The 69,255-nt window shown below is 48.5% G+C and overlaps 3 protein-coding genes across 9 annotated transcripts; 2 read left to right on the forward strand and 1 right to left on the reverse strand.

Annotated features, from left to right (window-relative positions):
- The first annotated feature begins 9,447 nt into the window (after positions 1–9,447).
- Positions 9,448–20,509, forward strand: Itgb7 (integrin subunit beta 7). Of its 2 annotated transcripts, XM_059253115.1 has the most exons (14): positions 9,448–9,648; positions 11,657–11,858; positions 11,948–12,118; positions 12,714–12,955; positions 13,300–13,458; positions 13,779–13,874; positions 14,210–14,299; positions 17,468–17,614; positions 17,994–18,187; positions 18,748–18,971; positions 19,118–19,337; positions 19,475–19,680; positions 19,862–20,022; positions 20,257–20,509. In XM_059253115.1, the coding sequence occupies exons 1-14, from the start codon at positions 9,448–9,450 to the stop codon at positions 20,341–20,343; spliced, it is 2,400 nt and encodes a 799-aa protein (XP_059109098.1). In that variant the 3' UTR covers positions 20,344–20,509. The 2 variants fall into 2 exon arrangements, with proteins under 2 accessions (XP_059109098.1, XP_059109096.1); XM_059253113.1 differs by lacking the exon at positions 9,448–9,648 and having other exon boundaries at positions 11,595–11,858.
- A 381-nt stretch (positions 20,510–20,890) lies between these two features.
- On the reverse strand, positions 20,891–31,625 carry Znf740 (zinc finger protein 740). Of its 6 annotated transcripts, none has more exons than XM_059253119.1 (7): positions 31,427–31,625; positions 30,121–30,631; positions 27,404–27,553; positions 26,973–27,062; positions 26,422–26,545; positions 26,031–26,149; positions 20,891–23,931 (listed from the first exon to the last, which is right to left on the reverse strand). In XM_059253119.1, the coding sequence occupies exons 2-7, from the start codon at positions 30,127–30,129 to the stop codon at positions 23,842–23,844; spliced, it is 582 nt and encodes a 193-aa protein (XP_059109102.1). In that variant the 5' UTR covers positions 30,130–30,631; positions 31,427–31,625; the 3' UTR covers positions 20,891–23,841. The 6 variants fall into 6 exon arrangements, with proteins under 6 accessions (XP_059109102.1, XP_059109104.1, XP_059109103.1 ...); XM_059253121.1 differs by lacking the exon at positions 31,427–31,625 and adding an exon at positions 29,903–29,979 and having other exon boundaries at positions 30,320–31,068; XM_059253120.1 differs by lacking the exon at positions 31,427–31,625 and adding an exon at positions 29,903–29,979 and having other exon boundaries at positions 30,121–31,068.
- Csad (cysteine sulfinic acid decarboxylase) lies at positions 30,804–57,546 on the forward strand. Its single transcript, XM_059253123.1, has 15 exons — positions 30,804–31,080; positions 44,316–44,452; positions 44,747–44,873; positions 44,959–45,049; positions 45,381–45,487; positions 45,879–45,994; positions 46,451–46,530; positions 46,827–46,881; positions 54,188–54,304; positions 54,382–54,446; positions 54,704–54,785; positions 55,167–55,366; positions 55,495–55,546; positions 55,673–55,762; positions 56,735–57,546. The coding sequence occupies exons 2-15, from the start codon at positions 44,327–44,329 to the stop codon at positions 56,906–56,908; spliced, it is 1,482 nt and encodes a 493-aa protein (XP_059109106.1). The 5' UTR covers positions 30,804–31,080; positions 44,316–44,326; the 3' UTR covers positions 56,909–57,546.
- The last annotated feature ends 11,709 nt before the right edge of the window (positions 57,547–69,255 follow it).

Consider the following 69,255-nt stretch of genomic DNA (forward strand, 5'->3'; position numbering starts at 1 on the left):
CTCGAGGCTTCTCTCCCCCCTGCAACCCCCCTCCTTCCACGGCCCTCCGGTCACTTTGTCTCCTAATGTTCTCTACCTTCTGCAGACCTTAACTCTACCCCATGCCTTTGGAAGACCGACGCCCTCTGCCCCTTGCCCTCTGCCCCTTGCCCTCTGTGGTTCCCCCGACAGCCCCCAGCTCTGCCTTGGGAGAGTGCTGTCTTACCTTGCTCTTGGATCTCTTCACCAGTAACCCAAGCACATGGGAAGGAGGTGGGTGTGGGGCAGGGGAGGCCAGAGAGGAGGGGGAAAAGCAGAAGAAGAAAGTGAAAGAAGATTCAGAGGAAACCACAGGGCCAGGGGGAAAGAGGGCATTGTCATGGTAACCACTGGTCGAGGGGGAGGGCAGAAGGTCTGGCTGTCCCACAGCCTGGAGCCTGCTAAGGCGCACCCAGAGGGGCACCTCCGGCCCAGCTGTCTCCCCCAGCGGCTTCACTTTCAGGAGCATCTATTGGGATAGGAACACTTTTGCCCTGTGACTGCAGCCAGGAAGCGGACAAGGGCCGAGTCCTTGCTCACTAGGAATGCTGCTTCCTGTAGGAAACCTCCAGGTTCCTTTCAGCGCTCTCCGTGGTCAACCATGATTTGTACTCACACAACCCGTTCCTTCTCCCTGTAGGCTTTTTCCCGCCTCAGCCCTAGCTGTGGCTCCTGCACTCTCCCTCCCCGTTCGTTCCCTCCGCTCTTTCCCAGGCCCTGGACCCCCAGCTGCACATCCAAGCCTCTCTCACATGCCAACTGTCTACTAGACCTTGTGTTTAATAATGCTTCCATTTCTTACCCCTAAGACTCCTCATTCCTGATGATAGTGTCTCTCTCCCTCTTTTCTCAGTGATGGAGGCTGAACCTGCATCCCCACCCTACCCCCATCCTCTTATTGTGCCATCTCATTCTTACCAGTGAAAGGCAGCCATAGGAAGGATTAAAGCAGTGGTTCTCAACCTTCCCAAGGCTGCGACCCTTTAGTACAGCTCCTCATGTGGTGGCCAACCCCAACTGTAAAATTATTTTCGTTGCTACTTCATAACTAACTTTACTACTGTTATGAATCATAATGTAGATACCCATGTTCTTCGATGGTCTTAGGTGACCCCTGTGAATGGGTCCTTCCACCCCCAATGGGGTCATGACCCACTGGGTTAGAAACTATAGCTAAGGAGTTTTAATGCTTCCTGTTTTGTTTTTTTGGTTTTTTTTGTTTTTGTTTTTGTTTTGTTTTTTCTGGAGCTGAGGACCGAACCCAGGGCCTTGTGCTTGCTAAGCAAGCTCTCTACCACTGAGCTAAATCCCCAACCCTTACTGCTTCCTGTTAAGGGAGAGAAAGCCAGGATCTTAAGTCAGGCAGGTTAGCTCCAGAGTCCCAAGTTCAGCTATGACACTGTTAGGAGTTTGAGATTCCTGGGACAAGACCCCCGACTCGATCCAGATTACAATTAGTTAAATTTATTAATACTGGTAGCAGGATAGTAATCTGAGCCAAACTAGAGACTGCCACCGAAGTGGGGTGAGGGAAGGATCTTTAAAGGTGAAAACCACAACATCTTGAGTATCTGCACAAGCAAGCCAAGGGCTGTTCTGCTCCGCCACGATTAGGTGGTCAAGGAGACCTCAAAGTGGTCCCTGAGTGTCTGCAGGTGACAGGAGCCAAAAGGCAGTTAGCCATGTCATAACGCAGCAGGTGGTCAGCAGGTGACGGAAGTCCAGCCATGTCAACACAGCAGATGATGGTCACAGCGGTACATTTCTGGGGTGGGGGTCCCTGAGTCAGGGTTGCTGTGAACTTACCTTCCGGGGACTGGAGTCCAGTAAGTGGGTACCAAGGCCTAAAATTCGTAAGACAGAGGTGGTTTTTTTTTTTAGCCATCACAACACCACAGTGGCCCCTGGGTTCCCAAGGGAGCATATCTCAGTTCTCTCCTTTTCTTCCTGTCTGGCTCCTTCCTCCATGAGGCCTGGAGAGATCATCAGTTTTGGAGGGAGGCTGACATGGATTTAAATTACAGCCCAGCCCCTTGCTACCTGGGTGACATTTTGCAAAGTTGGTCTCTCCTTGGTCTCCCGGCCTCTATCTGCGTCTGTGAGACTGGGGCAGGGGCGGAGGTGCTGCCACTGTCTGATGTGGTTCCTGTGGCCCTTAACTGTAACTCGATAGTTAAGCACATGAAGGATGCTCACCAGCCCACTCCTATCTGCTCCACCTTCTGCTAGACCAGCCACCCTCCGAGAGTCCCCCCACCCAGGGCGTTGTCACTTCCTCCTCTGCAGCCTCTAGGTCCGTACACAAAGGCTGCTCCTGCTGCTGCCGCCGCCAGAGGAAGGGCTGCTTCGAAAGCACCTGTGAGTACCACCAGGGCGCCAGCCCACCACCTCCCTCCTCACCCAGGCCCACTTGTTCCCTACCTCTTGGGAAGAAGGCTGTGACCTGGGCTCTCCAGTACCTTGTCCAGTCTTGAGAAAGGCTCTGAACCCCAGGCTGCATTCCTCTGGTCCCCAGTATCTCCTTCTCCGGTATCACAGCCTCCTGTGGCTGCTCAATCATTGCTTTCTCCAGTGGAGCCAGAGGGAGGGAAGGAGAGAGACCGAGATGCTATGCGTGAGTGATCTCTGTGGGCCAAGGCTTACACCAGCATGGTCTCCTGTCCCTGGATGCTCTCCTTGCAGCTTGATGTTTTTTCCACAGCCCAGGATTCTTCCCACTTGGCTCCTTGGCCACAGACTCCACATTCCAGGGCTACTGAAGCTTGTGTTACCGACAGAGTTAGTACTGTCAAGGCATAGTCACAATCATAACTTAATTATTTGTGGGCTGGGGCCATAGTTCGCTGGCCTAGCTTGCGTGAGGCCCTGGCTTCATAGTTCACTGGGGAAGCTTGAGTGAACTTGATCCTCTTCACCTAAAAACTTTTTTTTTTTTTTACTTAGATTCATAAGGAATCATAACAAGCAAAAGATAGCTCTGATTGAGAGTCATTGTGGGGTATAGTGGAATAACAACTGAGTCCAGAATTGGAATAAGAATTATTTAGTCTGGGCTGAGCATGGTGACTCATCCCAGCACTCTTGGGAAGCAGAGGCAGGCAGATCTCTGTGAGTTCAAAGCCAGCCTGGTCTACAGAGGGAGTTCCAAGACATCAAGGACTACATAGAAAAACTTTGTATCAAAAAAAAAAGTTTTTTTTTTTTTTTTTTTCCCAGCCAGGAGGCTTGAGATACCTTAATCCATTGGACCCCATCCTGTGCCCTGGGTGTCCTTGGCTCATTGCTGGGGGACTGCAGTTTCTCTTTGCAAGGAGGGGGCTGAGGTAGAAAGTTCTTCTCGTCTCTGATTAGGACTAGAGAGAAAAAGAAGTGTGAAGCATAGAAAACACCAGAGTGGTATATAAAAAAAATAATAATAGGAAGGGGAGCGACAGATGCAGGCAGCAAGTGTGGATCGCTGAGGTAGGAAGAAGGGGACAGAACTGAGAAAGGTGGGGGAGGCCATGTATGAGTTCAGAGCCCCCTTTAGGAGAGATGAGTGGACGTGAGGTCTCTATCTTGGGAACGGGGTGGCAGCGGGCCCCGTCTATGAGATGAGTCAAAGCTCAGCTTTTTGCTGCAGTCTCGAGCCTCCCTGACCACAGCACAGCAGAAGGCACGCAGGTCTGAGGTTTCACTGAGGCTGTGCCTGGGGTCAGCCTCTCCTGAGAGCAGAAGTTCTGCGATGTACTACACCCACCTGAGGTCACGTGGGGCTGTGAGCAGGATGGGGTGTTCAACAGCTCAGTGCCCCCGCCCTTCCCCAGACCCCCTGGAGAGCGTCAGTACCCGAGTCTGGACCCAGGCTGAGGAGAATGTGGGTGCTTCCTGGCAGGCTCTTGTACGATGCTGGTGTTCAAGGGACACCATAGCACAATCCCGAGGGAGCTTATGCTGTCAATACTTAACCAATGCTGCAAATAAATGATGGGCACCTGCTGATACCAGATCTTCCAGAGGGTTCCTAGAGAGTCCGGGCGCCTGCTGATACCACAGATCTTCCAGAGGGTTCCTAGAGAGTCGTCCGCACACACGTGACATGATGAGAGCATGTGTTTTCCTGCGTCATTGTTTGTCATACGAGGCAATTAGAAACTATTCAGTTTTTGAGGTTGGAGAGATGGCTCAGTGGTTAAGAGCACTTGTTGCTCCTCCAGAAGACCCAGGTTTGATTCCCAGCATCCACATATTGGTTAACAATCATGTACAATTCTGGTTTCAAGGGAGCTGATGCCCTCTTCTGACCTCAGAGGACATAAGCACACATGTAGTACACAGATACACATGCAGAAAAAAAAACGTAAAATAAAAAGAATAAATCCACAAAAAAAGTTTTTATGTAGAGTTGAGAATTGAAATGAGAGATTTGAATATGCTAGGCAAGGCTGTACTATTGAGCGACATTCATTAGACCCCAAATAATTGAATGTAACACCCATCGTTACAGAACTGGTCAACCACTACTTAGTTTATCCATACAATGGGAATTTATTTGGAAATTCCTTATTTCAAATTAAATTAAGAATTTTGAGACAGGCCGGGTGGTGGTGGCACATGTCTTTAATCCCAGCACTTGGGAGGCAGAGCCAGACTGATTTCTTTGAGGCCAGCCTGGTCTACAGAGTGAGTTCTAGGACAGCCTGGGCCACACAGAGAAACCCTGTCTCAAAAAAAAAAAAAAGGCAAAAACCAAAAACAAACCAGAAAATCTTATTTTGGGGCCAGAGAAAGGTTCAGTGGATGAAAGCACTGGCTGTTCTTTCAGGGGTTTTGGGTTTGATTTTCCAGGACCCACATGGCAGTTCACAACCATGTAACTCTAGTTCCAGGGGACCTGACATTCTTTTCTAGCCTCTGAGAGCACCAGGAGCGCACACAGATCACAGGTGTACATGCAGGCAAAACACCCACATGCGTAAAATAAAAGTTTAAAAATCTGTTTTCCATTTACTTTTGTATGAGATAGAGGTCCTCATTCTTCACATGTGGACATCTCATCATCCTGGCACTGTTGGTTGAAGGCCGTTTTACCCTATTGAGTGGTTGGGCACCTTTTTCAAAAATCAATTTGCCGTAGGTGGATGGGCTTCCTTTTCCCTCCCCTCCTTCCTTCCTTTCTTTTCCCATCTTCCTTCTCTTTTTCCTCCTCTCCGAGTTTTTTTTTTTTTTTTCTTAAAGACAAGGTCTCTCTCTGTAGCTCCGACTGGCCTGGAACTCCTTATATAGACCAGGCTGGCCTTGAACTCATGGAGATCCACCTGCCTCTGCCTCCTGAGTGCTGCCTCCTTCCAGGGTTGCATATCAGATATCCTGTGTATCAGATATTTGCATTATGACTCACTACAGTAGCAAAATTACATTTATGAAGTAGCAATGAAATAATTTTATGGTTGGGGGTCACCACAATGTGAGGAACTGTATTAAAGGGTCACAGCATTAGGAAAGCTGAGGACCACTGCCTTAGAAGAAGTTAATTCAAAATCTTTCTCTTCATATCAACTAAAGTTATATATAAAGTTATAATAACCAACAGTATTAGCCCAGTTAAAACCTGAAGACATTAACTTAATGAAAACCAAATGTACACAGAACTTTTTTTCAGAATTATTTTAAGTGTAACTAATTCTTTTTTTTTTTTTTTTTTTTTTTTTTTTTTGGTTTTTCGAGACAGGGTTTCCCTGTGTAGCTTTGCGCCTTTCCTGGAACTCGCTTTGGAGACCAGGCTGGCCTCGAACTCACAGAGATCCACCTGGCTCTGCCTCCCGGGTGGGTGGCGTGCGCCACCACCGCCCGGCTAAGTGTAACTAATTCTAAACTCATGGGGTTCAGCCATTTGGGCATATCCAAGTCCCTGGCCATGCACTTAGACACACAATGCTATTTCTTCCAGTGCCTTGTACAAGAACATTGGGCTCCACTCTCATATTTCCAAATAGCCTTAGTTTTTCTAGGTTTATGAGATATAGTAGAAAAGAAAGTTGACATCATGGACACCTCACAAGGACCATTGAGTCTTTCTGTCTATAGAGGATAAAGGTCTGTTACTTACACAATGTTTCACCACTATGGCACTAATGTACTATACACACAGGTGTCTGTTTGTTTCTTAAAGAGAAAGAGAAAGAAGGCTTGGAGTTAGATAAGGGAAGGGAAACTATGATCAGAATATCTTGTATGAGGAAAAGTCCTTTTCATTTAAAAATAATCTACAGAAAAAAAGAAGGAAGCAAAGGAAATTTTTAAGGAAAAAAAAAAAAAAAGACAAGATCTCTGTAGCCCCGACTGGCCTGGAACTCCTTATATAGACCAGGCTGGCCTTGAACTCGTGGAGATCCACCTGCCTCTGCCTCCCGAATGCCATCATACCTGCCCGCAGCCTCAATTCTAGTCCATTGATTCATACACCTAGTTTTGATTAATGTGGCTTTATTCATTTATTTTTCAAGACAGGGTTTCTCTGTGTAGCCCTGGCTGTCCTGGAGCTCAATCTGTAGACCAGGCTGCCCTCAAAGGCTTTGTTTATTTTTGGTTAATTAATTGATTTTTTTTTTCTTTTTTGCTTTTCTTTTTCTTTCTTTCTTTCTTTTTTTTTTTTTTTTTTTTCTTTTTCGAGACTGGATTTCTTTGTGTGACAGCCCTGGGTGTCCTGGAACTCACTCTGTACACCAGGCTGGTCTTGAACTCACAGAGATCCACACTGGAACTGGACAGGTGTGAGCATGTGGGTGCTGGGAATCGAACCTGGGTCCTCTGGAAGAACAGCCAGTGCTCTCAACCCTCTGGGCCATCTCTCCAGCACCCTGATTAAACCAATTTTTGAAACAGGGTCTCATGTAGTCTAGGCTGGCCTCCACATTCAATGGGATGACAGGCATGCACTGCTATACCTAATGTTTTTATTTTATTTTATTATTATTAATTTTTTTTTGGCTTTTTGAAACATGATTTCTCTGTGTAGCTTTGGAGCCTGTCCTGGAACTTGCTCTGTAGACTAGCTGGCCTTGAACTCACAGAGGCCCACCTGCCTGTGCCTCCCAAGTGCTGGGATTAAAAGCGTGCGCCGCCGCCGCCGCCGCCGCCGCCACCACCACCTGGCGTCAATTTTTACTTTTTAGGGGCTGAAGAGATGGCTCAGAGGTTAAGAGCACTGACTGCTCTTCCAGAGGTCCTGAGTTCAATTCCCAGCAACCACATGGTGGCTCACAACCATTTGTAATTTTTACTTTTTAAAGCTAAATTAAAATTTTATTTTTTGTTTTTTTGAGGCAGGGTTTCTCTGTGTGGTCCTGGCTGTCCTGGAACTCACTCTGTAGACCAAGCTGGCCTCAGACTCACAGAGATCCGCCTGCCTCGGCCTCCCTAGTACTGAGATTGCCACCCCCCCCCCCAGCAGGCCTGTTCAATTTTTAAAATTAACTAGTTAATTAATTTTGCAGTATAATCTAGGATCTCACACATAGTCACACTTTCTACTACTGAACTACACTCCCAGCCACAAAAAATTTGCCTGGGTATGGCAACTCATACCCATCATCCTGAGAGGGAAAAGCAGGATTGCCTTGAGTTCAAGCCCAGCCTGGGCTGTACAGAGAGGATCAGGCCAGCCAGGTCCCTGTCTCCAAAACACCAAAACAAAAGCAACAATAGAAAAACAACCGGAGAGCTAGTTTAGTGAGCAAAGAAGCCTGCAGCTGAGCCTGATGACCTACCCCACAAGATGTCGACCGGCCTCCACCCACGTGCTATGACATGTGCGTGCTCCCTGCTACCCGTTAAACAAACAGGGATAAAACAGAAAACAAGCCGGGCGGTGGTGGCGCACGCCTTTAATCTCAGCACTCGGGAGGCAGAGCCAGGCGGATCTCTGTGAGTTCGAGGCCAGCCTGGGCTACCAAGTGAGTTCCAGGAAAGGCACAAAGCTACACAGAGAAACCGTCTCGAAAAACCAAAAAAAAAAAAAAAAAAAACAGAAAACAAAACTAAACTAAAACTATCAGGCTGAAGAGATGGCTCATCGGTTAAGAGCACTTGCTCTTCTCAAGAACTTGGGTTTGGTTCCCATGGCCGCTCACCACTGCCTACAACTTCAGTTCAAGGGGATCCGATGCTCTCCTCTGCCCTCCAAGGACACCAGGGACACACAGGGTGCACAGACAGAATAACAAAATAAAATATAAATTCCAACATCCACAAGAACTTCTTAGTAGCCGCCCTTCCTCTGAGATACTGTGTCTATTGTGTGGGACCCCCTTCCCTGACCACACTCCCCCATCTGCACCCCCTTTCCTCTTATTTCCATTCTCCCTTTGCTTATTATTCAGACTTCAAGGCTGTCAGATTATTTACTCAACTGCTGCACTTACAAATGTGGAGACTGAGGCCCAGAGGGGGGGAGGGAGGGTACAGGGAAGTGATTGACATGCTATAGAGCCAGTGAGGGATCTGGGTGGGAAAGAGTCTGGTGAGTCCCTCACTGCAGCTTGGAACGTTGGTGAAGGGATCTGAGTCTAGTCTTTACTGCTCCAGAGCCTCTCCCTCTCCCTCCCTCCCTCCCTCCCTCCCTCCCTTCCTTCCTTCCTTCTTTCCTTTCTTCCTTCTTATTTGTTTTTGAGAGAGGTCTCCCAAGGAGACCTGCCTTGCCTGGAACTTGCTTTGAAGACCAGGCTGGCCTCAAACTCACAGAGATCCCCCTGCCTCTGCCTCCCATATGTGCTACTACCCCTGGCTTTTTTTTTTTTTTTTAATGTATATGTGTGTGTACCTGTACGTGAGTACGTGCACATGTGTGCAGGTGCCCATGGAGGCCCTGGAGATGGTGTTACAGGCAGGTTGTAATCTGCCTGAAGTAGGATGGAAATAGGATTCCAGAAAAACAGTGTGTACTCCTCTTCTGTTTTTAAAAAAGCTGGCATTTATTTTCCTTTTATGACTATGGGTGTTTTTACTCCATGTATGTCTGTGTGCCACTTGTGTGCCTGGTGCTCTTGGGAGCCAGAGAGTGTGTGTTGGATCCCCTGGAACTGGAATTACAGAAAGTTGTGAGCTGGCATGCCATGTGGGTGCTAGGAATGGAGCCCAGGATGGGAGGGCGTCCTCCGGAAGAGCACCTAGTGCCCTTAACCACTGAGCCATCTCTGCATCACCCTGGGTACCTGAAGTGTTTACAGAGGAACACGGGTCTCTGAGACCCCTCCCCTGCTCTGGCACCTGTCACTTCCCACCATTTTTAAAAAGCTGCTGGATCCATAGGAGGACGTGAAACTCTCAGGAGAGATATGGAGTTGGAATAAAGTTCAGCAGGGTAACCACAAGCTAAGTTGAGAGGACGAGAGCTTGGGGCCCTCCCTGAGGACTCACGTACGTGTCTGTCTTCATAACCCATTATAGGCCATGGTGGATAAATCAACTGTTCTCGTTTTCCTGCTGGTTCTGTGTGGAGGTGAGAGTGAGTCAGATACCAAGATCACATCTTCAGAAGAGGCCACAGAATGGGGGGATACTGACTTACCTCGGACGGGATCCTGCCAGCCAGCTCCTTCCTGCCAGAAGTGCATCCTCTCACACCCCAGCTGTGCCTGGTGCAAACAGCTGGTAAAGATGTGTCTGTGGCCCTTGAACCACGCGTATGTGTGTGTACAGCCTGGACATGCGTGTGTGTTGTGTGGGCGTATCTGTGATCTTGCTGGGTATGTGTGACTCGTGCGTGTGCGTTTCTATGCATATATGAAAGAGCCTGTAACCTATGAGCTCAGGGAAGGATGTCCCTGTGGGAATTTGTGCTTATGTATGTATTGGCCAGTTCAGTGTTCTGTGACAAAATGTCATTGACTGAATGTCTTAAATAACAGAAACATACTTCTTATGATTCGAGAGACTGGGGAATACAAGAGCAAAATGCTGGCTCGTTTGGCTCTCCCTGGGGTGATTTTTCCTGGCTTAGAGATGGGCTACTTTCTTGCTATGTTATTACAAGGGAATTGGAGTTTAGGGAGGGGGGTCCTCCGCTGTCGATTCTTTTTAAAAATATTTATTTATTTTGTGTGTATATGTGTGTGCATGAGTGTGTGGGTGTGCACCATGTGTGTGCAGGCACCTATGGAGGTCAGAAGAGAGTGTTGGATCCTTAGGAACCGGAGTTACTGGTTGTGAACCACCATGTGGGTGCTGGGAACTGAACTTGGGTTCTCCGAAAGAACAGTAAGTGCTCTTCACCATGCAGCCACCTCTGCAGCCCCAACTGTCACATCTTAAAAGGGCACACCTCATCATGAGGGCCCCACACTCGTGACTTCACCTAAAAGCAATTACCTCCAAAGGTCGGGGATAGTGGCGCACGCCTTTAATCCCAGCACTCAGGAGGCAGAGGCAGGTGGATCTCTGTGAGTTCGAAACCAGCCTGGTCTACATAGTGAGTTCCAGGACAGCCAGGGCTACACAGTGAATGAGTGAGACCCTGTCTCAGGGAGTAAATAAATAAACCCGGGAATTTGGAGAGATAATCAGTTCATAGCAGAAAGTGCATGACGGGGCTTCTGAGTCTGTCTCGGGCATGTATGTACAGATTATTGTGTCCCAGCCTGCAACGTGGCCTGGAGAACGAAGTAAGTGACGACTTCCAAAAACCCGTGGGCTTAAGATGAGAGTGGTGGGAGGCGGCCTGAGGGAAGGCTTGGGGGTACCTGAGGAGCAAAGGATGCTGGAAAGTGTGTATTCCTTGCTGGTCCAGCAAAGCTGTTCTTTGTTAAAGAGGAGGTGCTCACAGAGGAGCTGTAGAGGCTCAGGAGCAACAGTGTCCCTCACAGGAAGATGGAGAGTTAGAGCAGCGCAGGCTTTGGTAGGAGGTAGGGCACACTCATAGGTAGCCATGTTTCCAGCTGCTGGGAGGGCCCAAGAAGCCAGTGACAGTGAAACTGGAAGACATGGACTCTGTGGGAGGCAGAGGTCCTAGGCAGTGGCTACCTCCTCCAATCCCTAGACCAGGGCTGGCACCCATGCCCACTGAGAAAGCCACCCTAACCATTTCCTTCCACTGTGGCTTTCCAGTCAGTGTAGGGTACCAGACATCGTCATCATCATCATCATCGTCATCATCAATCATCATCATCATCATCGTGTGTGTGTGTGTGTGTGTGTGTGTTCGCGTGCGTGCCTTTTTCTGTCTATCCTCCTTCTTCCCAGAAACTGGGTGTGACTGACCCCCTTCCCATTTTGATCTGCTTATGCAGGGCAAGTTGGACTACCAAGTCCTTTTTCCTGTAGCCTTGAGGTCTCTGAGATCTCAACAGGAAGTCTGTGGTTCTAATGAGAGGGGCTAGGGGGGTGGCTGCGGGAAGAGGAGTTGTGATGGGGAGACAGGGTGTGGGGTGTGGGGAGAACTGCTACAGGATGTGGGGCGCTGGTGAAGAAGAAAGAACTGTGTTCACAGTAGCTGTGGAGGTAAGTGGCCGTGAGAATAAATCAGGGCTCAGGGAAGCTGGCTGAGATCAGAGCGCGGTGGACAGGTGACTGCAAGGGGTGGCGTTTGCAGGGTGGTGTTGGTAGTCGGGCTGAAGGGCTGTTGGGGCCTGGGGTTCCAATGCGCCTCCTCCTGGGGCCACAGAACTTCACCGCCTCCGGGGAGGCAGAGGCCAGGCGCTGTGCGCGGCGAGAGGAGCTGCTGGCCCGCGGGTGCCCCGAGCAGGAACTGGAGGAGCCGCGCGGCCACCAGGAGGTGCTGCAGGACAAGCCGCTCAGCCAGGGAGACCGTGGCGAGGGGGCCACCCAGCTGGCCCCGCAGCGGATCCGGGTCACGCTGCGACCAGGTGGGTCTCGGGTGGTGGCTCGGGGTGGATGTCTGGGCTGGGCCTCGAATGCACTGGGCTGCTGAATCAAGCCCCCCTTTGTCTATCAGGGGAACCACAGAAATTCCGGGTCCGCTTTCTCCGAGCTGCCGGATACCCGGTGGACCTGTATTACCTTATGGACCTGAGCTACTCAATGAAGGATGACCTGGAACGCGTGCGCCAGCTCGGGCACGCCCTGCTGGTCCGGTTGCAGGAGGTCACCCATTCTGTGCGCATAGGTGAGTGTGCATTCACTACCTAGACCCTGCCAGCCCTGGTCGCTGCTTTTAGCTTCTGCCATCGCCTTAGAGTCTCCCAGCGTTTAACAGACCTGATCAGGCCATTGTATCTTGGCATCTCTTCCAAGAGACACTCATTTAGGTGTAAGCTCGAGGAGATTTCGGATTGACCATAGGAGAACCCCTTGCTAGACAGAGGGCTAGCTGAGGCTCAGAATCTAAGAGACGGTTCAGACAGACAGCTGCCCTTATGCCCTTATGCTACCGTCTCAACCCAGTGTCTTTTGCACAGTCCAGTGCTGTGTTCCTGCTCCACGTTCTGTAATGATTTTTCCCCCTCTGCTCAAAAGCTCCCCTCTGTTGCCACCCGCTGCTTCTACACCCTTGACTCTGGCTTCCTTAGCCTCCAGGAAGCCTGGCTTGCCCCTTTTGGCTCCTCCTCTTCATGAGCTGGTGGTGCCACAGTTTTGCCCTTGCCAGGTGCCGGTTCCCTGCCTTCTAGGTGCGCCCTCCTGCCTGAGTATTTAGCAGTGACTCTTCCATCCTGCTGGTGCCTCGTGACCTCTGGCACAGCCTCCTTGCTCCTTGCTCTCAGGTTTTGGCTCCTTCGTGGACAAAACAGTGCTGCCCTTTGTAAGCACGGTGCCCTCCAAGCTTCATCACCCATGTCCCAGCCGCCTGGAGCGCTGTCAGCCTCCCTTCAGCTTCCACCACGTGCTGTCCCTCACTGGAGACGCTCAAGCCTTTGAGAGAGAGGTGGGGCGCCAGAATGTCTCTGGCAACCTGGACTCCCCTGAAGGCGGCTTTGATGCCATTTTGCAGGCTGCCCTCTGCCAGGTGAGGAAATGGGGTCAGGATCTGAGTCCCAGGAGCTGTCTGGGGCTGGGATTGCCTGTGATGCATGTGTGATGCACAAAACCATCTCACTGTGGCCTGCACATTTATCTCGGCAGTTGTCTGGTAGGCTGGATAGTTTACCTTGAGAAAGAGGCACTTTTCCTAATTTACAAGAGACCTTCACTAACAGCAGACTTGTTTGGGGAGGGGGTTCAGAGAGCTTGGAACAGGGAATTAGAGACAGAGAGAGGGACAAACCGGCCTATTTCTCACCTATTTCTTTGATCCAGATAGCTCAAGTGCCATGCCCGGGTATACACGTTGCCCGCCTCCTTTCCCCTCAGGAGCAGATTGGCTGGAGAAATGTGTCCCGACTTCTGGTGTTCACTTCAGACGACACTTTCCACACAGCCGGGGATGGGAAACTGGGTGGCATTTTCATGCCTAGTGATGGGCGCTGCCATTTGGACAGCAATGGCGTCTATGTCCACAGTGCGGAGTTTGTGAGTCGTCCCTCGCCCCAGCCCTCCCCTCCATCTGAGCAGCATCTCTTTCTTGTCTTATACTCACTGGAAAGCATCCTGCACCCTGTAACACTGCCCTCTTCTCTATGTCCCGAGCTGCCATGACAAGAACACTCCCCTCATCCCCACCCCCACCCGGCACCATTCTCTCCTACCTCCTTGGTCTGCCCAGCCTCCAGGGCTCCTCCTGCTGGTAGAACTGAGTCCTGCTTGCTTTTTTTTTTTTTTTTTTCCCCTGAGGGTATCTGGCACACTAAAAGGAGATGAGCTATAGTTATTTGTTCCCTTCCCTACCTCAGGACTACCCCTCTGTGGGTCAAATAGCCCAAGCCCTCACTGCAGCGAACATCCAGCCTATATTTGCTGTCACCAGCCCAACACTGCCTGTTTATCAGGTGAGAGCCCTGAGTAAAGACCTCCCAGCCCAGCCCATTCTTTCTTAATCCCCGCCCACCCCCACCCCCCATTCTTCCCATGTCACTCTTTCCAGACCCCCAGGAACCCATTCTCTTTTTTTTTTTTTTTTGGTTTTTCGAGACAGGGTTTCTCTGTGTAGCTTTGCGCCTTTCCTGGAGCTCACTTGGTAGCCCAGGCTGGCCTCGAACTCACAGAGATCCGCCTGGCTCTGCCTCCCTAGTGCTGGGATGAAAGGCGTGCGCCACCACCGCCCGGCCGGAACCCATTCTCTTAACGCTTTATTCATCACCTCCCTCCCTTCCTCATAACGCAGGAGCTGAGCCAGCTGATTCCCAAGTCTGCTGTTGGGGAGTTGAGCGAAGACTCCAGCAATGTGGTGCAGCTCATCATGGATGCTTACGATGTGAGGGGAGAGTGGTGGGTGGGCAATGGCAGGGCGGGGCGAGGGAGAAGGGTCCTCGGGTGTCAGGGCATAACTAAGCGGGCGTGACCACTTTGAGTTCTGCCATTTCATGGCTCCTATCTGCACATGGCCGCCATTAGCAGTTCATATATTCACATTCATAAATATATTTAAATTGTTTGCCATATTGAGGATTGAGCCTAAGGCCTTGCCTGTGCCTAGGCAAACACCCTGCCACTGAGCTATATCCCTTACTTTACATAACTTTATCTCTTTTCACTGATTTAAAGAATATTTAAGGGGACCCGGAGAGATGGCTCAGTATTTAAGAGCAATGGCTGCTCTTCCAGAGGACCTGGTTTTTGTTCCCAGCGCCCACATGTTGGCTCACAACCAACTATAAATATGGTTTTAGAGCATCTGATGCCCTCCTCTGGCCTTCATGGGGACTGTGTGCACATGGTGCACAGATATACATGCAGGCAAAACACCCATACACATGAAATAAGAACAATTCTAAAATTATTTAATATTCGTACATAAATAATGTGTTTAGATCAGATCTACCTCCTCATTCTCTCCCCTCTAATTCCCTCTTAGACCCCCCAACTTTTCCCCTCAATTTCATGTTATTTTTTTAATGCCCACTGATCCCATTTAAAACTGCATGCATGTATATAGGTTTGAAGAAAAATTTTTAATATATTATTTTGCGCATGTGTCTATGTGCATGTGTGCACATGAGGTAGGCACACACAAATGCCACAGCGCACGTATCAAGGCAAGAGGTAAGTGTGTGGAGCTGTTCTCCCTTTCGACCTTTACATTGAGAGTTCCGGGGATCTAACTCATCCAGCAAGTAAAAAAAGTGCCTTTGCTTGCTGAGCTACGTCACTGGTCCCATCTCATTAAAAATGTTTCTTAATGATTGATTTATTATTAACTTTTTAGTTTATGTTTATGGGTGTTTCGCTAACGTGTATATATGTGCATGCCTGGTGACCATAAAGGTAAGAAGAGGCGTCAGATCCCCTGGAACGAGTTACGATGGTTGTGGGAGACGATGACGATGTGGGTCCTGAGAACCCAACACCAAGACCCTGTCTCAACTAACAGACCAATGAGCCATCTCTCCAGCCCTTTTTTTTTTCCCCCCGAGACAGGGTTTCTCTGTGTTGTTTGGTGCCTGTCCTGGATCTCACTTTGTAGACCAGGCTGGCCTCTAACTCACAGAGATCCGCTTGGCTCTGCCTCCCAAGTGCTGGGATTAAAGGCATGTACCACCACTTCCCGACCCTTTCGATAATTTTTAATTTGATTTTGTTGGTTGTTGGTTTTTAGAGACAGAGTCTTGCTATTTAGCCCTGGCTGGCCTGGAATTCACTATGTAGATCAGGCTGGCCTTGAACTTTCAGGAATCCACCTGCCTCTGGCTTCTGAGCTCTGGGGTAACAGTTGTGTCTTACCATACCCAGTGTGTACAGTGTTGGGGATTAAATCCAGGTTACATCCAGGGTCTCTTGTATGCTGAATATGAATTCTAATACTGAGCTACATCCTCAGCCCTTTACTTTTTTGTTTTGTTTTGTTTCATTTTGTCTTCGAGCCTGGGTTTTTCTGTGTTGCTCTGGCTATCCTGGAACTCCCTCTGTAGATCAGGCTGGCCTCGAACTCAGAGATTTTTCCTGCCTCTGCCTCTGGAGTGCTTGGTTTAAAGGTGTGCACTACCATAGCCTGGCTAACCCTTTACTTTTTATTTGGAGATACTGTGTAGCATTGAAATGTCCATACCCTTGCTTTGTCTTTAGATTACCATCCTGTGCCAGCAGGTCCCGCACCCCACCTGCTTTGTAATTATTATTATTATTATTATTATTATCATTATTATTATTATTATTATTGAGGAAATAGATCCAGGAAGGACTAAACCTGAAGAACAGGGAGCCCCATGCTTGCACTAAATTTGTAATAATTCAGAAACAGAATTTCATGAATTTTGAATGTTTCTTGGGCTTAAGTCTCATTTCTGCTCTAGACTGTAGACCTTTTTCTATTTTTTTTTTTTTTTTTTTTTTTGGTTTTTCGAGACAGGGTTTCTCTGTGTAGCTTTGCGCCTTTCCTGGGACTCACTTGGTAGTCCAGGCTGGCCTCGAACTCACAGAGATCCGCCTGGCTCTGCCTCCCGAGTGCTGGGATTAAAGGCGTGCGCCACCACCGCCCGGCTCTATTTTTTTTTTAATACAGGGTTTCTTTGTGTAGTCCTGGCTGTCCTGGAACTCCTGTGGAAGCCAGGCTGGCCTTGAACTCACAGAGATCCGCCTGCCTTGGCTTCCCCAATGCTGGGATTAAAGGTGTGTAACACCATGCCTGACTGTAGGGCTCTCGATAGCAAGAGGTTATTATTATCTGGATGTGGTGTCACATGCCTATAATTTCACACCGGGAGGCAGAGGCAGAAGGATCAGGAATTCTTGAGGTCAGTTTAGGCCACAGGAGACCCTTTCTCAATACATAACAAGGATGTGTCCTCAATCTTGGTGAGATGATTGGAGCTCTATAACTCAGTGGGTGCTTGCCTAGCCCACTGGATTCTATTCAAATCACTCCCTACCAAAGACAAATCTTCTTATTTATTTATTTTTTTGTTTTATATTCATTGGTGTTTTGACTGCATGTATGTCTGTATGTGGGATCCCTTGGAAATGGAGTTACAGACAGCTGTGAGCTGCCATATGGGTGCTGGGAATTGAACCTGGGTCGTGGAGAAGAGCAGCCAGTGCTCTTAACCACTGAGCCATCTCTCAATCCCCCAAAGACAAATCTCTTAACCATGGTGCAAAATCTTGAGACAGTGTTGGCCTTTCCAGAGTAAACATACTGAAAAAAGTCTGCCTGTTAGATCTTACACACACAGGCTGTGTGTCCTGGTTTGGGTTTGACAAACAGTTATTTCTCAGGCTGCTATGCTACAGCTGAGTTCTCTGGCTCCTGGGTATTCCAGGATGGTCCTTCTTCAGAAATGACTTCCAACTGGGAGGATGGGAGGAGCCCCAGGGTGCCAGAGAGAGATATAAGCAGAACTAGGAGCGAATAAGAGGGTAGAAAGTGGGGTGCCTTGTGGGCGGGGTGCTGCCGTCACATGGCTACCTCCTCCCTCCCTTTCCACAGAGCCTGTCATCCACCGTGACTCTTGAACACTCCTCACTCCCTCCTGGAGTCAACATCTCTTTTGAATCTCACTGTAGGGGTCCTGAGAAGAGGGAGGGTGAGGCTGGGGACCGGGGACAGTGCAGTAACATCCGAGTCAACCAGACGGTAAGAGCCAGCCAGCCAGCAGGGATAGATACATAAAAGTGGGAAACAGAAGCAGGAAAATATATGGGGGCAGCCATGGGGAGGAGGGGTAGGCTTCCACTCATTCTTAATTTACTGCATGGTCAGTGGGCTTAGGGGTGTGTGTGCACACACGAGGATGTGTATAGCTTGTGTGTGTGTGTGTGTGTGTGTGCACACAAGGGTTTATATAGCTTAGGGGTATGTGTGTGTGCACATGAGGGTGTGTATAGCTTGTGTGTGTGCCCACATGAGGGTGTGTATAGCTTAGGTGTGTGTGTGTGTGGTGTGTGTGAGTGTGAGCATGCGTGCACGCACACACAAGGGTGTGTATAGCTTCGTCTGGTCCTCCTATCTTCAGGTAGACTTCTGGGTTACTCTTCAAGCCACTCACTGCCTCCCAGAGCCCCATCTCCTAAGGCTCTGGGCCCTCGGCTTCTCGGAAGAGTTGACTGTGGAGTTACACACTCTGTGTGACTGTAACTGTAGTGACGCCCAGCCCCACGCTCCTCACTGCAGCGATGGCCAGGGGGACCTTCAGTGCGGGATATGCAGGTGAGGGAGGGCTTTACGTGCTCCTCCGGCTCCCATGACCCTCTGTATTCCTCCTCCTTTGCTTCCTGCCCCCTGGAGCGTCCTAGACACCTTAGGACTCCATCTGAATGTCATGCCCCGAAGAAGCTTCCCATACATGCCGAGGCCTTCACCTTGACCCGAATCCCTCCACTTTTTCCTCCACCCTGGGCCCCCTACTGTAGCCTGGTATCATTCCAGCTACTCTGTCTCCGTCTCCCTTAAGAACATTGGCCTAGTGCAGTGGTTCTCAACCTTCCTAATGCTGTGTGAGCTTTTAATAGTTTCCTCAGATTGTGGTAATGCCCCCCCCAACCATAAAATTATTTTTGTTGCTACTTCACAACTGTAATTTTGCGACTGTTATGAATCATAATGTAAATATCTGGGTCTCCCCATGATCTAAAGCAACTCTTGTGAAAGGGTCATGTGACTCTCAAAGGTCGTGACCCATGGGTTAAGAACCACTGGCCTAGAGGCTCTTGGGAGACAGGCCAGAGATGGTCAAACTCTGACCATCTCTCTCTGCTTTCCCCTCCCAGCTGTGCCCCTGGCCGCCTTGGTCAGCTCTGTGAGTGCTCTGAGGCGGAACTGTCCTCCCCAGATCTGGAATCTGGCTGCCGGGCCCCCGATGGGACAGGGCCCCTCTGCAGTGGGAAGGGGCGATGCCAATGCGGACGGTGCAGCTGCAGCGGACAGAGCTCTGGGCGTTTGTGCGAGTGTGATGATGCCAGCTGTGAACGACACGAGGGCATCCTCTGCGGCGGTACTGGGGTCTCTGGGAGACGGGAGGGGTGGGAGGGCCTCCTGGGGCACTTGGGCTCGCCTGGCACAGTGGAGACGAACTGGAGCGGCATGCTGTGCCGACTGTGTGTGAGAATGGCGGTCACCCTGCGCACGGCTCTTCCCCAGGCTTTGGACACTGCCAGTGTGGGGTGTGCCACTGTCACGCCAACCGCACGGGCAGAGCGTGTGAGTGCAGCGAGAGCGTGGACGGCTGCATCAGTCCTGGAGGAGGGCTCTGCAGTGGGCATGGACACTGTAAGTGCAACCGTTGCCAGTGCCAGGATGGTTACTACGGGGCCCTGTGTGACCAGTGTCTGGGCTGCCAGTCACCCTGTGAGCAGTACAGGTGAGGCCCCGGGAACCGGGGCGAGGGGGGCTTGCTCAGAACGCCTGCCTGCCTGCCTGTTCTCCTCTCCTGTGTGTGTGGGAGGGCCAGCAGGTAACAGCTGCCCAGATGGGAACTCACTGGCATTCACCGGACAGGGACTGTGCAGAGTGTGCGGCCTTTGGCACTGGTCCCCTGGCAGCCAACTGCAGCGTGGCCTGTGCCGATGTGAATGTGACCTTGGCCTTGGTCCCTAATTTGGATGATGGCTGGTGCAAAGAGAGGACACTGGACAACCGGCTGTTCTTCTTCCTGGTGGAGAATGTGGCTGGGGAAGTCATCCTGAGAGTGAGGCCCCAAGAGAGTAAGTGGGCGTTGGAACCTCAGAACTGGGGATGTGAATGAACCCAGGGCAAAGGTGGAGGGCTGAGGCCCCAGGGAGGAGGACAACCTTGGGTTCTGCTGGGTCCTGTTCTCAGTGACAGGGCTGGGGAGGCAGGACACTCTGGGAAACTGCATCAGCTCTGATACCTTGGCCCTACCAGAGGGAGCAGATCATACCCGTGCCATCATACTGGGCTGCATAGGTGGCATTGTGGCAGTGGGACTAGGGCTAGTCCTGGCTTATCGGCTCTCTGTGGAAATCTATGATCGCCGTGAGTATAGCCGCTTTGAGAAGGAGAAGCAGCAGCTGAACTGGAAGCAGGTGAGGCCAGCTCCTACGGCCACCAGCTAGGCTTTCCTTACTTCTCTGGTGGGTTTTCTCTTCCCCTTTCTGGTTCCCTAACCCATAACTAGCTCCGAAGCTCCCCCACCCACGTCCTTTCCTCAGCATAACCAGGCCTTCTAAGATCTGACTTAAGTTCTAGGTTGGCCTTGCAGAACTAGGTAATGGGGAGAGCCTGACATTTTCCTTACAGTTTGCAATGTTTTCCCACAGGACAGCAACCCTCTCTACAAAAGTGCCATCACAACCACGATCAACCCCCGCTTCCAAGGGACAAAGGCTCCGGGTCCCTCTCTCTGACCCAGGCAGCTCACTTAGGACTCTTGTCTTGGAGGACAGTGGGGAACAGCAGGGCTGGGTCTGTCAGGTGGCAGTTTTCAGAGTGACCTTCAGAGGGCTGCTTCCTACTGCCTGGACCATTCCCCACCTCACAAAGGGTTCTCCCACAATAAACTCTCGCCTCAGACTACAGCCTCTACTTTGCTTTACCCCAAGACAGAAAAGCAGACTGCCCAGCCCAGGCCTCAGGTCACCGGTGGGAGGGCAGGTATGTTTCTGTTGTGTGACCTGGGAACACCTGGGGCAGCAGGTGATGCTGATGGAGTTATCTACCACCTTCTACGGAACCTTACCTAGACAGGAGTCAGGACACACCTTGTCAGGCTGTCGAGAGCCTTTTTCTCAGTTTTTGCCTCTGCTTGTTGCTCTTGTGTGGAGAAGAGAGGTTTCAGCAGAGCAGTTCACTCTGTTCCAAGTTGTATCGAGGGAAGAAAGGGAGCCTATTAAAACCACTCTGCCCTTTGGCAATAAAGTGCCCCCCACAAATCAAGTCTTCTCAAAGAGGAGCTGGAATGTAGAAAAGCGCCATTCTTTTTATTTAAATATCCTAAATATATCACGAAGGAACATACACTGCACTTTAATGGTAAAAAGATACAAGTTTATAACATCTTATAAAAACTACCATTTAAAAGTGATCTTGTTCATTTGATAGTCCCCTCCCCCATAGCAAAATAAGTATATTTAAAAAAAAAAAATTGGAGCATGGCAGGAGGGGAATTGAAGATAAAAGCCCAGGGCCACGGCAGGGGCAGAAGGAACCTGGGGTGAGGGTTACTGTGGTGCAGCTCCACTCCTCTAACCCTCCGGGTCAAGCCATGGAGCACAATCAGTAGCTAAGTGATGACAGGCAGCTGCTGGGGACGAATGGGAAGGGCAGGCACCAGCAAGGGCAGGATGTGGGCTGGCACAGGAGCCCACCCGGGGACTGGTATCTCTTTCCCCACCCAACCCCACATTCACATTTTGATCTCTGAGCACCTGCCCTCTCTCTCTTCATCTCCCGTCTACACACACCTGAGCATCTGTCCAGTGCTAACAGGCCACCCCGGCAGAGGTACAGCATCAGCACCAGGAGCCTTTGCAGCCGTCTGTGGTTTCCCTGGGGTGGAGATGTGGTTCCTGGGCCCTTGGTGTCCTATTACTCTTCGCCCAGAGCCTGTCTGTCCTCAACCACTGCCAGGCTGAGCTTCTCACACCCAGGCCTTGGCAGTGTGGTTCTGGTAGGGCCATCTGTACATACATCCCAAAGTTCTCTCTACTCAGGCAGGAAGCTGAGGTCTGCAGGGCCTGCTCTAACCCAGTACATACATTCATACATGAAGAAGCATGGGTCACTCTTCTATTTCTCCCCACAAAAAGATCATCTTCAAGTAGCAGGGAGGGATTCCACTTCCAGAAGCATTTTTGGGAGGATGTCTTTCTCAGTGTATCCTTTCCCAGAGTTGAATGACAGAAAAAGCCCAGCCCAGCAGAACCCTCTAATACCAAAGGTCTGCTTTATGTGCACAGAGATGCCAGGGGCCACACGGTGCATCAAGCACTGAGTGCAGGTTCCAGAGCATGTCGAATGTAGGGACAGCATGAAGCTGGAACACAGGGCCGTGAGCATCCTCAGACACCTCACCCAAGGCTCTCAGGTCCTGTCAGAGTCAAGATGAAGGTTGCAACATCTTCCCTTCTTTTTCCCTGAAGTACTTCAACCCAAGAGGTTCGATGTACTGTCCCTCAACACATTGGAAGAGGCCACAGCCAACAGTCTGTTGCTGCCTGGCCCTCATTTGCTAGGCAAGAACTTCTTGGAGGCTGCCATCTCAGATTCCTACCCACAGCTACAGCTGTGCGTGTGCTCAGGTCAGTCTCCATGATTATACCTGAAGTCGGCCCCCCAGGGTGGGGTAGTGCTCAATGAAATCCAAAACCTCCCTTAAGGATCCTTTCTTTAGCAGGAAGGGAGTTATTTCTCTTTAGAAAATACATGTTCATAAGCCCTGGCTTAGAAACACTCTAAGCAGTACACTGTTGAATCAATCTAAAAACAACAACAAAAACAAACAAAAAAACAAAAAAAAACAACCCAAAAATCTTCCTGAAACAAAACCCCTCGGCTCCCTTGTTCTCAGCAGCCTCTGGGAGGCAGGCACGCACCCTTCAGGTCTGGGCAGGGAAGCTGCTCTATGCTTTCTGTCCTCCAAGTTGGTGGCCGAATAAATTTGGCTCAATAATTTTCATCCCTTCCAAGCAAACACACACAAGCACCCACAAATTAGACAGAGACACACACACCTCATCACTTTTCCAGGGGCAGACAAGATGAGGGTTTGGAACAGAGTAAGGTCAACACTAAGACAGACATTAGGGTCCTTCCTCTGCAGCAGCCCTCCTCCTCCACCTTGGTAGGGATGCCTACCAAGGAGGAAGCCAAGATCATGTTCTTTGGGACTGAAGACAGACCTCCACTCCACTACTTGAATACAGTTGCAGGGCCTGGGCAGGAAGGGGCTCTGTCACACAGTCACATCAGGGCCGTCACGTCTGCGCCTCTAACAGCTGTTGGCAAACCTTGCACTATCCTTGTTCTAAGACGGCACAAGGGGACAGCCCACTGTGATACCCATAACTCCTGCTCAACGGCTGCCTGGTTTTTGGAGTCAAGGACAGTGAGGTAGCCACAACCATAACCCAGACCAAGTGCCCTGAAAAAAGGGCTGTGCGGGCTACCCCACCCCAGCCTCCCCCAAAGGCACTTGGGCTGGCCCCGTCAGGCACTGGTGTTGCCCAAACCACGAGAACACCCATGGGCACAACACTGCTCTTCGTGAGCAGATAAAAAGGTATGCCCACTCTTCTTGTCCAACCCACATCTGTGCCTCCCAGTTTCTCCTTTTGTCCTCACAGTGTGTAAGAAGTCCAAGCAAGCTCAGCTGCCAGCCCTGGTCCTATTTTCGTTCAAACAGGAAGTAATGTGTGGAGCTGTGGAACACCAAAGGCCTATGGTAACAAAAAGCGGCTAACCAGTCATAGTCCTTTAGGACTGTGCGTCTCCAGATCACCTGTGTCCCAGTTTACCTGCTGAAATTGCTCTTGATAAACCAAACAAAAGCAGAGCAAACCCTCCTCAGTCCTTTTCACTCAGCTGCCAGTTCAGGTCCAAGGTTGTGGGAACGTTCCAGTCTTGGTCCTGTACCTCTGAGTCCCACCTATGACCTCAGCTAAGGGTCCAGGGACCAGCTCCCCTGCCCAGGAATGCTGTGGAACTTTCCCGAGATCCGCATAGTCTCCGACTATTTACAGAACTGAGGTTCTGGAGCCGCTGTCCTCCGATGCTCTCCTCTGCTCACCTGGGGCCACTCCTCTAGGAAGGGACAGGTTCAGAGGGAGCGGTGGTGGGGCCATCAGAGCAGAGGCTGTGCTCTTAGGTGGGCTCTTCTCATCACTCCCACCACCTGGGCCCCGTGTCTATAGAGAAAACTGCCCATCAGATGTCTTGGACTGGCATCCTTGGCACATCCGTTTGTGTCTGAGTAGTCGGTCTGTCCGAGAAAAACACTGTGGAGAGAAAGGATTAAGTTCCAAGAGAAATTCAGTCGCCTATTAGCAGGTTCCTTCCTCACAGAGAAGGCATATGCTATGTTCTTGTTCCCTTACCATCCCCACAGCAGGAGCACACAGTGGTTAGGAGCACCCATGTTGCTGGGGATGGTGGCACATGCCTTTAATCTCAGAACTCAGGAGGCAGAGAGGCAGGTGCATCTCTATGAGTTCGAGGCTAGCCTGGTCTACATAGTGAGTTATAGGACAGCCAGGGCTATATAGACAGAACCTGTCTCAAACAACAGAAAGGACCAAATGCTGGTTCTAGGGGCTTGGGATGCAGCTCAGCTGGTAGGGTGCTTGCCTAGTACACATGAAGCCCTAGATTTGATCCTTAGTACCCGATACACTGAGCATGGTGGTGCACACCTTTGATCCCAGCACTCGGGAGCCAAAGGCAGGAAGATCAGACATTCAAACATCCTTGGTTACACAGAAAGTTAGAAAATGCCAGGCGATGGTGACACAAGGCTTTAATCCCAGCACTCGGGAGGCAGAGGCAGGTGGATCTCTGTGAATTTGAGGCCAGCCTGGACTACAGAGTGAGTTCCAGGACAGATAGGGCTACACAGAGGAACCCTGTCTCGAAAAAACTAAAAGGAAGTTGGAATCCAGTGTAGACTACCTAAGACCCATCTCAAAAAGGGGGAGGTGGGGCTGGTGAGACGGCTCAGCAGGTAAAGGCCCCTGTCGCCAAGCCTGATGACCTGAGTCTGATCTCTAGAACCAACATAGTAGACGGCGGTCCTCTGACCTCCACACCTGTGCTGTACTATGTACACACAATAAACGTTAACAACAACAAGAAGCCAGTGCTGGAGCAGAGGGCCTGGACTCGGAATGCTGGTTCTGTCATTTAGTCATGTGACAATGGGCAAGCTCCCTGACAGCCCTGACCCTGTCTGTTTACCTGAAGGAACAGGTTAAGAGCACCCAACACAGCGTAGCTGCTTCCCTCCTCAAACACTTGTTTATTTTGCCGGAGCGGAGATCAACCCCAGGGGAGGACACATTTGCCAAGACTCACCACGGAGATGCACACCACCAGCTTCTCATCACATATTTATCTTAGGTTTGAACACTTTTGGACCAAAGGACAGAGTGGAAACCTTGTATTTCTTCGAGACAGGCCTTGCTGCTTAACTGAGGCTGGCTTAGAACTTGTGGTCCTCCTGCTCTACTTCTCCTGAGTGCTGGGATCACAGTGTGTGCTAGGCTCCTCATGGTGTTACCTTCTAGTGTTCTGGCTTGGCGACCAGAGCTCACACCACGCAGGCTGAACTTAAACTTTTTACGGGCAGCAGAGGGTGCCTCTCAGATGCTGGTTTAGAGCCACATGCCATCACCACCAGCAGCAGCTCTCAGCCTAGCATTCTAAGACTCTAAGCAGAGCACCCAGGAATATCAGTTCCTGTCCTTTCTCATCTCCTGTTGTGTCTGGCTTGGTCCTCACACTTACATCCTCATCAGATCAGACACTGGACCCCCAGGGCAGAGGGTACATCGCTTCCTCCACAGTGGAGGTGCTTTGGAGTTGGACTAAATATCAGCTCCACTCTTACCTGCTGTGCGGGGAGAATTAACTTCCCTGAACTTATTTCCCCATTATGTGAAAGGAAGACAACACAGCTACCTATGAGATAATGGGATCAAAACATGCCCAGCACTCCTCAAATCCTGTCAAGTTTGTTCTCACAGTACCTGACACAGAACAGGAACTCAAGAAATGAAATTATCAGGCAGATGTCTGTGAGTTTGAGGCTAGCCTGGTCTACATAGTGAGTTCCAGGACAGCTAGAAGTACACAGTGAGACCCTGACTCAAGGAAAACAAAACAAACAAAAAACCCTGAACCAAACCAAACAAAAATAAATGATATTACGATATTCTAACAAGCAGTCCGCATGATTAGCCCTGTAAGGTCAGCGATGTGCCTCTTTTTGAGGTGCTAACTGTATTATGGAGGCCCCTCTGTCAGCCAGGAAGGGACTGACTCTGCTTCTGGGAGAAGGGAAACTCGATGTGTTTCAGGGCGGATGACAGGCAAACCTTACCTGATGACATCGTTCACACTGGTAAGGCTTTTCACCACTGTGTACACGCTTGTGGCGTTCAAGATGGTACTTCTGGATGAAACGCATATCACATACATCACACTCAAATGGTTTCTCACCTGGCCAGAGGCAAAAAGAAGTGAGTACCAAGAGACGTTTATGGTAGGGACTGCATTCCAGCTGTCTTCCAGACACCTTAGTGATCATAAACATGTCAAACTGCTGGTCTCAGTGACACCAGACACAGAGCCATGCAATCCCTCTGTGTCATTCAACTTATCCTCTGCCTCCACTTCTAATGCTCTCTTGGAAAACAAACCCAGCTGGAATACAAGCTACAGCCTATTCTCCCCCATTTGAACGCAAGCTTGAATACAGGCAAGAGACTTACCAGTGTGAATAAGGATGTGCCTCTTGAGGTGGTAACTGCTCCTAAAAGCTCCAAAGCAGTGTTCACAAATAAAATTTTTGGGAATCTTTACTTGAAAAGAGCCATTTTGTTCCACTACCACCACCTGGGGGCAACAATCAGGCATGTCATAGAGGTATCTCTCTGCCCTCTTCCTAGAGACTGTTCTACTCTGGGTCCAATCCCAGCTGCTGGACAAAGAGCCTCTCTGATACTGTGAAAGGTGCTGTCTCCTGTCATATCCCTGAGGCTAAAAGTCATGAAGAGAAGAAGATAGACTGGGTGAACCAGCTGTCTTGCCACAGCTAACGCTCAGCATGAATGAGGTGGGGTTGGCCTGCCCCTGCCACAAGAGCACACGTCACACTCGCCACCTGTACCAAGAACGGTCAGCAGGGGTGGACAGCAACTGTCAGAGTGGCCTTGGATGAAACCAGAGCACAAGCTCACTACAGAAAAACGTGCGCCATGGTGATAAGAAAGAGATGACCCATTACCAAACTGTGAGTTCGGGGGCTGACCCCATTACCTGCCTTTTTAACAGTCTTTTTTGAATGAGAGGCCTCAGTGAAGCTGTCATCGTCTTTGCGGTTCCGGGATTTATCACTGTCTTTTCGGTGGCCCTTCGAAGACAAACCAAATCTAAACTTACAGTCCATCTCAGAACACAAGATGAGAAACCAAATGCTGTTTCTCGACAAACAGTTTATAAAGGAGAGTAAACCACCTGCTTCCTCTCCACAATCCACTTCCTCTTGGTCTTTCCTGGCCTAGGAGTTTGTAGGTACAAGCACCTTCCTCAACTCTCCAAACACCCACACTCATTCTTTCCCAGCTGGACCCCAGTCCCCACTTCCCTAACAGAAGCAACAAGACAAAGCAGGGAGGAGCCGTAGCTCGGGGCCTCCTGGCAGAGCTCGGGCCACCCGACCCCCAGGCGCCACAAAGGACTCAAGTGCTGTACCTGACTCGAGCACCTCAGCACATCAGGGCTACCTGCCCGCTCGCCATTTTCGGCCTGCTTGCTGGCAATCTGGCTCAGCATCATCTTCTTGCTGGCTGCAGTGGGAACCAAACTCACACCCGCTAGGCCTTCACAAGCCAGAAGACTTGCCTAAGTTGAAAGGAGATGAGGTGTCAGGTCACCTGGCAGGACAGGACAAAAACAAGCTGCTATCCTCCACACAGCTACCGTCTACACCCAGCAACAAACTGCTTCTCTCCAGGAACAACTCCCTCACCATCAAGCCTTGCTTCCTTCAAGTCCTTTCTAACTGTCTCACCAAGAACTGCTGCCCTCTTTGCATCCCACAGCAATGAAACACAGATCAAGTTAATAATCAAACAGCATCAACACTTGTGGTTACTGTACCAAATAGTGTGTGTGGCCACATATTACCTAAGGCATTTCTGAGCTTTAACTGCAGGTATGAGGTCTGTCTGACCCACTGAAACTGGAGATTCCTAGCAATGTCTTTCTTCCGAATTCTTTTATTTTTATTACCTTTACCTATTTATTTTGTGTGTGTGCTCATGCCAGTGTCACAGTGGAGATCAGAGGACCAGAAGTTCTCTCCCTCCACATGTGGCTTCTGGGGATTTAATTCAGGTTGTCAGGTTGACAGCAGGCTCCTTCATCTGCTGAACCATCTTGCTGACTCCTCTTCTATTTAAGATTCTATTTTTACTACTACTTTTTATTTTATGTGTGTGTATGCACACATGCATCATGTGCCACATGTGGGCAGGTGCCCAAGGAGACCAGAAAGGGGTGTCAGATCCCCTACAGCTGAAGTTAGTTGTGAGCTGGCTGATGTGGGTGTCGGGACCTGAATTTGGGTGAAGTGCTCTTAACCGCTAAGCAGTGTGGTCCCCAGTAGTGCTCAGATTCAAAGCCAATTTCAGATGGGCAGACCTTGCTGGTGCCAACTACATTTTCTCTTTCTTTTTTTTTCTTCCGAGACAGTATTTCTCTGTGTAGCTTTGGAGCCTGTCCTGGAACTCTCGATATAGACCAGGCTGGCCTTGAACTCACAGAGATCCACCTGCCTCTGCCTCCCGAGTGCTGGGATTAAAGGCATGCGCCACCACTGTCTGGCAACAACTACATTTTCTATCAGGCTATTTCTCACTTTAGCTTTTAAATTTCCTAAGTGCTGTCAGTTACAGCAAACAGAAAACCTAAATCACCTCGATTCTGGAGCTGAATATACAGCTTCTTTTGACCACTTAGGCCATTTATTTATTTATTTTGGTTTTTCTAGACAGGGGTTTCTCTGTATAGCCCTGGCCACCCTGAAACTCACTCTGTAGACCAGGCTGGCCTTGAACTCAGAGACCTGCCTACCTCTGCCTCCAAGTGCTGAGATTAAAGGCGTGCGCCACCACACCTGCTCCCCCTGCTCCCACTTTATTTAGGCCATTTATGTGTGTGCACTACATAAAGTTTTAAAAAGTTAATTAAACAGGGGTGCTTTAAGAAATAATTCATAAAAGTTAGTCCAAAGTTAAAAATCTTAGCTCTGCTGTTTGGGTTGTGTATTTTGGGCAAGTCTCTCTCTCTTTGAAGCCTTGCTTCCCTCACATGTGAAATGCCTGTCAGAATGCCTACCCTCCCAGGATGGAGGAGACTGAGACTGATGTGAAATGCTCAGCAGAACAGTAAACACCACGCTGTGGACTAAGCTGCACATAGACAAAGAAAGACAAAATCCAGAGGCTCTACTCTGCCGGGGAGGAGAAGCCGTGTGTGCTGCGGCACTTGGAAGAAAGCCAATCCCACTACAATCAGGCTGCCATCCTGGTGAACTGGTACAGGAGGTGTCCTCAAAGAAAGCTCAGAGAAGCACGCAGCAGCTATCCACTCAGAAGACTATAGCAGGCCCTCTTGTCCTTCCAATCCATCTGCCACCTTCACAGTGACAACTATCTTCTCAAAGACATTTACTCCGCTGTTGAACATTCTTGAGGGAGTTCCCACTCCCTAGAGAGTAGCATCTAATTCCTTACGAAGGCACAAAAAGCCCTTGGGCCACACTCCGCTGACTTCTCCAGAAAACAACTCCCCCATTCATCCTTATTTACCCTGTCTCCCTAATGATGCCCCATTTAATCCTTTGCTCCCTAACTACCTAACTACCAAACTACAGGTAGTACCCTGGACCTCATCACATTTTCCCACGTCTCTAAGTCTGTGCCCATGCAGTCCCTCTGTCTGAATGCCCTTCTCTGTTTGTTTATTTAGCAAAATCCTATGCGTCCTTCAGGCTTCATTTTCTTTCCTCCATGCAGGCAGAAGCACCACTTTGCAGTAACATCCCTTCCATCATTGCAAACTCCTTTAGTCAACAGACGCAGAGGCTCTACTACCAGCCAGCCATTATGCAAGGCATTGTGAATATAAAAATAAATAACAGACTGTCTTTCCATCCCTCCCCTCCCCCCCACTAGCCTGGAAGCTTACTGGGGACAAGGACAATCTTATTCATCTTTGTATTCCAAGCACAATGCCTTGCATGTAACAGGAGCTCAATAAAATTCCTGTTGGAAAAAAAAAAACAAATGAAGCATTCACCAGACTATTCACTCCCTTATGCCCAAGTGCTCCACGTACCAGAGGTACACTGAGTACAAGGTACTGTGCCAACGGCCCAGCAGTGCCTGTGATGTGGTATAGCCTACCTCCTTCATTTGACTGGAAGCTCCCTGAAGGCAGGGAGGCCTGTCTCCTTTCCTTCCTCTAGATCTCCCCCTGGTGTTTAATACAGAGCTCGGCTCACTGGGGATGGTCAATACTGTTGGCTAAGGCAGAATTCAAGAGTGACATTGCAAACAGGCTTCCCAGTGAACGGTCTTGAAGGAGGACGCTAGAGCTTTTTACCTGAGCCATGCTGACTTTTCACTTAATGAACCCCAAAGTTCAGAAGTTCTTTATCCAGCTTTCCTTAAGACACTGTTGTTTGAAGAACTGTCACCAAATCTCAGTAATGGCTCCTTCCTGTCCTTTCTGTTCAGCTGCCATATTGAACAGCCTTTGTCTTCTCAAAGAATTTAGTGTCCTCCAAAGGGAAAACAGGTGTTGCAAAAATCCGAGGTCTCTGACTTCTGCCTATTGCCTGAAGAAGCGAGAGTCTATCAGTCTTGGTTTCCCAGTTGAATTCTCTTGGTGAAGCTCTAGGTCTGCTCCAGAAACCTGAAACCAGAAAGGGAGACGAGGCCCTTAAGTGCAACATCCTCAGGCCATACAGTAAGTGACGCTCTCTCAACTTATTCTGCTGGGCGCTCTGAAGCTCAAAAGGAGGACATGAGTCAAGCGCTTTCTTTCTAGGTCAGTAGAAGAAACTGGCCTCCTAGGCCAGGAGGAGCAGCCAACAGGAGTAAAAGTAAGTTGGGTCTCCTACGGAGCCTCTGCCAACACAGTACGCGCTCAGATTTGCCATCTTAGGAACGGAAGAAGGGGGCGGAGGCCCTCTGAGGCTTTTGTGCCGAGTGGGCCGGCCTGCAAGGCTGGCACTCCACAGACGCGGGCAGAACCGCGGTGGAGGGAAGCTCGGGGGGCCGCGGCCGAGCGCCGGGGTGGTTGGCGGACACCGACTTGGCAGCAGCGCCCGCACGTGAGCGTTACTCCGCGTCCGCCCGAAGGTACGTAGATCGGCCGCGGAGGTGGAGGGCGGGCGTGCTCCTCTGCAAGCAAGCAGCCGCAGCGCGCGGACCCGGGGCCGAGCCCCGGGGCGGGCGAGCCGCGCGCGACGTGCGCGCTCGCGCCCGCGCCCCCTCCCGGCGAGCCCCCTCACCCCGGCGGCGGGGAGGGCGGGGCGGGCGGGGCGGGGGCGGCCGCGGCCCTCCCCTCGCGGCCCCCTCCCTCCGCCGCGCGCCCCTCCTCCGCCGCGCTCCCCTCCCCCTTCGCGCGCGGCGCCCCACGGCCTGCGAGCTGCTGAGGCGCCGCCGTCCGCCCGCTCGACGCTGCCTCCCCGCGGCGCGCGCCTACCTGCCCGGCGCGGCCTCCCGCCGTCTCCTCCGCCGCGCGGCGCCTCCCCCGGGCCCCGAGCACCCCGTGCCAAGCCCGCGGCCGCCGCTGCCCGCGCCGGGACCGAGGCAAGTTTACAAACACCAACCCGGGGCCCGTTTCCCCGGAAGCACTTCTCCCTCCCCCTCGTCTCCTTTGCCGAGCGGCCACATCCACTTCCGGGCCCGGGAGCCTGGACAGGAGGGGGACGCCGAAAAGGGGTGAGGCTGGGGACGCGCGGAGCGCTGCAGCTGGCGGGTGGGAGGGGTGGCGGCCGGGAGGACCGGAGGAGGGTGGTGCGAAGGGGCGCGCGTGCGTCGTGGCGCGGTGGCGCCTCGGCCGCCATCTTGACTGAGGGCAGGCACCCGGCTCGCTCCGCGAGTCTGCAAGGGGCTGAGTGTTCTTGGAGAGGGTTCGCTGGGTAGCGCTGCTTGGCTCCTGGAACGCCTCCATCTCTCTCTCCTGGTGCTCCTAAGTCCGGAGCCCCAAATAGAACAGTTCGTGCCCCTTATCTTTTCGTTTCACTTGGTCAGGTTTGTGTGACCGGAGCTTGCTGTCCGGCGCAGACCTGCAGGCTGTGGGGACAAGAATTAAATCATTGCGCAGCCTTGCGGTACACACTAAAGCGCACTCCCAGTATGAGTCCTGGAGACGTTCTCCAAGTACCCAAGACCGCCCTGCTCCGGTCCCGCAACCTTGTGCCCCGAGCCAGACTCGTTAGTTTCTCTCCTCCCTATTCTAGGTGATCTAACCTAGGCTTCCGTGCAGGAAAAGGCCTTTTCCCCTTCGGTGGACTAGTCTTCTTGGAGACTTGAACATGCATGTTGCTCCCTGGGCCAGGCTGCATTTGAAAAGGGGGAACTAAAATATGGAATACTCGAAGTGCACGCTTAGCAGAAGGAAACGTGAATTCCACTGAAGTTCTAGTTTCTATTCTAGCTGCTGTCTTGTGAGTTTAGGAGACTGCAAGACACTATCGAAGAAAAAAAAAGTCTATAATGAAAAAAGATAAGGTTTCCTAATCATAGCCCTGCACATTTTAGACCATTAAAGTAATTTCCATGTCCTCTTAGGATCACCCTAAAATTGACATACAACGGAGAGAAATGTCACCAGGAACGTTTTAAAAACAAATTGGGGCCCAGGGGAGATGGACCAGCTGTTAAAAGTGCTTGCTGGGAAGCCGGGCGGTGGTGGCGCACGCCTTTAATCCCAGCACTTGGAAGGCAGAGGCAGGTGGATCTCTGCGTTTGAGGGCACCCTGGTCTACAAAACCAGTTCCAGGATAGCCAGGACTGTTACACAGAGAAACCCTGTCTGGAAAAACCAAACAACAACAACAAAAGAGTGCTTGCTGGGAAATCTTGAGAAAATCTTGAATCTTGTCAGCCAGGTAACAAACCTGGTCATGGGAATATGCCTGTAAACCCAGCTCTGAGGAGGGTGGAGACTGGAGGACTCTGGGACTTGCTGGTTTCCAGCCTAACGGAATTGGAGCCCCAGGTTGCAGGAGAGACCCTGCTTCTAAAGGACTAGGCAGAGTAATAGGCCGGACATAAAATACCTTCTTCTGACCTCCGGGTGTGCACAGGCACTTGAACCTGCACAGACACACACACACACACACACACACACACACACACACACTAAACACATTTTTTAAAATTAGTTTAAGCAAGGAAGTGTGACAAACACCTTTTAAGTCCAGCATCTGGAAGGCAGATCTCTGAGTTCGAGGCCAGCCTGGTCTACAGCGCAAGATCCAGGACAGGCAGCTTATCCATTGCCAGTCTACAGGATACAAAATTATAAGAAAATGGTTAATTTTTCTTCTAGTCATGCTCTTGAAGATAATCATTCTTATCATTGTTTTATTATTATACATTTAAAATTTTTATCTTTATGTGTGTATGAGTGTTTTGCCGGCATGTATGTCTGTATATCACTTGAGTGCCTGGTGTCCTTAGCGGCCAGAAGAGGGCGTAGAATACCTAGAAACTGTTATTGGAGACTCCTATGAACCACCTGGAGTTACAGACAGTTGTGATCCGCCATGTGGATGTTGTGACTTGAACCTGGGTCCTCTGGAAGAGCAGCCAATGCTCTAAACTGCTGAGCCATCTCTCTAGCCCCTACTATTATATTCTTGGTGCTGGGGATAGATGGAATCCATGGCCTGGCATATTTAGACAGTCAGCTACCGAGTTCTCTACTACTCTCCACCACTCCCCAAGTCTTACTGGTTTGGTGACCTCTGTGCCGTGACACTTCTTCTGAATTCATACAAATATGTTTTCACCCAGTACGTGTTTTTTTCATCACTTATAATGTGCCAGAAAGTATATTTTACTTTCTGTTTTTGGGGTAGGACCTTAGGCTGTAGCTCAAGCTGGCTTCAAAGTCTCCCAAGTTCCTCCTGCCTCAGCCTTGAGTGTTGGGTTACAAACCCAACAGCAGACAGTGCATGTTTGACATTTGAGTGCAAGTTCATATTTTCAGAATTGTTTCACAACAAAAGCTGTGTGAGATGATACACACCAGTTGTCCCAGCTGCCTGAGAGATTGAAGCAAGAGGATCCCTTGAACCCAGAAATTCAGAAGCCTGAACAGCAAAGCAGCACAGTGAGACTGTCTCAAGACAAAAAACAAAAACAAAATGAAACTAAACAAAAATCACCCAAGGCAAACCACCGCAGACAGCAGGAGTTCCTGGTGAAGGGGCCGTGATCCATGTACTTGGGAGTTAGGTAGAAGCAGGTGAAAGGCCCAGTATCGACTCAGGACCACCAAGACCAAGTTCTCAGCACAAAAGAGACTTATTTGCCCCAGAGGGACAAAGGGCAGGGAATAAGAGACAAAGACAGGGCTGGAGAGATGGCTCAGAGGTCACTGGTTGCTCTTCCAGGGGTCCTGAGTTCAATTCCCAGCAACCACATGGTGGCTCACAGCCATCTGTAATGAGATCTGGTGCCCTCTTCTGGTACGCAGGCAGAATACTGTATACATAATAAATAAATCTTAAAAAAAAAAAAAAAAAGAGACAAAGACAGGAGATAGAGTATGGGAGAGAAGGGGAAGGGAAGGGGGGGATGGGGGGAGGGGCATTTGTCCTGGAGTGGGACAAAGGATTGCCTCTGGATCAAGAGGAGACAGACCCATAGGCAAATGGCAGTTTATAAAGGTAAAAAGGGAAACCCTGTGTTGGGATGAGGTGTTTAATTTTAATTTAGCGTGTTAATTAGGTGAGTCTTGATTGCTAGACTTCAGTACTTTGATAGCTGGACCTTGGTAGTCAGCCTCAGGAGGAGGAAGTGGACAAATAAGGGAATGGACCTTGGTGGCTTGCTTTATGAATGTAATCTAACAGTTTTTAGGAAGGCAGAGGGAATGAGGGAGAAGGGCTAGGCCTGCCAGAGCCATGTTTGCCATGCTCGAGCTGGCTAGAGTCCTTTCAGCAGGAGAATCAGAACCTCAAGGTCATCCTTGGGCTATATGGTACTCTGTCTTGGGGAAGAAACAAACAACAACAACAAAAAGATGATAATAATTCAACAGTGGACTTCCTTAGGTAGTTATCTTCTCACATTTACTTAAGAGTATTTGATTGTGACTAAATACTTTTAAGGTTTAATTTTTAATCATATGTGTATTAGTTTTTAAGTGTATGAAAGTTTTGCCTACATGTATGTATGTGCATCATATGTGTGCAGTACCCTAAGAGGCCAGAAGAGGGTGTTGGGACCCCTTGAACTGGAGTTATACATGGTCCTGTGCTGGGAACCAAACCAGGGTCCTCTGCAAGACCAATAACTGCTCTTATCACAGCCATTTCTCCAGCCTACAACTCCTTGTTTTTTTTTTTTTTTTGGGGGGGGGCGTTGTTTGTTTGAGGCAGGGTTTCTTTTTCTCTCTTTTCTTTTCTTTCTTTCTTTTTTTTTTTGGGTTTTTTGAGACAGGGTTTCTCTGTGGTACAGCTTTGGAGCCTGTCCTGGAACTTGCTCTGTAGACCAGACTGGTCTGTAGATCCACCTGCCTCTGAATCTGAGTGTTGGGATTAAAAGTGTGTGCCACCACCACCTGACTAACTCCTTGTTTTTCGTTTTATTTCCATTTTAATTGTGCCGAAGTTTGGAACCATTCTGTTGTATAGCATAGCTATGCCAATTTTTAAACTTTTTCCATTAAAACATGTATATATATTTATTTTATTTGTACCTGTGTGTATGAGTACATATGTGTACAAGTGGAGGTCAGAGCATAAATTCTTTCAAAAACAATGTGTTTTTGTAGCCCTGGCTGTCCTGGAACTTATGTAGACCAGGCTAGCCTTGAACTTTCAGAGTTCTGCCTGCCTCTGCCTCCCAAGTGCTAGGATTAAAGACAAAGTCCACGATGCCCTGCTAGTGGACAAATTTTTTGTTTTGTTTTTCGAGACAGGGTTTCTTTGTGTAGCCCTGGCTGCCCTGAAACTTGCTCTGTAGACCAGGCTGGCCTTGAACTCACAGAGATCCACCTGCCCTTGCCTCCCAAATTTTGTCTGGGATTAAAGGCATATGTCACCACCTTCCAACCAGAGGTCAGCTTTTGAGAGTCAGTTCTCCGCTTCTACCATTTGGGTCCAGGGATGGAAAAACTCAGTTCACCAGGCTTGAGAGCGAAGGCCCTTACCTGCCGCACCATCTCAAAGGCCCCAGTACCTAGCTGTCCAGATCTCTTTGCCCTTAGGCAAGACTCCTCTGGTATAGTGTGCCTCAGTCAGACTCTCAGGCTCACTCCATCACTTTTTGTTTTTGTTTTTCTGAGTCAGGGCTTCTCTGTGTAACAGCTTCACTCCATCACTTAAGCAAACAGTGCTGTGATAGTTCCTGATGAGTGTGTGTCCTCGCCACCATTTCCCGAAGGACGACGGCATCTGTGCTTTCACCTGGAAGCCTGGACTGGCCGCTTGTCCAGACTGTACAGTCCTGCCTTTCTGGAGTGAGTGCCCACTCCATTACATGATTTTGCCTTCAGTCTGCATGATGGGTTCCTTTGCTGGCTGCTAGCTGGAACCCACAGGATAAACACAGCCCCTGGGGCAGTGCCAGCCAAGAGGCAGAAGTAGACAGTCAGTCAATGTTTGCTGAACAAGCTGAACCCATTCTCTTGAGAGCCAGCATGGGTTGCGTAATAGAAACCAGCTCCCTGGCTCCCTTTGCCATCCTTTAGACCTTTGATGGTAGTGAATAAAGAAGTTGGGAAATAAAATGATATACAAGGGACATTCCTTGAGCCTGGCAGTTAATATACTTTGGAATTTTTTGGTTTTGTTTTGTGGGGCTGGGGATTGAACTGAGGGCCTTGCCTATCACAAAACTATTTCCCCAGCCCCTCCTTAACCACTTTTATTATCATCATCATCTTTATTTATTTATTTATTTATTTAGTTATTTATTTATTTAGGTGACATTGTCTCACTGCAGCCCACTCTGGCCTTGAACTCACAGAGATCTGTAAAGGTGTGCACTACCACACTCAAACCCTTCTCAATCTTTTCTAGTTTTTTATTTTATTTTTATTTTTTATTTTTATGGTTTTTCAAATCAGGGTTTCTCTGTGTAGCTTTGGAGCCTATCCTGGAACTTGCTTGATAGACCAGGCTGGCCTCGAACTCACAGAGATCCGTCTGGCTCTGCCTCCCGAGTGCTGGGATTAAAGGCGTGCTCCACCACGCCTGGCCCAATCTTAAAGTAACTTTTATTTTAATAGTATAAGTAAGGTGAGATTATTATATATATATAATATATATATATATTTTATATATATATAAAAATTTGGAGGCACTGTTGTGATGATTGCGTTTGTTAACCTGACATAACCTAGAATACCTGAATCTCCTCTGAGGAATTGTGTAAATCATATTGGTCTGTGGACATGTCTGTGAGGTATTACCTTGATTGTTAATTGATAGTGAAATGGTGGGTGGTACCATTGCACGGTTTGGGGACCCTGGCCTTTGTAAGGGATGGATGTGGGCTCTCTGAGTGCTGAGCATGCAGGCTGAAGGGTGTATTATTTCTGTCTGCTCTCTTTAAAAAAACACTTAATTTTATGTGTATGGTTGTTTCGCCTGCATGTATATATGTGCAGCACATGTGTGCAGTGCCTGAGGCCAAAGAGGGTACTGGATCTCCTGCAACTGTAATCACTGTCAGCGTGGGTGCTAGGAATAATTGAACCCTAGTCCCTGTGTTCTATCCCCAGCACTGCAAAAATGGAGCAAAACAAAGCTGAACACAAGAATATGCATCTAAAGTCCCAGTGCTCACAAGGCTGAGACAGGAGGATTGCTTCAACTCATGAGTGCTGGGCCAGACAGGGCCACACAGCAGAACCCTGTTTTCTAAAACAGACAGACAAACAGAAGGCCATCTGTAGTTGTGCTCGCACGGGGCAGAGGGCTCTGACATGTGCCAGTGCTTCATAAAAGCTGACTGACGCGGGGCTGGAGAGACAGTCCAGTGGTTAAGAGCACTGGCTGTTCTTCCAGAGGACCTGGGTTCAATTTCCAGCAACCACACGACAGCTCACAACTGTCTGTAACTCCAGTTCCAGGGGATCTGACACCTTCACACCAACGCACATAAAAATAATAAATAAATAAAAACTTAAAAAAAAAAACTGACTGATCTACTTATATAAAACTGTACTGAGCTGTCTATTTTATTTATTTATTTTGTGTGTGTGTGTGTGTGTGTGTGTGTGTGTGTGTGTATGTGTTGTGCTGGGAGTCAAATCAGGGCCTCACAGTAGTACATTACTGCAGTAAAATACTACACACCTCAATTTCAAAAGTTTTTATTCCTCAATTTCAGAAGTTGTATGTCACTCTGTCTTGCTGAAGCTAAGGGCCTGGACATTTACTAAGACATTTTTTTTTTTTTTTTTTCGAGACAGGGTTTCTCTGTGTAGCTTTGCGCCTCTCCTGGAACTCACTTGGTAGCCCAGGCTGGCCTCGAACTCACAGAGATCCGCCTGGCTCTGCCTCCCGAGTGCTGGGATTAAAGGAAGGTGTGCGCCACCACCGCCCAGCCATACTAAGACATTTTAAAAAATGTAATTCCTAATTAAGTTTGTTTGCTCAGAGAACAACTTCTGCAAATCGATCTTTCCTTCCACTGTTTGGATTCCTGGGATCAAATGCAGATCATCAGGCTTGGTAACAAGCACCTTTAGCCATCTCACTGGTCCCAATGGCATTTTTTAATGTGTGTGTGTGTGTGTGTGTGTGTGTGTGTGTGTGTGTGCATGTGTGCATAGAGGTCGAAGGACAACTTCTCTACAGGAGTCAGTTTTCTACACCTATCATGTGGGGTCCACGGATCAAATTCAGGAGGTCAGGCTTGGTGGCAAGCACCGTTAACTTACTGAGCCATCTTGTTGTCCACATTTTCGTACATTGGTACAAGTTTTATGAATGTTGGCCTTACCAAACATGCAGCTGGTTATGGTAAAAAAAAAAGGCAGACGATGACAAGTCTCTGCAAAGGTGGACAGACTGATGTCCTCATAGGTTATTGGTGGGAACTGTAAAAGGGCAACTATTTTGGAAAACAATTTGGCAATTCCTCAAAAGGTTAAACATAGCGTTAGCATGTGACTCAGCATGTGAGTCTGAGGACATAGGCCAGGTATGTCCTCAGGGGAATTGAAAACACATGCCCACACAAAAACTTGTACACAAACGTTCATAGCAGCATTATTCATCATAGCCAAATGGCAAAAGTGATCGAAATATTTAGGAACTTACAAATGGCCAAGTGAAGTACATAATGTACCTGCAAAGAGTATGAGCCAGTCATGAAAAGGAGTGAAATACTGCCTCATGCTGCGGTCTTTAAAACAATGTGCCAAGTAAAAGAAGCCAGTTAGGAAACCCCACATAGTGTATGCTGCTTTTTAAGAGACCTGCACAGGCCAGGTGATGGTGGCGCACGCCCCTTGGGGAGGCAGAGTCAGGTGGATCTCTGTGAGTTCGAGGCCAGCCTGGTCTACAGAGCGAGATCCAGGACAGGCACCAAAACTACACAGAGAAACTCTGTCTGGGGAGGGGAGGAAGGGACATGCACAGCATGGCAAGTCTGTAGAGACAGCAGGTGGGTTTGTGGTTGCCAGAGGTTTGGGTGGGAGGAACCATGACTGGCAGTGAGTTTATCCCTGGGATGAGGAAAAGGTTCTAGAGTTAGGTAGTGGTGGTGCTTGCTCAAGTCTGTGGCTATACTAAAACCCTGGATAAAGGGATGTGCTCTGTGGTATTTAAAATGTATCTCCATAAAGCTGTTATATTAAAGAACAGTGAGGAAGTTCTGTGCATACTAATGAGATCACCCATATCTTGTTTGTTTTTGTAGTGCTGGGGATGGAGCCCAGGGTCTTATATGTGGTAGACAAGCTCTGATCTCTACCCTAGCCCCGTTTGCCTGTTTAATTAGTCTTTTGACCTTTGTACTCCGTGTTAGCCACTGTTGGGGTGGGGTAGCTGGCAGAGTGGTGTTGAAGAACTGACCCCCCCCATCTCACATCCTGGCTAGTGCTCCCACTTCTCCAGACCCAGTGCCCTCATAAAATGTCTGAGTGTCTCAGTGAATGCCAGCGTGAGGCCCAGTGAATGCTGACAGTGGATTTACGCCTGAGCAGTTGCACTCAGGAAAGTGGCTGTGTTCAGACCCACTTGCGCTCTCCTGGGGTTCCTCAAACCTCAGTGACCGTCCTCTGAGCATTACAAAGATTCAGTTCCCTGGAGCTCTAGCTGGGCCTTCCCCGAGGGCAGATCTCTGTCTCAAGAAGGCTTCACTTGGATGGACACTTGCAGGAAGTCTCTCCTTCACTTTCATTCCAGTTTCTTCCTCTTGCCTTCTCATTTGCCCTGGGGTTATAACTTTTCCAGTCACCCAAGTACAGAACTCTACGGTCATCTTTGAGTCTTCCATTTCATCTTCAACAGAGACTTGTCAGAAGCAGTGTAACCCAGAGAATGACCAAACCTGGGGTAGTCTGCTCCTTGCCTATCAATTCTCCTTGCGTCCTGCTGCCAAAAACTGGCCTCTTGAGCATGTTTTATATTTATTCATTCATTCATTCATTCATTCATTCATTCATTCATTCTCATTCTCTCTCCTCTCTCTCTCTCTCTCTCTCTCTCTCTTTCTCTTTCTCTTTCTCTCTTGTTTTTTTGAGAAGTTTCTCTGTGTAACAGCTCTGGCTGTCCTGAAACTCGATTTGTAGACGAGACTGGCACCTCTGCCTCCCGAGTGCTGGGATTAAAGGCATAGGCCACCACCCAGTTTGCTCTTTCTCTCTCTTTTCCTTTCTTTTTAAAAAAAATTATTTATTTATTATGTATACAGTGTTCTGCCTGTATGTATGCCTGTAGGCCAGAGGGCACCAGACCTCATTACGGATGGTTGTGAGCCACCATGTGGTTGCTGGGAATTGAACTCAGGACGTTTAGCAGAGCAGCCAGTGTTCTTAACCTCTGAGCCATCTCTCCAGCCCTCTTTTCCTTTCTTTTCTCTCTTTGCTTGCTTCCTTCCTTTTTTTCTTTTCTTTCTTCCTTTTTTTTAAGACAGGGCTTTCTATGTAGTTTTGGCTAGCCTCAAACTCATAGTGATCCTCCTGCCTCAACTTTCTAAGCACTAGGATTGTAGTAGTGGGCCTACACACATCAGCTGAAAACATCAATTTTCATATATATAATTTTTTTTTTGAGACAGGGTTTCTCTGTGTATCCCTGATTGTCCTGGAACTAGCTCTGTAGACCAGGCTGGCCTTGAACTCTCAGAGATCCATCTGCCCCTGTCTCTAGAGTGTTGGCATTAAAGGTGTTCACCACTACCACCTAGCTCATCTTTCCCATTCTAACTCTTGTTTTGTTTTTGTCTTTGCTAGTCAGGGTCTTTGTATGTGGTGCTAACTGGCCTGGAACTTGCTATGATCCTCCTGCCTCTGTTTCCAGTTGTGGTTTCAGACTTGAACCAGCACAACTAGCTGTCAGCATCAATTTAATTATAAGACTTGCTACAGAGTCCTGTAGTGACTTCATTTTCTGCAGGGTGAGATTAGATTCCTGGGTCTGGTTGATATTTAAGGCTTGCCGTAACACACTCACCTTTGCTCCTGCGTCCCAGCTGGCCAGTTCCTGCCTGAGTTAACCAGCCTTGCTCATCCCCTTAGTAGCTCATGGTCTTCCTTCTATTCCAGTGCTTCTCATCTCCTGTTTACCTGCTCTGTTTCTTCTGCCCAGACTCAAGTCTCAGCTGCGCTTCCATCACAGATCTCCCCAGACTTCAGCCTCCTGGGACTTCTTTTCTGAATTCTGAGGACACTTAGGGTCAGGATCCATCAGGCCCTACACTATTATTGCATGAGTGTCTGTGTCCTCTGTCAGGGCAGGGGCCGTCTCATTCCTAGCATGGATGGCAAGAGAGCATGCTTGTGTGACACAGTACTTCCTCAACGTGGTCTCCTGTGAGAGGACTTCAGAAGCCAGGACAGAGCAGGCTTGACAGCATAGGCCTGTTCACCACAGTTCTTGGAGGCTGAAGCAGGAGGAGTTTGGTTTTAAGGAAAGCCTGGGCTGTGCCTGAGTCTCCATCTAAAGAGAAGGGGGATGGAGGAGGCTAGGGTGTGGATGTAGCTCAGTTGGTACAGTGTAGCATGAATCTTAAAAGTTCTTAATAAAATCAAACCCGAGGCCAGTTATTGGGGTCAATGCTGGAAGATCAGAGAGATAGAGCAAGCCACAGCTACCTCACCTGGCCAACTTCTCAGCTGGTCTTCTTTCCTCAGACTGGAAGCTTCTGTGTCCTTCTCTGTGTAATATTCATCTTTACGTGGCTTATTTTTTATATTAATTTTATTGTCTCGTTAAAGACTTTATTTTTTAAAACTATGTATTTGTTTCTGTAACTGTATATATCACCTTTTTTGTCTCTTTCAAGCCTACGTATATTTTACACACATTGTAAACTATTACATCTGAATCTGTCTTATTGTGAATCTATTGCTTTAAACTGCAGCAGCTGTGGCTGCTGGCTCCGCCCACCTCAGCTTCCCAACATGGCGGTGGTACGTTTTCCGCCAGCTCTGGGAGCTGTCCTGGGTCTATGCTTTTATCCAAGCAGCGTGTAGCCCAGAAACCTCTTTTTTTGTTTAGTACTAGCAAAGGCTAAATCCACCATGCAGCTTAATGTTCCACTTGCAGAGGCCTCATTCCCACCATACGGCAGGTCAAGCTTGCACTTTAGGAACCCACAAGTAGCTCAAATCGGCAGCTTCCGCTCATTTGAGAGAGACAATTAGGAAGCTGTTTTTAGCTCCGTTTTAGAATCTTTTCTCAGGTTTTAGGTGGAAACTCTTGCCACCACGTTGGACGCCATTTGTAGCTAGAGTTTTCCTGCCTGGCCCACAGTCAGGACAAATCTCTCTCACCTGCTAGTCCCACAGCCGCTCAGACCCAACCAAGTAAACACAGAGACTTATATTGGTTACAAACTGTATGGCCCTGGCAGGCTTCTTGCTAACTGTTCTTATAGCTTAAATTAATCCATTTCCACAAATCTATACCTTGCCACGCGGCTCGTGGCTTACTGGCATCTTCACATGATGCTGCTTGTCCTGGCGGCGGCTGGCAGTGTCCCTGACTCAGCCTTCCACTTCCCAGCTTTATTCTCCTTGTCCCGCCTATACTTCCTGCCTAGCCAATGGCCAAGGCTAGGGTATGGATGTAGCTCAGTTGGTACAGTGCTTGCCTAGCAGGTAGAAAGCCCTGGGTCTGAGTCCCAGGATGATATAAACTGGGTATGGTGTGGCTCATTCCTATAATCCTAGCCCTTGAGAAGTAGATGCAGGAAGATGAGTTCAAAATCATTGTTGGCCACATATCAAGTTGGAGATCAGCCTGGGATACATGCAACCTTAAAAAAGAAGAAGAAAAAGAAAATTAGCTGGGTGGTGGTGGTGCAGCACACCTTTAATTCCAGCACTCAGGAGGCAGAGGCAGGTGGATCTCTGTGAGTTCGAGGCCAGCTACAGAGCAAGTTTCAGGACAACCAGGGCTACACAGAGAAACCTTCTGTCGGGGGAGAGAGAGAGAGAGAGAGAGAGAGAGAGAGAGAGAGAGAGAGAGAGAAAGAGAGAGAGAGAGAGAGGAGGAAGAGAACGAGGAGGAGGAGGAGGAGAGGAAGAAAAAAAGAGGAGAAACTAGAATAGTTTTGCAGTCTCAGAAGTGGAATGGTTTGACTCTCACACTCAGGCCCTTCCTGGGCTGTTTGCCTCGCCTTCCTCGAGCCTGCCCCCGTTCCCTGGACTAAAGTCACAGTGTGAATCCCTTTCTTCACTCATGATCCCCTCCCTGAGGTAGATGTGCCACCTGCCTTTGCCTTGCTCTTCATGCCCCCACCCTTCTTCTGTCAGCTAATGATTATTCAGGGCACTTAGCCAGCTGTCCCTGTCCCAAATCTGTAAAAGTTCTCATCCGGGCAAGGGTCATGAGAGTTATGCCATGGCCATGTGACTTCTGGCTTTACTCTCCGCTGTCTTGGTCCTGTTATTCATGGTGTATCTTGTCACCAGCTCATCTGAACATAGACCTGGCAGAAAGGTAAGTGTTATGTCTCTGCCCTAGGTAGACGGTGGCCGCCGATCCCGCCTACTTAGCATTGGTTGCCGTTCCCTCCCTTCCTGCTGCCACCGGCTTTCTCCTTGGATGCTGCCACCTGCCCTCATCTGTACTTAGCCAGGACCTTGGACCCTTTACCAAGTAGAAAGTCTTGCATGTTGGGTCCAGTGGGGCACACAGGCTGAATGAGGAACCGTTCCACTCTGCTTGCAGATTTCATCCTGATGGCTGCCTCAAGACCACTCACTGCCCTGGATGGGGATCCCATGGCTGTGGAGGCCTTGCTCCGGGATGTGTTTGGGATTGTCCTAGATGAGGCCGTTCACAAAGGGACCAGTGCCTCCGAGAAGGTGAGACTTTTTCCTTCCTCCTCCTCCTCCTCCTCCTCCTCCTCCTCCTCCTCCTCCTCCTCCCATCGTCTTGTAAACTTGACTCCAGCGAGTTCACCCATGTCCCTCGTGTGCCTCAAGATATGCGCTCTGGATCTCGCTTACGTCCTTCATTTCCCCTTGCTTGGGTACACTTGTGAAAGAAAGCATTCTTGACCTATTTTCATTGGGAGTTGGTGATACCTTGCATCTGTTACATTATGGCTGGATCTCACCCATGGTCTAAAATCCCTGCATCTTGGACACTCCTCCTAGGTCTGTGAATGGAAGGAGCCTGAAGAGCTGAAGCAGCTGCTGGATTTGGAGCTGCAGAGCCAGGGCGAGTCTCGGGAACAGATCCTGGAGCGCTGCCGGGCCGTGATTCGCTACAGTGTCAAGACTGGTGTGCCCTGGAACCTGGCGGGAGGGGTTTCTGGCCCCAGCACCCAGCTCCACCCTGAGACCCCTGCCTGCTCCCCCTTCTCCAGGTCACCCCCGGTTCTTCAACCAGCTCTTCTCAGGGTTAGATCCCCATGCTCTGGCTGGCCGCATCATCACAGAAACCCTCAACACCAGCCAGTGAGCCATCTGGTGTCCTCTTTGTACAAAGGACTTGGGTTTGCTAGGGAAGAGTCGTCTGGGTAGAGGAGAGTGGTTTCTGCCCCATGCCACTGTTTTCTACAAATGTCTCTTGACAGAATGTTCTCCCTCCTGTCTGTCCTTTGGGCTTCTGTTGTCCAACCTCCTCATGCCTCCTGACCCCATGTTTTCTCATGTGAGCTCTCTGGTTCTTTGACACCCACCAATTTCTCTCTTGGGATTCCTCACCCCCCCTGACTCCCCTAGTTTAAAGCCTTAGCTGCGCAGTACTTCCACCTCAGCCTTCCTTCCCACTGACGTTCTCTGGCAGGTACACATATGAGATTGCCCCGGTGTTTGTTCTCATGGAAGAGGAGGTGCTGAAGAAACTCCGTGCCCTGGTGGGCTGGAACTCTGGGGATGGGGTCTTCTGTCCTGGTATGTGAGAAGGGGGCTGTTCTTGGGTCTTTGTAAAGGGTCTACCTCCTATTCTGTGCAACTAGTGTGGAGGGCGATGGCTGTTTCCTCTCTGGTTCCACTGGGCTGGACCTTGGAGAGGCTTCCCAGTCCTCTTTATCCTGGCATTGGTCAGAAATGCTCTGGAGGCCATCATGGGAAAAGTGACCCTAGTGGGCAGCCCAGGGTGTATAGGGGGTGTCTTCTGATCCTGGGGCTCTTCAGGTTCCTGTGCTGTTTGTGAATCCTGGGAATTCATGGCTCGGGAGCTAATGTGATGCCTGCTTCTTTGATGAATTCTGGGTAGAAAGGTCAGGGGAAGGAGACTGAAGTCTTGATTCACCACCTTGCTACCACCCACTCTCTGTGACAGGCGGCTCCATCTCGAACATGTATGCCATGAACCTGGCCCGCTATCAGCGCTACCCAGACTGCAAGCAGAGAGGCCTCCGGGCACTGCCACCCTTGGCCCTCTTCACATCAAAGGAGGTAGGGAAGAGTCACGTGCCTAACCCTGACTCCTGAGTCTAATCTTCAGCTCAATCAGAGACCCTACAAGTCTTCTTCCTGCCCTCCAATGGGTGTGCTTTCTTCCAAGGAGGCCAAATATGTGTGTATACTCATTTTTGCCTTCTTGGAAGTAGGGTAAGACAAGAACGTTAGACACAGGTTCCACTTCTGAGGATAGTTCACAGTCCAGCAGCATGGACATCACCTGGGAGGTTATTAGAAATGCAGTCTCAGGCCCCACCAGCTCTGAGTCTTTATTTAACTCAGATCCAACACAATCCCTTCACATGAACACTTGAAAGCCCTGGCCACAAGGTCCCATCAATTGCAGCTCACACAGCTTTTACCAGTCTCTGCCCTCCCCATCCTTCGCCCCTGGGCCGCAGCTCCAGTCAGCTCAGGTCATGCTAACTTGCCCTCTGCATTCTTCCACAGTGCCACTACTCCATCAGTAAGGGAGCTGCTTTTCTGGGACTTGGCACTGACAGTGTCCGAGTGGTCAAGGCTGATGAGAGGTGAAGGTCCTTCTGCCAACATGGCTCTGACCCAGCCTGGCACCGTGTGTCACCTACTTATGAAAATGCTCTGGCCTCAGGCCCTCATCCCTGGTGCACCTCTCCTGCCTACTCTTCTTTCAGAATTTTGCCGCTCCCGCTTCTTGGTGCCCACTCACATCCCCAGCCTGTCCTCTGAGGTGTTAGTGTGTGCCGTGGCCCCTCTGTTGCTTCTTTGGCTTACCCAGCTGTGTCTGGTGACCTCTCCTGCTCTGGAGTACCTGCACTTTGTCCACTCACCCAGTTTTCTTTTTCAGAGGGAAAATGATCCCTGAGGATCTGGAGAGGCAGATTAGTCTGGCCGAGGCTGAGGTGAGTGAGGTCACTGGGTTGCGGGGCGGGCCCTTCTCCCCTCATGAAAGGTGGGTTGGGTTCTTCCTGCTCTCGGTACTGCTCATCCACTCCTTTATTTCCACACCTGTTAGTGTCGGGGACTCTGCAGAGACTTGCAGGTAGGTTAGGTTCTGAATTTCCAAGGGGATCCCAAGCAGCCCTGTGGGGACATGGTAGGTGCCCGAAGCATACATAGTGTGAAAGGTTTCTGTGGACCGAGAGTCAGGACAGGGAGACACTGAGAAGGATGTGCAGGCTTTGATGAGCGTTGCTGCCATGGGGGAGAAGGTGGGCCGTTATTTCTCGCTTCCAGGTGGGGTGTGTTTGGTACCGTGCAGTTTTTAAGTATATCTGCCTGCAGATTCAGAGGTCCTCTGTTCAGAGAATTGTTGTTAATTATCACAAGCTCATAGACTTCTGTGCGTGAGGACATTTACTGGAACAAAGTATGAAATGAAAACAATTTAATGCCCATTGGTAGATGTCGTTCGTTGTGTGTCCCATCACAGGTGTGTGGGTTCACGCGGATCCGTGGAATGAAGACTCAGAGGCATCTTAAGGATGAATCTAGCCTTTCATGGCTGCAGGGGGTCCAACCTTGAAGGGCTGAAGCACTTTCCCTTCGCCCAGGGCATTTTTATTTTCTATTACAGTTTAGCCAGTTAATTTCCATACCTTCAAAGCAACCTAAAAGGAGTTCCCAGAGACCAAATACCAAGTGCAAATTACTTGATTTATCAGGTACCTGGGTTTTCTAGGTTTCCTGGACTACGTTTTGCATAGGCCTTTGATCCTTGGAGGACTCTCTGATCCTTGACTCTCAGACAAGATTCACATAGGGCAGTAAGAGAAACCAACAAAAGGTGTGGTTAAAGGAAGGAAGGAGGGGGGCTAGGTGCTGCTCTCTGGAGCCAGGCCAGGAGCTCAGCAGGAATGCACTACAGGTAGATAAGAAGATAAATTACGACAGGTCTGTTTGGTCAGTTTCTTCCTCTGTGAAATGGATGTACTACAGAAGTCACTACATAAGGCTGTTGTAAGGATTAAATTAATTAGTGTGCAGAGTGCTTAGACTCGCTCCTGGACATGGATACACTAGCTGGACATTAGCTGCTGTCTTTGAACTCAGTATGTGACTCATGTTGGCCTCAAGCTTGATCTCACTTGGTGCTGTCATTACAGGTGTGTGTGTGGGGGGGCACCACACAACCGTTGCCATCTTCATCATCATCACCATGTACCACAATTCTCCACCCTCCTGGTCTGGGCAGCCAGTGACCAGCACAGTGCCTCTGAGCTTCTCTATCCTGGAATTAGGAATAATTCTGACTTTTTTTTTTTTTTTTTTTTTTTTTTTTGGTTTTTCGAGACAGGGTTTCTCTGTGTAGCTTTGCGCCTTTCCTGGAACTCACTTGGTAGTCCAGGCTGGCCTTGAACTCACAGAGATCCACCTGGCTCTGCCTCCACAGTGCTGGGATTAAAGGCGTGCGCCACCACTGCCTGGCTGACTTTTTTTTTTTTTGGTTTCTTGAGACAGGGTGTCTCTGTATGCCATTCCTGGCTGTCCTGGAACTTGCTTTGGCAACCAGGCTGACCTTGAACTCACTGAGATCTGCTTACCTCTGCTCCTGCCTCCCACACACTGGGATCAAAGGCGTGCGCCACCATCGCCCGACTTTAATTCTGGCCTTTTGCAAAGAATTTCTTTTTCTTAGTATAATGTCCTCAAGTTCATCTGTGTTCATTCCTTTTTACGGGTGAATAATTTTCGTGATGGGTTTTGTACATTTTATATATCCATTTCCCAGCTGATGGACCTTTGGGTGGTTTCCACTTTTCAGCAACCGTGAATAATGCTGCTGTGAACATCGGTGCCCAGGCTTTGATGTGAACATGCCTGCCACTGCCTCCCAAACGCTGGGATTAAAGGCCTGAGCCACCACCACCCGGAGCTAGCTTTTCTTTTTCTTTCTTTTTTCTGTTTTTGGTTGTATATCTAGGAGTGGAATTGCTTATTTAATCGTTGAGGGAGTGCTAACCTATTTTCTCTTTTCTTTCTGGAGAAGAAACATTTTTCTCCTCTTTAAAAAAAAAAAAGTTTCATGGCTCAGTGGCTAAGAGCACTGGCTGCTCTTCCAGAGGACTCAGGTTCAATTCCCAGCACCCACATAGCAGCTCACAACTGCCTGAAACTCCAGTTCCAGGGGATCCGGACTCTACAGACACTGCATGTACATGTCTACACAGACATACACGCAGACAAAATACACATAAAATAAAAATTAATTAATTAGCAAAAAAAAGGTTATTTTTTAAGACTTTCATGCGTGCATACAATGTATTTTGATCATATTAACCCCCAGGTCTCCCCATGACTCCTTCCGTGTGCTGTGCCGTTCCCCATTTCCTCCCAACTTTATGTCTTTCGTTATATTTTACATTAATCTTTGTCTTAATATGTAATCATGTGCATGCCTGGTGCCTGCCCAGGCCAAAAGAGAGCGTGAGATCCCCTGGAGCCGGAGTTACAGATGGTTGAGAGCAGCCGTGGGGTGCTGGGCACCAACCTACCGCAAGAGCCGCGAGTGCTCTTGGCTGCTGGCCGTCTCTCCAGTCCACCTCTCTTTTTGAAAAGAGCTATTTTTAAAGTTTATTTATTTGTATTTTATGTGGATGGGTGTTTTGCCTGCATGTATATCTGCATAGTGTGTACATGCAGTGCATACAGAGTCCAGATCCCTTGGAACTGTAGTTACAGTCGTGAGCTGCCATGTGGGTGCTGGGAATTGAACTCAGTCCTCCAGAAGAGCAGCATCTCCAACCTGACATGGGTGCTGGGAATTGAACTCAGTCCTCCAGAAGAGCAGCATCTCCAACCTGACATGGGTGCTGGGAATTGAACTCAGTCCTCCAGAAGAGCAGCATCTCCAACTATGTCCTCTTCTTCATCATCGATGTTGTTATTGTTATATAGTAGCGACTGATTCCACTTTGTGCTCCCATTGGAGTTTGGTTCCAAGTGCCACACCCTTAAAGAAAGCTGACCCTCCTCTCAGAAGCTGTCAGCTGTTGGTAGTTCCCAGCTAGGGGTAGGGATTCCTAACCTCTTCCTTCCTTCCTTCCTTCCTTCCTTCCTTCCTTCCTTCCTTCCTTCCTCCTTCCTTTCTTTTCTTTGTTCTCCCTCCCTCCCTTCCTCCCTCTCTCCCTCTCTCTTCCCTTCCTACCATCCTTTCTTAATTATTTGTTTTTGTTTTTTGTTTTTTGCTTTTGAGACAGGGTTTCTCTGTGCAGCCCTGCTTGTCTTGGAACTCACTTTGTAGACCAGGCTGGCCTCGAATTCACAGAGATCCTCTTGCCTCTGCCTCCCAAGTGCTGCGATTAAAGATGTGCGCTGCCGCTGGGCGGTGGTGGCGCACGCCTTTAATCCCAGCACTCGGGAGGCAGAGGCAGGTGGATCTTTGTGAGTTCAAGGCCAGCCTGGTCTACAGAGCGAGATCCAGGAAAAGGCGCAAAGCTACACAGAGAAACCCTGTCTCAAAAAACCAAAAAAAAAAAAAAAAAAAAAAAAAAAAAAGATGTGCGCTGCCCCTGCCGCCGCCGCTGTCTGGCTGTAATCTTTTCTAAAGTAACTGTACCGTTTTAAAATTCCAGGAGTATATGATGTTCTCATTTCTCTTTATGCATACCAATACTTGGTATTGATTTCTTTTTTTTCTTTTATTGAGAAAGGGTCTCCTATAGCTCAGGTTGGCTTTGAATCCTCTAGCCAAGGACGGCTGTCAGTCCTGACCTTCCTGCTTCTACCAACTGAGTGCTGAGGATGTGAGCACGACCACAGCCTGGTTCAAGCTGTGTTGTGTGATTGAACCTAGGGCTTTGTGAATGCTGGGCAGGCCCTCTACTAACTGAGGTACATCCTCAGCACATATGCACACATATGCACATGTACACACACCTTTTTGGTATTTATTTTAATTATACAATATGTTTGGGAAGTATCCTTTGTAGCCCATGCTGGTCTAGCCCAGGATGACTTTGAACTTTTGATCCTCCTGTCTCTACCTCTGAGTCATGAGATTACAGATGTGCACTATCATACCTGGTTTAGTGGTGCCGAGGAAGGCGGATCTGAGTTCAAGGCCAGCCTTCTCTACATAGCGAGATCCAAGACACCAGGGCTGCACAGAGAAACCCTGTCTGAAAAAACTAAAACAGCAACAAACAACAACAGTAACAAAAACAAACAAACCCTTAATTTCTACTGTATGTATTTGTTGTTTGAGTATCTGTTCATCCAGCAATCAATATTACGTTGCTTCTACACTCTAGTTATTGCAGATAACGCTGTTTTGGACAACTACCTCTTTAAGACCCTGTGTTAGTCTACTTTTAGTTAGTACAGTGAAGTACCTGAGCCGGGTAACTTAATAAAGAAAAGACGTTTATTTTGGCTCCCAGCTCTGGTCCAAGGTTCAAGGCTTAAACCTGGTGATGGCCTTCTTGCTGGCAGAGCACCGAGTCAGTACAGGACATCACATGGTAAGAGACAGGGACCAGGTGTGGGTGTCTCCTCTGGTCTCTCCTTACTCAACTGTAGAGGTAACCATAAGGGCCACCTGGTGACCTTAAGTAAGCCCAGTCACCCCACTCCCACCCCCAGGCATCACAGTTGTATTAAATTTCTACTCTCTTAATAGTTCACAGTGACACAAAACCATACCAAGACCATAGCACTCCCCTTGTGCTTTGGAGGATTCATACCAGAAGTGGAACCTACTGATAATTCCATTTTTAATGTTTTTTTTTTGAGTCAAGTTTCTCTTGTGTAGCCCAACTTGACTTCAGACTTGGAGTGATCCTCCTGCCTCAGCCTCTTAAGTATGCATATGGAGGTCAGAGAGTCAGTTCTGTTCTTCCATCATGGGAGGCCCAGGAGTCACACAAACTGTCAGACGGTGGCAAACACCGTTACTTCTGGCCATCCTGCTGCCCACCCCACCCCTGCCTTGGTTCCTTGTGCTTTGGATAGCGTGTCTTATTTAAACAAAAAGCACAAAGTTTCTTTTAATATTTTAAGTTTTATACTTTTAATTAGTTATGTGTATATACGTCTGTGTGTGCATGTGCGTGTGAGCGCAGTGCCCGTGGAGACCAGAGAGGGTGTTGGATCGTGTGGAACTGGAGTTACAGGTAGTTATAAGTCATCCAGCATGGGTGCTGAGGTTAAATTCAGGTCTGCTGGAAGCAGCAATGTTCATAACTGCTGAGCCATCTGCCCAGTTCCTTATAATTTACATTATTTTTGTTTTTATATTTTGATATAGTGTCTAAGTATGTAGCCCTCAGTGGCCTGGAACCCACATCACACTGGCCTTGAACTCAAAGATACCCACCTGACTCTGCCTCTCAAGTGCTGAGATTAAAGGCATGCACCACACACATACACATACATACACACAGCATAATTTAAATTCTTACAGTTAGGTCTCTCTTTTTTTTTTTTTTTTAAGACAGAGTCCTGTGTAACCCAGGCTGGCCTTGAACTCCTGATCCTGCTGCCTCTAAATCCAAGTGCCAGGATTACAGAGTGTGGAGCCACACCTGCAGGTCTTTTGACTTTTTGTAATTTTGGTTTTGTGTGTATGTGTTTAGTACTGGCGATGGAACCTAGGGCATTGAACGTTCCAAGCGAATGCTCCATCACCAAACTATCCCCCGAGCTCTCTTTTGGGGCTTTAATTAATTAACTGATTGACTGATTGATTTTTTTTTTTTTTTTTTTTTTTTTTGAGAGAGAGGGTTTCTCCTTGTAGCCCTGGCTGGCTTTGAACGTATCGATCCTCCTCAGCTGCTTGAATAGCTTTGATGATAGGCTAGCACCACCAGGCCTGGCTACAGGAGATTATTTTCTTAGTTTCTTTTGTTTTTTTGAGATAGGATCTCACTGTGTAGCTCTGGCTGTCCTGAGCTCTCCGTGTAGACCAGGCTGGCCTCAAAATCACAGAGATCCTCCTGCCTCTGCTTCACAAGTGTTGGGATTAAAGGCGTGCGCCGTCAATGCCTGCTTCTTGGTTTCATTTTTGTGTTCACGTTCCCTTTGTGTGCGCACACAGTTGCCTGATGTGTTTTGTTTTGCTGTTTGCTTTTTGTGTGGTTGGTTTTGGAGATTCTGCTTAAGACCTCAGGTGAGCTAGGTAAGTGCTCTTGCACTGAGCTGTCTCGATCTCCAGCTCTAGTTGGTTTTTTGCATTCTGTTTGTGGGGAGGAAGTATTTGTAAACTGGTAATATCTATTTATTGTTTTTTTAATTTTAATTTTATTTTTATATGTATGTGTGGTTTGCCTGCATGTATGTCTATATGCCATGTGTGTGCCTGGTGCCCAGGGAGGCCAGAAGAGGGTGCTGAATCTCCTGAGAATGGAATTACAGACAGTTGTGAGCTGCCATGTGGGAGCTTGAACCTGGATTCTCTGGAAGAGCAGCCAGTGCTTTTACTGCTTTAAGATATTTTATTTTTATTTTATGTATGTGTGGGTCCTCTGGAAGCACAGCTGGTTCTGTGCTCTTAACTGCTGAGCTGTCTTTCCAACACAGCAGTGTTCAGCTTTTAAATGTTTGATAGAATTCATCAGTGAAGCCGTCCATGCTTGGGCTTCTCTTTGGGGTAGGCTAAGGTTCTTAATCACTGATCTGATGTCGGTATGAACTTTGTAGTGTGGGGCTTTTCAGTATGCCTCTTCAGTGCTTATGTTTGTGTGTGTGTTCGTGTGCACGCGTCCTGGTGTGCACGTGGAACTCTAACATCACCTTCTGGTGTTGCTCCCCAGGAGCCTTCCACCTTGCTTTTTGAGATGATCTTTTACTGCCTGGAGCTCACCAGCAAAAATAGGCTAGCTGGCCAGCAAGCCCCAGGGCCTACCTATCTCTGTCTCCCCAGAGCTGGGTGTACAGGCTAGAGGGTGTGTGTGTGTGTGTGTGTGTGTGTGTGTGTGTGTGTGTGTTTACATAGATTCTGGGAATCGAACTTAGGTCCACGTATTTTCAAGGTAGTTAACTTTACTGACTGAGCTGTCTGCCTAGCCCAACACTGAAAGTGAAAGAGCACAAACCACGGGAACGCTGGACCTAGGTTCTGCTGTATCTGTGAACCCTAGTGTCCCTGCCCGCAGATTGCAGAGGAGGTTGGTGCAGGGCTGGGGACAGGTGTGCAGAGAGCATAGGGCACATCACCAGCATCTGAACAGCTTTACCGATGACTCTTTCTTCTCTACCTTTTGGCAACAGGGCTCTGTGCCGTTTCTGGTCAGTGCCACCTCTGGTACCACCGTGCTGGGGGCCTTTGACCCTCTGGATGCAATTGCCGATGTTTGCCAGCGTCACGGATTATGGTTACATGTGGATGTGAGTGAGACTCGGGTCGAGGGGGTAGGGTGGGCCCCTCTGAGGCCAAGACCCACGCTGTTCCTCCTGCTCCACAGGCTGCCTGGGGTGGGAGCGTCCTGCTGTCCCGGACACACAGGCATCTCCTGGATGGAATCCAGAGGTGCATACAGCCTCCTTCCCGAACCCCTCTCTTCAAAACTTTGGTCTTCACAATAGTCACAAACTAGGGAAGCTGGGGAGGAGTGGGATGAAAACTGGAAAGATGATTGATTGATGGTTAGAGGGAGGGCAGGCATGGGACTTCCTTCTGGCTGCTGGGGAAGGGGTAGGCCCTTTACTGGGTATCTGGAAGGAGAGGAAGGCTCTGCTAGGCAGTTGGAGGAGGAACCACTGACCCAGCCTTGCTGTCTCACCCAGGGCTGACTCCGTGGCCTGGAACCCTCACAAGCTTCTCGGTGCAGGGCTGCAATGCTCCGCTCTTCTTCTCCGGGACACCTCGGTGGGTCTGCCCTCACCCCAGGCCCCGGCCCTCCTTAGCTTCCCTGTTTCACCATGGAGGAATCCAGCCTGGCTGTGCTCCCTTTACCCTCCCACTGAAACCAAGTCCCTGTGGCCACCCCAACCCTGTGTCGAGCGCCCATGCGCCCAGTGGCTTGTTCTCATGGGACAGAAAGGGTTTCTAGCTCGTAGTTGCGGTCAGAGGGATCCAGTGCAGAATTTGGGAAGAGCTCTGGTGTTGGGAGAAACCCAGAGAGAGGTCAGGGTTGGCTGGCGGCTGTCCTCAGTGCTGCCCAGCTGCAGGGAGAGGAAGGGGGAGGCCCTGTTGAGACCCCTGTGTCGCCCTGTAGGGAGGTCTGCTCTGACGGCTCCTTCCCCACAGAACCTGCTCAAGCGCTGCCATGGGTCCCAGGCCAGCTACCTCTTCCAGCAGGACAAGTTCTACGATGTGGCTCTGGACACTGGAGACAAGGTGGTGCAGTGTGGCCGCCGCGTGGACTGTCTGAAGCTGTGGCTCATGTGGAAGGCACAGGGCGGGCAAGGGCTGGAACAGCGCATCGACCAGGCCTTTGCTCTCACCCGGTAAGTGTGGAGGGACCCCAGATCTCGTCTCTTCCAGTCTCCATTGGCGTCCTCGTGCCTCTGTGGGTCTCTTCCGTTTCCCCGCATCTGCCTTTCCTCCGCTGTGCTTTCTCACTCTTTATTCCCAGGTACCTGGTGGAGGAGATAAAAAAGCGTGAAGGATTTGAGTTGGTCATGGAGGTAGGACTCCTGGATCCTTTGAATGCCCATCCCCCATTCCATACATGAAGCCTCCTAAAGGACCAGGAGTGGACACAGGGAAATACCCCCTTCCTCAGCTCATGCCTTCCTCATCCCTCCCCTCAGCCTGAGTTTGTCAATGTGTGCTTCTGGTTTGTGCCTCCCAGTCTGCGGGGGAAGAAGGAGAGCCCAGATTACAGCCAGAGGCTGTCTCAGGTAGGCTTGCCCTCTGGGTGACCTAATTCAGGGAACTAAGCCACTGGTGTATTCCTGCCCTCTGCTGGCTGTGCCTGGCACAACATGTCCCAGCCTCGCTCTTGAGATGGCAAGCTCTGAAGAGCACCCCCTTGTCTTCTTTTTCGTGGGGTGCAGGTGGGGAGAAGGTTATGTTTCCGGAAAGTAAGGAGACAGAAGGGTGTTACCGGAGGGACTCACCCGTGTGCGGCACACAGACGTCTGTAGCTTTGCCGCTGTGCTGGGGACAGAACCTAGAAAGATCATCCCAGGCGTGCTTTTAGAGGCAGGAAGATACGTTATGTCCCTATCCTTAAGAATGGATTAGTTCTGCAGCCAGGTGGTGCACACCTTTGATCCCAGCACTCGGGAGGCAGAGCCAGGCAGATCTCTGTGAGTTCGAGGCCAGCCTGGCCTACAGAGCGAGGTCCAGGACAGCCAGGGCTACACAGAGAAACCCTGTCTCGGAAAATAAAACAAAAAAAAGAATGGATTAGTTCTGGACGTTTAGGAACCTGGAGCGGCACCAGTGCCCCGCCCTCCTGGGCTGTCCCTGCAGAAGAGGAGCTGCTTGTTTATACTTGTGTTCAAGGTGTTTTGTAAGTTACCACTAGGTCACAAGGTGCAGGTCAAACTATGTCAGGCAGTAAGAGGGGAGAGAAGGAATTGAGGGTGAAGGCTTGAGATCCCGGAGGAGCAGTGCTGGGAATCAGAGGTGAGTCTGCTTGGATGATGTTCCCGGCTCCAGTTTCCTTGGAGAGAGGACAGGGCGGAAGAAAGCAGGAGTCAGAGAAGGTAACTCAGGCTGCATGTGGTGGAGAAGGCTGCGGAAGGTGGCAGGATGCGGAAGGTGGCAGGATGCGGAAGGTGGCAGGATGCGGGGAGACAGCCTTTGGAGCCAGGTGGTCCAGGCAGCCCGACCAGCTGCTTCAGCGCTCCCTCCATCTCTCACAGGTGGCGCCTGTGCTCAAGGAGCGCATGGTGAAGAAGGGCTCCATGATGATTGGCTACCAGCCCCATGGGACCCGGGCCAACTTCTTCCGAATGGTGGTGGCCAACCCCATACTGGTCCAGGCTGATATAGACTTCCTTCTGTGCGAGCTGGAGCGTCTAGGCCAGAACCTGTGAACTGCTCCCTCTCTCCGCCTCACCCAAGCTCTGCATAGCCTCCTGGGTTCTCAGAAGCAACCTTTCTAGGACACTGTGGCCCTGACTGTGTGTGCTTCCTCACACTAGCTCTCTTAGCTAAGTATTTGCTATTAGGAGGGTGCTTAAATATACTACAGTATGTTTTTATGAAATATGCTTTCATTAAGCTGGGTGTGGTGGCGAATGCTTTTAATCCCAGTACTTGAGAGGCAGAGACAGGAAGATCTCTGAGTTCAAGTCCACCCTGGTCTACAGGGTGAGTTCCAAGACAGCCAGGGCTGCACAGAGAAAGCCTTGTCTCAAAAAAACAACAAAAGAAATATTCTCTCATTAAATTTATGTTTACAAAGAATTTTTATTAATATGAGGGAAGTGGTATGATATTTTGAAAAAGTTGGATATGGGTTTATATAATTGTGGTATCTGAGTTATGCTAAAAAAAAATACATAGGAAAAGGCTGATGAATAACTGTGGCGAAGGTTAGCATATTTCCCTGGAATGGGATAATAGGCAGTTTCTAAATCAAACCTCTTGGACCTTTTGTGCTTCCCCATTTTATTATGCAACAAATATTACATACTTTTCAAATAGGACAATAAAGCTGAAGTTTCAATTATATTTTGATATATTTTCTTTATTTTTTTTTTTATTTTTATTTTTTAAAGATTTATTTATTTATTATGTCTACAGTGTTCTGTCTGCACATAACCCTGCAAGCCAGAAGAGGGCACCAGATCTCATTACAGATGGTTGTGAGCCACCATGTGGTTGCTGGGAATTGAACTCAGGACCTTTGGAAGAACAAGCAGTGCTCTTAACCTCTGAGCCATCTCTCCAGCCCCTATTTTCTTTATTTTTATCTTTATATTCATTGGTGTTTTGCCTGCATGTATGTCTATGTGAGGGTGTCAGATCCCCTGAAACAAGTTACAGACAGGTGTGAGCTACCATGTGGGTGCTGGGGCAATGAACTCAGGACCTCTGGAAGAGCAGCCAGTGCTCTTAACCACTGAGCCATCCCTCCAGCCCTGCTACTTACCATTCTTAAAAAAAAAAATCCTCACCAAAATATATATATATATATATATATATATGGCTCAGGATGTAGCTCGCTTGGTAGAGTGTTTGCCTTAGCAGTCATGTCGGCTTGGCTTTGAGCTCCAGGACTACATTAGAATCCAGGCATGGTAGCACACACCTGTAACCCCAGAACTGTGGAAATGGAGGCAGACGGATCAGGAGTCCTTGGTGTATGTCAGTTTCAAGGCCAGACTGTACCCATGAAGACCCATAATTTAGTTAGCCCTTCGTATTGTTTGGGATCGCCACTGTTTTTTGGAAAGCACTTAAAGGCTGAGGTGTAGTTCAGCGGTAGAGAGCTTGCTACTGTTCTGGAGGCCCCAATTTAGGATTCTGCTGTGCTTTGTGGCCCAAGTCCATGCTCCCATCTGAGGACCACTCAGGTTGGTCTTGCAGTGTCCAAGAATACCGCCAGGCTGAAATGGCTCTTGGGTGTCACATCCATGTAGAGAGAGGGTCCCGTAACTCCTGTCAGGTGAAGGTCACAGCTCTGTCCTCAAATGATCCTATCCCAGCTTCTAGGGCATGCTCCACTTTCCTGTGGTTCTCTGAGCCCTCCTCACGTCTCAGAGGTTGTGGTAGAGCCCGCTGGGCCTCTGGGCTGAGTTATAACATGGTGACAGATCTCCTTAGACTGAAATTTTTTGCATGGTACAGGGATTTAGCCTGATGGCCCAAATTTGACAATATTCCTAGAATATGTTTTTAGCATATCCTCTACTACCAACAAAATCAGATCACACATTAAGTTATTTTATTTACTTATTTAATTAAAAAAATTTTTTAGACAGGGTCTCACTATGTGTAGCTCTGGCTGTCCTGTAACTCACCCTGTAGACCACACTAGCCTCAAACTCACAGTGATCCTTCTGCTTCTGCCTCCTGAGTTCTGGGATTAAAGGCTGCACCAGTATTTCTGGCCACACAGTAATTTGTAGCCTGTTTTCAGCTTTTTCTTACACAGGGAACAGTTAGCTCCTGGGGCTGTTGAGATGTCTCATCAGATTAAGGTGGTTCCTGCCAAGCCCAATCACCTAAGCCCAATCTTAGCGTCTACATGGCTGAGGGAGAGAACTGACTCCTGGAAGTTGTTCACTGGCTTTACATGGATCCCATGGCATGGATGTTCACACACACACACACATACACTCACACACACACACACACACAAAACGATGTAATTTTAAAAATGTATGTGTGCATGTGTACATGAGTGCACATAATATTTTTTTTTTTTTGAAAACCAGACATGATGGCTCATGCCTTTTACCTAGCACTCAGGAGGCAGAGGCAGGGGGATCTCTGTGAGTTCAAGGCCAGCCTGGTCTACATAGAGAGTTCCAGTCCAGCCAGAGCTACATAGTGAGATCCTGTCTCAAAAGAAAAAAAAATTTCCACTTAGTTAATTGATAAAGACTATTACGATTATTTTATCTTTATTAACTGGTAGTTTTATTTTTTCAAGAAATTTATTGAAGCTGGCATAATTGCACATACCTTTAGATTCCAGCACTCAGGAGGCAGAGGGAGGTGGATCTCTATGAGTTCTTGGCCAGCCTGGTCTACATGGCTAGCTAGCTCTAAGCCAGCCAAGGCCAAATAGTGAGACCCTGACTCAAAAAAATGAATTTGTCAGGCCAGTCAGATTGCTCAGCTGCTAAAGGCATTTGCTCACAAGCTTGAAGAACTGAGTTCAATCCCCAAGACCCACAAGGTGAAAGGACAGACCCCGATTGCTACAAGGCGTCCTCCGATATGCACATATGCACACTATCACACATGCGTCAAATAAATAATACTATAAAAAGGTAAAAAGAAACTTGTCTGCTCCAACCAGGCTGTGGGACTTACCAACACAGACTTGTTTCTTTTCCGTCCTTTCAGGGTCTATGGTATTGCCAGCTTCATTTCTGATAGTGTTGATTGTGTTTTCTCTCTTTTTCCTGTTCATCGTAGTTAGAGGTTTATTGTTGTGATGGTTAATTTTATGTGACAACTTGGCTTGGGCTGAGGGATGTCTAGATGGTGTTAAAATACTGTTTCTGAGGATGTTTCTAAAGAGTTAGCATTTGAATCAGGAGACTGAGTAAAGAAATTGACTCTCCACTGTGGGTGTGCATTATCCGGTCCTTGAGGACACTTCCTGATCTGGAGCATTGTCGTCTCCTGGCTCCTGACTCCAGCCCTGGAGCTCCTGTTCCAGGGCTCTGACCTCAGGCCAGGGGTCACACCACCTGTCCTCATGCCCTTGAACCTAGATTGAATTACACAACTGGCCCTCCTGGTCTTTTAGGTCGTAGGTAGTGTATTACAGAAATTCTTGGCCTTCAGACTTGTGAGCCAGTTCCCATAAGTTTCCTCATAGAGCTGTACAGTATCTTACTGCTTCTATCGTTCATGGACTCTGATTAATTGAAGTTGTTCTCAAAAAAACATCTTTGTTTTCACTGTATCTTTATTGTTTTATGTTTATTGACTTTTTAAAAAAAAGATTTATTCATTTTATGTATATAAGTGCTCTATCATGTACAACTTTATGCCAGAAGAGGGCATCAGATCCCACTATAGATGGTTGTGAGCCACCATGTGGTTGCTGGGTTTTGAACTCAGGAACTCTGAAAGAGCGGCCAGTGCTCTTAACCACTCTCCAGCCCCATGTTTATTGACTTCTAACATCACATGTAATTTGAAAGTCTGTGTTGCCTTGAGATTGGAAACAAGATAATAATGCCAGGACTCACCACAAAGCTCAAGGTTCTAGCCAGGGCAATTAGGTAAGAAAATGAAATAAAAGTCATTATATATTGGAAAGTAAAAATCAAAACTACCTCTGTTTATATATATAGCATTGTGTGTAGCAAATCCACCAAAATAACTTAGATGTACTAGAGTGTGTGAAGTCCTTGGTTTAACCAGTAATACCACACACACACAAAGGAAGATGTAGCACAGTGACTGAATGCCCATCTAAAGCTACTGAAAAGTTCAGCTCCTAAGGCGTAGTTGAGCACATGTAAAGTAGGTGTGGCAGGACATGCTTGTAGTCCTAGCATTGAGAGACAGAGGAAGGGGATGGGGAGTTTAAAGTCATCCCTAAGCTTTATAAAGAGCTTGAGTCCAGCCTCAGCTGTGTGAGAAACCCTGTCTCAAAAAGCTCCCCTGTCAAGATAAAGAGATGAATAACATTTCTATCCATTCACAATGAATGATCTAAAATGAAATTATAACAATTTCATTTATAGGAACATCGAGAAAGAATAACGTACTTAGAAACAAATATAACAACAGTGAAAAGTATGTTCTCTGCAAACTACAACCAATGCAGAGTTGTGAAATATTTGTTTACACTGTGTGAAGCTGTGTCTGTGTTGGGCTGGAGAGATGGCTCAGGGGTTAAGAGCACTGGCTTCTCTTTCAGAGGACCTGAGTTCAATTCAATTCCCAGCACCCACATGGCAGCTCACAGCTATCTGTAATCCAGCTCCACACACGGACATACATGCTGGCAAAACACCAGTGCACATAAAATGAAAATAAATAAATCATTAAGAAAATGTGTCTGTGTTTTGCCTCACCTGCCTAAAGCACCTGATTGGTTTAATAAAGAGCTAAATGGCCAATAGATAGGCAGGAGAGAATAGGCGGGACTTCAGGGCAGAGAGAGGAACTGAGGGTTAGAATCTAGGTGCTGGAGAGACGCCATTGAGACACAGAGGGAGCCAGACATCCAGAATGGAGAAGAGGTAAAGAGCCGTGTGGCAGAATACAGATGAATAGAAATGGGCTAATTTAAGTTATAAGAGCTAGTGGGACAAGCCCAAGTTAAGGCCAAGCTTTTATAATAATAAGTCTCTGTGTCATTATTTTGGGGCTGGCCATCCAAGAAAGACTCACTACAATGCAGAGATAATTTTTTTTTTTTTCGAGACAGGGTTTCTCTTGTGTAGTTTTGGTGCCCGTCCTGGATCTCGCTCTGTAGACCAGGCTGGCCTTGAACTCACAGAGATCTACCTGGCTCTGCCTTCCAGGTGCTGGGACAGAGATAATTTTTTTTTTTTTTTTGGTTTTTCGAGACAGGGTTTCTCTTGTGTAGCTTTGCGCCTTTCCTGGAACTCGCTTTGGAGACCAGGCTGGCCTCGAACTCACAGAGATCCACCTGGCTCTGCCTCCCGAGTGCTGGGATTAAAGGCGTGCGCCACCACCGCCCGGCTGAGATAATTTTTTAATAAATGTGTATGTGTGCCTGAAAATGTCTAAGGCCTGTGGATGCCAGAAGAGAGCATCGGAGCCTCTGCTGTGAACTACCTTGTGAGTACTGGGAATTGAACCCAGACCCTCTGCACGGGCAGCTTTAACCTCTGAACCATCTCTCCAGCTCTTCCCTCTTGTTATTTTGAGCCATGTCTTGCTTTGCTGTGGCTTCTTCATCAGAGAGCCCAGACCACCCACTCCCAGCTTTTCTGTGTCTGTGTGTCTGTCCGTCCTTTTTTCCTTCCTACTCCAGTCCTGTCAAGTCCCTGGAGCTGTGCAGAGCTCAGCAATGAAAACATGTTCCCACAAAACCAAACACAAATATTCGCAGCACATCACCCAAGTGTGCAAAAGTAGAGACAGCCCCACGCTCCAGATCCACCACTTATGAGTAAGTAGAATATAATTTGGCAATAAGGAGTGACATAAGATGGCTCAGCTGGCAAGGATGCTTACTGCCAAGGATTCCACAGTGTAGAAGAGAAACAGCTCCCTCAAGTTGTTCTCTGACCTCCACATTGTGCACTGTGCTGCACACATGCCCACACACGTAGACGTATGTATAGAAAAAATTTGTGTGTGTGTGTGTGTGTGTGTGTGTGTGTGTGTGTGTGTGTAAAATTTAAAGGTCACCAAGCCTAATCTAAGTTCAATCCCTACATCCTTGAAGGAGAGAACCAACTCCCACATGTTCTCTGACCTCCACACACATCCCTTGGCTTGTGTTAGACTCCCACAAGAAATTAAAACTAAATGATAATGTCAGTTAATAGGAAATATTTGGGGAAATCTGCACCAGAATATTTGCAGATACTACACACAGAAAACTAGAAACATTGCCAGGAGAAACTGAACAAATGTTGGGTGTGATGGTACGTGCTTGTAGCTTTTAATCCCAGTACTTAGGAGGGAGAAGAGGGGGATTTCCACAAGTTTGAGGCCAGCCAGGGCTATGTAGTTGAGGACCTGTCTCAAAAAAGGGGGAGGGAGATTGCTGGAGAGATGGCTCATCAGTTAAGAGCACTTACTGCTCTTGCAGAGGACCCTGCTTAGGTTCCCAGCATCCACATGGTGTCTGTCAACACCTGTAACTCCAGTTCCAGGGGATCCAACTCTTCTGACCTCCATGGACTCATGTATGCACATAATGAATATACTCACATTCAGGCACACACATGCACACAAAAAGTATTTCTTTTTTTTTTTCTTTCTGCTCTCCAAGATCATGTGTAAAAACACAAAGCCACACAGAAAGGAGGGCCATAGTGTGATATTGTCCAGTCAATGTCTCTTGGCTTCAGAAGGCTGGCACCTCCTGCAGTTCCAGCCCTCGGCTGTGGTCCACTCTTAGTAAGTGAACTCCTCTGTAGAAACTTGCACATAACAAGGAGGTGATGTCACCAACAGCCAGGGAGGTCAAGGGTCCTGGTCCATCCAGAGACAAGGTGAAAAGGCAAGCTCCAGTATCGTGGTTCCAAATCTTCACCGTGGAGTCATGTGCTGAGGTAGCAATCATAGGCATCAAGGCTATGATTTAAAAAGAGAGAAAGAAGACGGTGTGTGTGCACATGTGGACAGCTTGGGACTGAACCAAGTCTTCAATGTACAATGAAAGCACTACTGAGCTACACCTCTAGTTTTGTTAGTAAAACTTGAGATTGGGTACCTCCAAGTCGGTAATGGCTAGAGACATAAATAAATGGTGGAATACACTGTGTTTGTGGATTAAAATATTCAGTATTTGCCAAGTTATCAGTTCTCTCAAAATTGATATATAACTAGTACAGTCTCTATTAAAATCCCAGCATAGGTTTTAAAAATTATATATGGAGTCTGGATGTGGTGGTACTTTAATCCCAGCGCTCAGAGGCAGATGCAGGCAGATTTGAGTTTGAGGCCAGCCTGTTCTACATAACAAGTTCCAGGTCAGCTACATAATGAGACCCTGTCACAAATAAATAAATAAATAAATAAATAAATAAATAAATAAATAATAGGGTTATAGTGGCATGAATGTGGGGTAGCCAACCACTTTCTAGGGAATTAAGACCCACTCTGTAATGGGAAACCCATGTCTGGTACTGTAAATTTGACCAGGAACCCATCTCTGGGGAGCTCATTGCTGGGGTTGGAGTTGAGGTGACCAGGGACAGGGGTGAGCCCCTCCCCCACCTTGACTACTAACTCCAAGGAACAAGCAAGCATGTACAATTTGATCTTGGGGCTCCTGAAGTTAGAGTTTGGGGTGATCATGGAACTGGGGTAGGTGGTGCTTGTTTAGTGGGAGGTAGCTTAATGACCTATATCCAATCAAAAATCTTCACAGGGATGAAGGGTGTGGCTTAATGAGAGGGACTCCCCTGGGGGCAGTGCCCGGGCCCTGGAAAGAGGTAGCGTAGCGTTTGAAAGTCTTGGAAACACCAGAAGCCACTGTTTACTTTTTGGGTAGATTCATCACCTACTACTATTAGTTTACTAGATGGACTTAGTCTCAAACTGCCCTCTGAAGAGGACATCTTTACCCACAGATGAGTGCTGCTCCCAGCCTCGTCGGAGAACCTTTGGGCAGTGTAGGCTGATTAACACAGAAATACCTGGTCAAAGTGCAGAGAGTAGTGTGGAGTTTGCACCTACAGATGGTCCGTCTGAATCACACGCTCTCGCCCGAGGCTCAGGGAACATTGCAGAAGAGGAAGCAGAAAGGTTGCAAGAGCCCAGGGCAGGGAAGGCAGGGTTGAACCTGGACAAGATAGGACTGAAGTGCTCATGAACTCACCACAGCTGTGGCCTATATAAGATCAAGAAAGTCTGCATTCCAGTGTGGAGTGGAGAGGGGCTCATGGGTTGAAGTTGAAGAACTTTTTTTTGTTTTTAAGATTTACTTATTTATTATGTATACAGTGTTCTGCCTGTGCATATGCCTGCACACCAGAAAAGGGCACCAGATCCCATTACAGATGGTTGTGAGCCACCATGTGGTTGCTGGGAACTGAACTCAGGACCTCTGGAAGAACAGCCAATGCTCAACCTCTACGCCACCTCTCCAGCCCCAAAGATTTGTTTTAATTTTGGTTTTTTCGAGACAAGGTTTCTCTGTGTAGCTTTGGTGCCTGTCCTGGATCTCACTCTGTAGACCAGGCTGTCCTCCACCTGGCTCTGCCTCCCGAGTGCTGGGATTAAAGGTGTGTGCCACCATTGCCCAGCTTAAGTTGAAGAACTTTTGATAATTAATGGCTGCTTGGGAGGGAGAGCCAGTTTTCTTTAGGGGTGTGATCCCTGGTAAATTGACCATCCTCCAGAGGATGGTCCCATACTATGTATATGTGGGCAGCAAAATGTGGATTTGGTAAGGTAATATTTATTAAAAAAAGACATGAACTTGGTATGGAGGATGGGAGGATATATTTAAACTAATTAGCAGTGGGGCAGTGGTGGCACATGCCTTTAATCCCAGCATTCAGGAGACAGAGCCAGGCAGATCTCTGAGTTTGAGGCCAGCCTAGTCTACAGAGTGAGTTCCAGGACGGCCAGGGCTACACAGAGAAACCCTGTCTCGAAAAACAAAACAAAACACAACAATAAAAGCCCAGCTAATTAGCTTTTTTGTTTGTTTTTTGTTTTTCGAGACAGGGTTTCTCTGTATAGCTTTGGAGCCTTTCCTGGAACTCCTCACTTGGTAGTCCAGGCTGGCCTCGAACTCACAGAGATCCGCCTGCCTCTGCCTCCCGAGTGCTGGGATTAAAGGCGTGCGCCACCACCGCTCAGCCCTAATTAGCTTTTTATACATGTCTGTGGGGCGTGCTTGTGCTCCAGTGCACATGTGGAGGTCAGAGGACAACTTGGAGTAAATTCTTCCATCATGGTGGCTCCAAGGATCAAACTCAAGTCATAGAGCTTGGTGGCAAGCTCCTGTACCTGCTGAGCCCTCTTGCTAGCCCATCCAGCAAGGTGTTTGAAGAAATCAAACAAGTTGACTTTCAGATTTATATGGAATTAGAAATGATCTAGAATAACCTTGGAAAAAAGAAAAGAAGAAGTTGGAGAAGTGGGGCCCAGGGATGTGTTCGCATTGGTAGAGCATTTGCCTAATATGGGTAAAAGCCCAGGATGGAGCCCCCAAAACATAAACTGAGCATTGTGGTGTATGTTCGTAATCGCAGGATTTTGGAGGTAGAGACAGGAGGATCAGGAGTTCAAGGTTATCCTCAGCTACCAAGCAAGTTCAAGGCCAGCCTGAGCTTTTTTTAGACTGTCTCAAAAAAAAATTGCAGAATTTACACTATCTCATTGTGAGATTTATATAGTTCTGCAGTAACTGAGACTGGAGAGATGAGCTAATCAGTTCAGTTCATTGGCTGCTCCTGCAAAGGACCTAGGTCTGGGTCCCAGCACCCACACGGTGGCTCGTAACCACCTGTAACTCCAGTTCCAGGGAATCCAACTCCCCCTTCTGAACTCTGCAGGTTTCAGGCATGCACATGGTGCACATACATACATGTAAGAAAAACACATAAATAAAAAATAAATATTAAAAAAAGAAAAGCCGGGCGGTGGTGGCGCATGCCTTTAATCCCAGCACTCGGGAGGCAGAGCCAGGCGGATCTCTGTGAGTTCGAGGCCAGCCTGGGCTACCAAGTGAGTTCCAGGAAAGGCGCAAAGCTACACAGAGAAACCCTGTCTCGAAAAACCGAAAAAAAAAAAATAAAAAAAAAAATAAAAAAAGAAAATGCCTTGCAGGCTTGCCTACACTCCAGTCTTCTGAGGCATTTTCTTTCTTGTTCATTTGCACTTTTTTTGAGACAGAGTTTCACTAAGTAGCCCTGGCTGACCTCAGGTTCACAGAAGTCTGCCTGCTTTTGCCTTCCAAGTGATGGGATTAAAGGCATGTGCCACCATGCCTGGCTTGGACAAATTTTCTCTCTTCCTAGATGATCCTAGCCTGTGTTGTGTTGGCAAATACTAACCAGGACAATATATGAGTCATTTTTAAATTTCCTTTGTGTGTAGTGTTTGTACATGTTTATACCAGTCTGTGTGTGTATGTGTGTGTATGTGTATGTGTGTATGTGTGTGTGTGTGTGTATGTGTGTATGTGTGTGTGTGTGTGTGTGTGTCTGTGTGTGTAGGCCAGGAGAGACATTGGGTATTCCCCTTGATTGCACTCCACCTTATTTTTGTGAGAAAGTTATCTTCACTGAACCTGGAGTTTGATTCAGCTGGGCTGGCTGGCCAGTGAACTCCAGGGGGCCACCTGTCTCCACTTCCCTAGCATAGAGGTTGCGGAAGTGTGCTGCCACTCCCTGCTTTTATGTGGGTCCAAACTCAGGTCCTCATGCTTCCATGGCAGGCATTTACCAATGAACCTTTCTTCCCAGCTCCACGACCTACTGATTTCTAACACAGCTGCAGGGGCAGTCTAGTAGAGACAGCCCACAGGCTGACCGCCCTGGGGGCCATCCAGCAGTTGTTTGTTAAGTTAAATATACTTTTGAGAACCAGCTCTTGGGAGCCGGGCAGTGGTGGTTTTCACCTTTAATCCCAGCACTCGGGAGGCAGAGCCAGGCAGATCTCCTTGAGTTCAAGGCCAGCCTGGTCTACAGAGTGAGTACCAGGACAGCCAAGGCTACACAGAGAATCCCTGTCCTCTCAGGTCCATACTAACTGTCCACTGCAGATAAAGATATACGTAAAATGTAGGACACATGACAAATTCTGCACCAATATTGGTAGACATGAGATAAATATACCAGCAGCGCTGTTAATATACTTTTAAAAAACACAGACAAGTGAACTGTGATAAAAGTTATAGAATAAACAAAAATAAAAATAAATAAACTATTCATTACTGGGGGTGGGTTGCATGCCACAGTGCATACGAGACCAGAGGACAACTTTCTGGAGTTGATTCTCTTCTTCTACCTTTACATGGGTTCTGGGGATTAAACTCAGGTCATCGAGCTGGGGTGGCAAGTGATTTTATCTGCTAAGCCATCTTGCAGTATACATTACCTACTTTTATAGATTAAAAAGGTATAGGAAAGCACAAAAGTTTTCAATACTTTTCACTCAAGACTTCTAATTTTTCAAGATTTGTCATCTTCTTAGTTACTTTTGTGTTGCTGTGACAAAAACACCATGACCAAGCCAACTTATAAAAGAAAGCATTTAATTTGCAGGTCACAGTTCTAGAGGGTCATAAAGCCTAAGACCGTGATGATGGTGACATGGCAGTGGGCAGGCTTGGCACTGGAGCAGTAGCTGAGAGCGCGCATCTGACCTACAACCAGGAGGCAGAGAGAGAAGGCCCACTGGAATGGCCTGGGCTTTTGAAACCTCAAAGCCCACCCCCAAGTGACACACCTCCTCCAACAAGGCCACCATCACCTATTCCTGCCCAACTGGGGGCCAAGTATTCAAACATGAGCCTGTGAGGACTGTTCTCATTCAAACTACCACATTCCTTCAATTTCTGTCCCAGAGTTACTGGTGCTGTGGTAAAACACCATTACCAAAAGCATCTTGGGAAGAAAATGTTTATTTCACTTACACTTCCAGGTAACAGTCCATCACTGAGAGAAGTCAGGGCAAGAACTCAAGCAGGGCAGGAACCTGGAGGCAGGAACTGAAGCAGAGCTGTGGAGGAGTGCTGCTTACTGGCTTGCTGTTCATGACTTGCTCAGTCTGCTTTCTTATAGAACCTAGGACCACCAGCCCAGGGGTGGCACCACCCACAGCGATCTGGGCCCTCCCACATCAATTATTAATTAAGAAAATACCCTACAGGCTTGCCTGCAGACTGATTGTATGGGGGGGATTTTCTCATTTGAAGTTCCTTCCTTTCAGATGATTCTGGCTTGTGTCAAGTTGACATAAAACTATCCACTATAGTCATGTATTAGAGTAGGTCTCTGTAATGGGAAGGACAATAATAGATTGACTGTAGTCAATATCCCATGATAAAATAGGAGAGGCCCTTTGTAGACTTGAAGCCACT

The sequence above is a fragment of the Peromyscus eremicus genome, unplaced genomic scaffold (assembly GCF_949786415.1).
Source record: "Peromyscus eremicus unplaced genomic scaffold, PerEre_H2_v1 PerEre#2#unplaced_1692, whole genome shotgun sequence".
NCBI classification, from domain to species: domain Eukaryota; kingdom Metazoa; phylum Chordata; class Mammalia; order Rodentia; family Cricetidae; genus Peromyscus; species Peromyscus eremicus.

Excerpts from the sequence above, each read along its gene's own strand:
- Itgb7 (XM_059253115.1), top strand. The coding sequence starts at position 9,448 with ATGGTGGATAAATCAACTGTTCTCGTTTTCCTGCTGGTTCTGTGTGGA. Across the intron at positions 9,649-11,656 it reads GTGCCTGGTGCAAACAGCTG|AACTTCACCGCCTCCGGGGA; the intron begins GTAAAGATGTGT and ends CTGGGGCCACAG. Across the intron at positions 17,615-17,993 it reads ACATCCGAGTCAACCAGACG|GTAGACTTCTGGGTTACTCT; the intron begins GTAAGAGCCAGC and ends TCCTATCTTCAG.
- Znf740 (XM_059253119.1), bottom strand. Across the intron at positions 27,063-27,403 it reads TGCTGAGGTGCTCGAGTCAG|GGCCACCGAAAAGACAGTGA; the intron begins GTACAGCACTTG and ends TTGTCTTCGAAG. Across the intron at positions 26,150-26,421 it reads GCACATCCTTATTCACACTG|GTGAGAAACCATTTGAGTGT; the intron begins GTAAGTCTCTTG and ends GCCTCTGGCCAG.
- Csad (XM_059253123.1), top strand. The coding sequence starts at position 44,327 with ATGGCTGCCTCAAGACCACTCACTGCCCTGGATGGGGATCCCATGGCT. Across the intron at positions 45,995-46,450 it reads CCCTCTTCACATCAAAGGAG|TGCCACTACTCCATCAGTAA; the intron begins GTAGGGAAGAGT and ends ATTCTTCCACAG. Across the intron at positions 54,786-55,166 it reads TTCTTCTCCGGGACACCTCG|AACCTGCTCAAGCGCTGCCA; the intron begins GTGGGTCTGCCC and ends CCTTCCCCACAG.